This window comes from Poecilia mexicana, unplaced genomic scaffold (assembly GCF_051168715.1).
Source record: "Poecilia mexicana isolate PSO_F unplaced genomic scaffold, ASM5116871v1 scaffold_15, whole genome shotgun sequence".
NCBI lineage: Eukaryota > Metazoa > Chordata > Actinopteri > Cyprinodontiformes > Poeciliidae > Poecilia > Poecilia mexicana.
In genome coordinates this window covers 10,821,096-10,892,679 of record NW_028263384.1, presented here as the reverse complement: position 1 = coordinate 10,892,679, position 71,584 = coordinate 10,821,096, and the positions used below count along the sequence as shown (strand labels likewise).

Genomic DNA, 71,584 nt, shown 5'->3' with positions numbered 1-71,584 from the left:
AGGCTGGGGGCGGTGGGGGGGGCCGAGCGGGGACTCGACAGCACCACGCCCCTCCCGGAGGAAGAGCAGGGCGGACTGCTGCTCCTGGCTCCTCTGGCGCTCACCTCGGTCTCCGCTCCTCCCATCATCCCCAGTCCTCCCTGCATGCCGGCGCCCTTGGTCTGGACCACGCCCTCTATCCTGGCCCCGCCCCCTGTAGTGGCCTGCCGCTTCTCGAAGCACTCGTGACAATGAGGCTGCGTGTCCACGGAGACGTAGAAGGTGCACCGCGGCGTGGCGCAGCGGATCTCGATGAGGGAGAGCTGGGAGACGGAGAAGGGAGGCGGTCGCTGCGGCTGGGCGGCCCAGGCCTGCTCCTTGTCCTCCTCCCAGCGCTGATACTCGTGGTTGACGAGCTGAAGGTAGTCCTCCATCAGGTTCATGTCCTCGGGAAGGTTGCCCTCGTCCAGCCTAGCAGACACACAGCATGGCCTACGTTTAACATCAAACCTTCAATCAGCTCGAGGGACCGGACTTTATGAATCCTACGTACTTCGCAGCTTTCATGATCCACGCGGTTTCGTGGCCCAGGCCGATGACAGGGATCTCTATGAGGTGCAGGTAGTCGTTGAGCAGCCTCTCTTTCTGCGGCTGCTCCTTCTCCATCAGGAAGTGAACCTTCAGCTCCTCAAAGCCCACCCGCTTTGGGTTGATCAGCGGAACGGCTCGGATCTCTGCAAAAACACAAGACCGTTTTATTTTTCTCTGTTTTTTTGTTACCACCAAACCTTGGAGGGTTTCCTCTGGGGCTTTTTCAAACCACGGTGGTGGGTTGTCTGAAATATAACATATGATGCCCAAACTGTATTAATTAACCACTACCGTCATTCAAATGAAAAGTACGTCAACATTAGGGGCGTTTTTACAGGCCTGAAGTAAACAAAACATTCAATTTAACCTTCCTTAGGCATCTTTCTTTCGGCTTTTCTCTCCCTCTACTTCGGACTCTGAAGGTGTGGTGGCTTTTATTTTGCCGTGGCGATGTGCCACAATCAATTACATGTTAGAGGAAACCCTGCTCTGGCTGCGTTACACCCATCGGTTTGATTTTACTATTCATCCTACCTGGGCCGCTGTCTTTGACGGTGATGAGGGGTGCGAAGTGCTGGGAGTCATAGCCAAGCACTATCGGGTATTTGTAGCACTCCGTGGGCGGCCAGTGTAGAGGCAGATAAATCCCGCCCACGTTCAGAGGGGAGATGGAGGAGCCAGATTTCATACTCCTCACCACCTGGTCTGTTGATGGAAATAAGACAAAAACTATTTAGCCGAACTAACTTTAAAAGTAAGCTGAAGACAAACATTTTCATTCATCTTACATCAAGGAGCCATCAATTAGATTTGCGTTAGCGCAAAAAAAAAAAAAAGAATCTTAAGTCTTGGTTTTAGGTTTCAGCCAGAGAGCTGAGTACCTGCGATGACGACTATGGGTCGGCGGAGGATGTTGGAGAGGATGAAGATGTGAATGTCCTCCAGGGAGTCGAACTGGAGCCCGTTGCTGCTCGAGACCGGAGATGCCATCTTTACAATCTTGTCCCACTCGTCCTCCCAGTTCTAGGACAGTGCAAACACAACCAATCTGGATGTAAAAGCCCATCCACTTTAAAAAAAAAAAAAAAAAAAAAAAAAGGGGAACCCATCGAGCCGTGGTCTGGTTTTCGTACCATGGTGGTGTATCTGAGCCCGGTCTGGGTGAACTCTTGCGACTGCAGCAGCTCCGCCTGGAAGCGAGCTTTAAACACAGCCGTGTCCGTCTCCTTCAGAACGCCGTGGAGAGCTTTCCGGAGCACCAGGTCCGTGTCCTGGACGCCGAGCATGTACTGGGAAGCTGCGTGCAGCAAGCAGTTCCCATCTCCTGCAGACAGAAACACACGCACAAGAGATTATTAGCCTTTCATTTTGTAAATGGAAATGAAAGTTCTCAAGAGTATGCACACACTCATTCAAATACTGGAGACCGACTGAGGCCTGCGTGCACGCTAATGTGCAACTAAAGTCTGGGGATTTCCAGGCCGCTGGGCCAATCATCACTATCTGGTTTGTAGATTATAACTTGACCCTTGCAGGTCTAAAAGTGCACACACTCGCACTTCAAATAGGATCCCGTCTATAAAAATACTTGACCTGAAGTTACCTTCTTTTGAAATCTGTGAGTAAATAATTTGCCTGCTGTCCCTCTTCAGTCTGCTCGCCATCTAATGACCAAGAAGTTGCTCAAAAGGACTGTTTGTATGTGCAACTAAAAACCCTGGAATTTTATTTCGTCTCCTTCGGCACTGCTGGGTCTTTTCCTCATTGTGAAACAGGAGAGGCTGTATTTGTCAATGTGCGCAGCTCTGAAATACCCTGTTGTCACACTAAACACAGGAATTTCCCTGAGCTAACTTCTGCTTTTTTATGCTTGGGTGTGTGTGTGTGTGTGTGTGTGTGTGTGTGTGTGTGTGTGTGTGTGTGTGTGTGTGTGTGTGTGTGTGTGTGTGTCTGATCCCTCCTCTGATCCCAGCTCATCAATGCAACTCAGCAGGTCCTGTACTTTCCACGGAGGCGTGACTTGGACAAGAAGGAATGTTTGGGTTTTTTAACTACTGTTATCAGCCGAAGAGGGCTTGTGATTAATGGGCCCTCAGATAAGGTGCGCCCTCACGTGTAATGCAAACACAAGGCATACATGCAGGTCCTGTCATCTGTACGTTTTGTCTGCTTTTCCTGTTAGCTCTCAAACGCTTCACTCTACTTACGGAAAGTAACTTAAACCACTAAAAAAAAAACGTTGATTTTTCTTTTTGTAAATAAGCCAATCTTTGTATAAGATTCTTAAAATGAGCGTTTGTTTTGAGCAAGAATAAGATCCATCAGTATTTTAGGGGCAAAAAAATACAACCCTCCTATTTCAGACTAGCAAGCTGTTGTTGCATTTCGGTGCTCTTGCATCACTTAACAAAAAAGAAAAAAAAAAAAAACATACAATGCAGAGTTCTATGGTGTAAAGAAGAAGAAGAAAAAAAAGAGGACATTCTCAACAAAGATGCATCCAGACGCAGGTTGGCTCAAATGTTCTCAACCTCGAAAAACCTTTTGACCGTGAATCGCGTGAGGATGCCTGGCGACCGAAGATGAAAGGCGTCGAGCTATATATAGACGCTTCCTCTGTGGCGAGCTGGGGCACTTCCGGAAAACACGCCAAGCTCGACCTTACCCTGTTTCCATCCAGGTGGCAGCAATACGAGCGCAGGCCGGCTTGCTGGTATCAAAGTAAACCGAGGTTTTAAAAGGGAGTGACGGTTTCAACAGCACTGCTGCCACTGCTGCTCAGCTGGCTGCAAACGGCTTCTACTTATAAAGCAAACCGGCCTGAAAACACAACTCAATAAGCATTATCCGTCTCTCGTGTCGATTGTAACACCTTAACTCATTATTATAGCTAAATATCAATATGTTATATGATTTTTGCGTCAGTTAGCTTATTTGGTGTTTTTAAAATAAAAGATCAAGTTTTATATTAAATTTTTAAGTTCTCCAGTTGTTCGAGGAATAGAGTAACGCTGCACATTTTAACTCTCATATTCAAGAAAAGACAAAGTCAGCTGTTTGGAAATATTTCCCGTCAAACACACAAAAATTCACAAAAATGTGAAAACTAAACAACCTCTTCAACGAATTGCTCTTATAATGGTACTGCTACGTTAAAAGTATTGGCTAACTAACCAGCTTTATTTACTACTTCAAGTGTTGCAGAGTGGCAAAAACTTTAACTAATCCATGCAATAAACACTTGAAATCTACAACTGAATTTCATCAGGTTGTTGTTTGAATTTTATCACCTTATGTCAAAATAAATAAATGCAACAGCTCAAACTAAATAATTAATGTGTTGTATCTTTTTTGCAGCACAATAACACAATATCAGCTTTTCTTTGTATTAAATAAAAGCAATTCAGATCAATGCTAATAAGATAACGTTACATATGGGACACCATTAGTATCAGGACTCGAGCTTAAACAACACGAGAATCTCATATTGTGACCCGGCACAACTTAACCATGCAGGAGCTCCAGGTTTGTGTGGTGAAAATGCACATGAAAATCCCCAAATCTGTCCAAATCCTTTAAGATTCACACCAGAAGGAGTGTTAAGAGCGTCGTCTCCGCTGCTGAAGTGCGAGGAGTCAGTTTATTGTAGCTGAACCAATCCTGCGTGAAGGGGACACATGACAGACATGGGATGCTGCTCGGGGAAAAACCCTCGGAATGCGATCTAGACGTTCAAGAGGAAAGTCACACTGAAATTTAATGAGGTATCGCAGCGCTGGGATGGAAACAGGAAAACGGATGTGACTCGGCCACTTGAATTATGCCGGAGTTTGTGATGCTTAATTTGATTTATTTGTACAAACAAAAATCCCTGGGGGTTTGAGGTTTTAGTACGGTTTTGACACGAGTCATAGCCTGAGAATACGACAGGATTTTCAGGAGCTAAAAATGTTTGTACCGGAAGATGTTGGACGTTCTCTGAGGGACTTCTTCCTCCGTCACGTTTTCTCAGCTGAGGTCCAGTGACTCAGCAAACGTCAGTGGGATCCTTTGTGAATATGTGTGTGTGTGCGTGTGTGTGTGTGTGTGTCCGTCCTCTGCTCAAAGTCATGTCTAGGTCTTTCAGAGTTAGACTGTCCAGCTTTAACATTCTGCCTCATCAAGCCAGGAAATTCCAGTCAGGTTACTTACTGGCAGCCTGAGGTAGCCGGGTTCGTCATCAATAAAAAGGGTCTTTCTGAATGAGGAACTATCCTCTGATGAAAGTGGCAGTGACTCATTTGGGTTATTACTTTAAAAATGAACAATGACCCTCTAGGGATAAAACATTCAGTAACTCGGATTAGATCAGAAGAGGAATTTCTCACATGAGGAAAAACAAAACAAAAAAAAGAAGACATTTTGTTTTCTGCTGCAAACTTAAACCTTTAACTTGTAGCGCGGACTGATTTCCACTTCCTGTTTTTGTCGCGAACGCTAAGGGTTGAAGATTTTCTTTGAACGCCGTTCTTTCCCCCCCCCCCTCTCTTTTTAAAACAGTTCACCAGACACGCAGGAGATTCGGTTCCGTTTGATTGGCTTCTGATTGAAAAAAAAAAAAAAAAAAAAAAAAAGTCAAACCTGAGTCAGGCAGGTGCGCGGCGGCGCTTCATCAGATTTACAGGCCTTCACACACGCCTAAACAGAAACGCAGGGGACGAACCTGCCGGGGCTGCAGCTACTGGAAATACTTTGGTCTGAAAGATCACCAGCAGTAAACAACATTGCTGTGGGTGACGCCGGTGAAGTTTCCAGTGCAGAAACTACGATCAGAGGCACCAGGGGCCATTTGTGTGAATGTTTGCCTGCGCCGGGATGTTCCCGAGCCGCAGCGCGCACGTAACAGAAAACATGACTTAGCAGTGGGGCGCAGAAGGCCTCGGCAGAGGCTGCTGGATGAGTCTGTCTGAAAGCGGAACCCGTGCACCTTGATTGTTGTCATTTACAGTAACCCTGCTTGTGAGTAATGACATCTGAGAATTTAAATATCAAAAACCCACTGACTCATAAGCCAACAGCTTCTGCTACAGAAAATGAAACAAAGGCCCGCTTCACGTCCTCAGCGGGGAGTCGCAGCAAATCGCAGTTGTTCCTAAAATTGAGACTTCCACATTTTTGTCAAAGAAAATAATCTGAGCCTCATAAAGCCTCACGGGAAGTGACGGACAAACGCCAAACATTGTCCCAACTGAGTCGTCTTCATGGTTTCTTACCGTTGGTGCGCAGCGGCACCATCTTCTTCAGTTCTCGACACCAGTTGAGCTTCTTCTCCTGCTCCAAAGAGGCCTGCATGGCCCGGTCCAGGATGGCGGCTTGCACCACCTCCCTGAAGGCCTGGGGGAAGTGGTTCATGGCGATCATCTCCAGGGTGTAGCGGTGCATCCCTCGCAGGTGGTGCATGAGGCCGGCGCTGGCCGCCGGCTTCACCACGTCGTTGGGCACGCGCTGACGGATCTTCACCGCTTTCAGCAGGTTGGACACAAACAGGAATTTGGGGAGGAAGTTCTGGCCCTGCGACATGGCGGACGGGTGGCCGGGAGAGTGGAAGGAGGGGAGGAAGAGGAACGAGGAGGAGAGGAGGAGGAGGAGGAGGAGAAAGAGGAGGAGAAGGAGACACCCAACTGGCGATGATGGGACAACGTGAAATCTGGGCACAAGAAAAGAAAGAAAAAAACATGGGAGAAAAATTGGTTATTTCACAACGGCAGCAAAGATCAGAGTCTGGTGGGAATTTTTTTTTTGTGGAGATTCCCCTTCCTCGTTAACTGAGACACAAAACTCATTTTAATTTACAGTTTTACTCGGGAAACCACCCATAACACAGAAACACTTTACCATTGAGTAAATGAGGTGCTTTTTCATGCTTTCAGATGAGATCCTGTTCAGTTAAACTCAATAATACTACTACTAATAATAAATAAAAAGAATACACAAAGAGCGCTTTATAGTCTTTTCTTCTAATTCTCCTTTTCGCCTTGATGGTTTCTGAGAGTTCCGCCCCCTCCCGCACCGCCAACAGGGTGTCCCACTGTCCCACCGAGCTCAAAGCTTCCCAACAATCAACTGGTGCTTTCCAGATTTCCCCAGGGTGATCCAGAGTTTTCCAGGCTGCACAGAAGGTCACAAGGCCTCAGCGACCGTCGGCCTGCGTCAAGGTTTGGTTAAAGATTACCGGGAGTTCAGTAAACACACAGCAGGCTCCTCAATGTAGAGGAAAGATAAACCAGTCTTAGTGACACCACTGGTCAATGTATACCAAGATCTATAGTTGTTTTTATTTAAAAAGGGTAAAGCAATCATAAATAATTTGATATGTTAATTGTTAAAGCTAATTGGTTTTGGTTGGAAATATCAAATAAGGACACGCCAACTCCTCGAGTTTCCACTTGTAGCTTTTCCTGCTGTTGACTTTCGCTCTTATCGAGCAAGTGGTGGCTCTCCCACTGCAGCAACAGGTGGGGGAGGGGAAACACAACATTGTTTAAAATGTTTACTTAAAATAGAAACAAAAAGCTAAAGCAGGGCCTGTCATGTAACACAAAAAAAAGGGGCAACTTTTACTCTTTTCCTTCATGCCTTTTCTTAGTATCGGCTAAAGGTGCACGGTTGAGTAACGTTTCTCGTTTTTCTCGTTTTCGATGAAAACGAGAAAAACTTTACATTTCCAATGGATGGGAAGAATAAAGAAAGGCGTGATGGTCCTTCAGTTTCAACACCACGACTTTGGTCCCAGCGACAGGTTGGAGAGGAGAGCCACTGCGAGACAAAGCTTTGCTCTCTCCATCACCCACCGTGGTTTCTCAGTAAAAAGATTTTAAACTGTAGAAATGCTACGATGGAAATTTTTTGTAGATATCCATCTACAAAGATTTTGTTGATGGAAAGTTATTGTTAGTAATGAGAACTTTGGTGTGCATCTTTTTCAGTTCCCTTGAAAGTCCCCTGATAACGATAACTGGCTCCAGCTTGCTGCAAATGTTACGAGGATTATTTATTCGAAGTTCATTTTTAATATTTAAATTTAGTGTACTTGTAGTTTTAAAAGTGATAAAAAGTTAAACCAAGGGCAGCAAAGCAAACTTTCTCTAAATGCTTCGCATGTGTAAAAATGCAAAGCTGTTTCTCACCTAGTCACTGATTAAACAATTGATAACATTCTATGTTTTGTCTTCGACGCGTCGAATAATATCTGCTTTAAAGGAACAATTCAGCTAAAATAGGATAAATTCTTAGCTACCAGTTCATAGGTAGTAAAAAGTTAATGCCAACCATTTAGTTTTCACGCCACGACTGCTCATTTAAAGAAGCAAACATGTTTCCTAGTCATCTCTTTCTCTTGTAAGCCTGCTGACCGGCAGTGTGCAGCAACAGGTGGGGGAGGGGCATCAAACAGCCATCAAAATCTCAAATCAGACATTTTTCAAAGAATCTCAACTAAATGACTTTAAACTGCATGGATGGTAAGACGGAATAATTTGTGGTTTAGAAACCTAAAATAAACACAACACAGATTTGCACAACTTTTTCAAACTTTGGTAAACACCACAGCTACGTTATAATAATTGATTTTTATTGCTCGTTAGAAAGAAAAAAAAAGAGTTACATTTTACTTTTGAAGAGGAGTTGAGCAACACAGGCTTTAAAGAGCTGCTTCAACAAATTAAGCAGAACCTTCAGCTTCCACTTCACACACAGGAAGTAAAAAGTACTGGTCAGCAAGTGAGCCTTGACTTTCGCTGACTTTTTTAGCTTCGTCCTAACCTACATCCTCACATCAACAGGCTGACAATGAGTCAGTGGATGCTACTGAAGTTCACAACCACCTGAAGGCTGGGGGAGCCTTCAGTCTACAAACAGGAGCAGCAGCAGGTGCAACAACGGACTAGGCCCTGCTGAAGTCAGTCACTTTCAGGGAGCAGAAACCAAGACAGCTGGCTGTCAGGAGGCACGCTAGTGTTGCCCAAACAGGCAGACTTTAGGCTAGACACAGCGGCGGACGCTGCGGTTTTAGCATGGCTGGCTACACGTACACATACAAAAAGAAAAGAAAAAAAAACACACACAACACAACAACAGGAGACTTTGCTGACGTTAAAGGCTTACGTAATTGCAATGACAACTACCTTTGAAACAATGTAGTGATCAGCGGCGCTTCGGAGCGCAGCTTTAGAGACGAGAGCGGCGGCGTCGGTATATTTGTCCGTTTAAATGTCCCCGTTATCCGCTCGGAGGGGGGACGTCTTTGTAAACAATGGCTGTCAAAGCCACTGTCGTGAGCAGGCTTTCCTCCATGTCCCCAGAAACACACGACCAACACGTTACTCAAGGCCCCAAAACATGATGTGTCCGATAAGTCCCAGCCCCTCGGCGGGGAAGGTAGTCCAGGCGAAGAGGCAAACAGGGAGAAGTGTTGTCTTACCTGTGTAATATGTCGGGGGGGTGATAACAAAGCCTCCCGGATGCTCAGGCTAGTCCTCTCTCAGCCACTTCACTCAGCCTCACCGCTGCGGCTCTCGGCGCCATTCAACCCTCTCTTTTCCCTCCACTATAACATCTAATACAGAGCCCTCGCAGCTCGAAGAAGCCTTTCGAAAGACTGTTCTCGTTCGCTAGCGCTAGTTTTTTAAAAAAGGAAAAACTCCAAGTCAAGGGGATTTCCACACGGGGACTTTCCGTCCACCCATTTTGCTCGCTTTTCTCAACCTTGGCGTGCAGTTCCACCCCATCGTCGCTAGGGGGCCTCCATCTGTCTGACTCAATACTGAAAAGCATATCCCACCTACTGAGCACAAAGGAGCCTTCACTGAATGAAAGAGACAGGTCGCGTCACACTCTATTTCATGAGACAGCCTTAGAAATAAATCATTAACCCCCAAAAAGACCAGCCTCAGCAAATGACTCAGGAATACGAAAGAAAAACCCTGTAGTTCATTAAAAAGCAGGGTTTGACTCGCAGTCTGCTTGTGTATGTTTGTGAATGAGTATTTAATAGTTTGACTAAGGATTTTGTGATGATGACGATGATGATGATATAATACTGTTTTGACTGTTTGGAAATTATGCTCAGAGGAATTAAGCCGGACTTTTTACAGTCATGCAAGACCCAGAGGTGCGGTTATCATTAAACTCTTTCCTCTTTTTTTCCCATCAGGTTGTGGGTTTCTCAATCATTTAGTGTTTTATGCATATCCAAGTGCAGTTTCCTCTTACTTTTGTAGTTCACATTGAGCTGCATGAACTACATGTCCTAATATAGTCAATATAAAGCTGCATTAATGTAACACTCAGAGTTTTTATACAGCATAAAAAATATTCAGCATTTTCCAGATATGAATAGGCGTAGAAAAGGACATTATAATAGGACAAAATATCTATATTTCCAGATTTGTATGTCCCATTCCATTGTTTAAATGTTGTTTTCAGTTATTTTCATCGTTCTTTAATCAATCCGTACACACTGTTTTCTTTGTTATCCAACCTGTTTACTTAAACTCCTGTTGAACTTTTACGTTTATATGCTCTCACTTAAAAAAAAATGGGCCAGGACTGGGAGCTTTACTAATTTAAATGTCGAAAATGTTTTCATCTTTTAGATCCTATTAATATGTAAAAACCAAAAAACAAAACTTCCCTACATGTTCACAAAGTGTGTACACTTCGTCTTCTGATCTGTCGGTTAAAATTTCTCACGCATACGCGACTTTTTAAGAGACACATCCAGCATCCAACCCATCCGAAAGTGCTGCATAAGTTAAATGTGTTGAATCCCACTCACATAAAGGCAGTTTTTTGGTTAAGGTGGTTAGTCTCTATTATTAATGACTTAGATGTCAGTTTGTGGCGGAGCTCACCAACCGTCTCACTGCGGTCTGAAACTGAAGAAGCTACTGTGCTATTGTTCCAGTTCTCACATCTGGCTCTCAGACGCCACAGGTGATGTGAGTGTTGTATAACACAACAAGAGAAACAGCTCTTTATTTATTTTTTTTATAAAGTGGGATATTTAAAATTAATTCAGTAAAAGATTAAAAATAAACTTTTGGAATCAGTATTTAACTTGTTGACGTTGGTTTAATAAAGTAGCATCTAGTCTTGGCATTAAAAGTAAAAACAACAACAACAAAAAAAACAAAAAAAACACAACAACATAAAAACAAAAAATAATAGACCAGGTCATACTGTTTTGATTTGTAAGAAAATACTTAAAAAACAATTTAAATCTGAGTGTTAATAAGTGAGTATTGGCATTTTTTTTATTTCACAGCTTGATAATGCTGATGTAAATAAAGTTAGCAACAGATTTCAGAAGAAAAACTGAGCAACGTTCTGTTTAATAAATATCTAGCATGTCCTAAAATGTCAAACTTACCCGTAGCAGCTCAAGCTCAAACCTTGTGTTTCCTCATAATGGGTTATTCTGACCCCTATCCACCTGTTGACTTTGTATCCAACCAATGTACCGACTCATTCCTCATTTTCAACTTTCCTTTCTCCTCCCTGTGGAAAGCCTCCTGACTCCCTGAACCAAACAAACACTGGAAACCACAGCCCTCATGTGGGGAACAGAAACCAATCACCTGACGATCATTTGTGAGGAATGAACTCACCAACTCACCTTTCAAAGCTCAACTCTCTTTGAGTCACCTTTTAAGCTGTGGAAATAAATAAATAAATAAATAAATAATGATTGGTCAGACAAATCCTCTATAGACTTCATTTTAAAAAATTCCACACTGGGTCACATGCTGCTGAGTCACAGTCTGCGATCAATACAAACTTGTTATGGCAGCAATAAAAGCAGCGCATCACAAGTACGTGGAAACCCCCCAGAGGAGACGACTGACCCACTGATCTGCTCCAAATCAGCAGCTGTCGATGCCTGTCGGCTCACTGATGTAGAAAATTTGGAGAAGAGTACAGCAAAAATATAGCTGGAGCCAGATATTTACATACGCTGTGTTAACAGATGTGGAAAATGTTGATTTCCGTCTCACATAAGATCAAACTAAAGCTTTCCTGTTTCAAATCAGTCAGGATTATTTCTGTTATTTTTGTTTACCAAATGTGTGAACAATGAGTTTTGATAACTTTTTAAGCCTTATTCAAATTCAGAAATTGAAAAACATCCTTTTCTGACTTTACAGCATTTGGCAGAATTGCTTTCTAAGCTGTATAAGTTGGGTTAAATGTTTTGGGTGTCCTTTTTCAAGTTTCTCATAAAAGTTTGCTGTAATTTTGACCCATTCCTCCGGACAGAACTGGTGTAACTAAATCAGGTTTGTCGGGCCGCCTGACTCACACACACCTTTTCAGCTCTACCCATATCTTTTCTTTGGGAATGAGATCAGGCCTTTGTGACGGCCAAATCAAACCATCAAATTTGTAACAAATTTTGAGGTTATAACTTCCTCCCTGCCTTGAGATGTTGCTTTAAAACTTCTACATATTGTTCTTTGCTTATTATGCCTCTTATTTTGAGATACAGCAAAAGATCCCCACGACATGTGGTTGACCTTTAGTGTTCGTCAGACTTTCACACAACCCCTGTTTGTACTCCAGACAGAATTATGGGCATGATGCCTGGTCAAACACTTTCATTCTAGTTTTATCAGACCACAAGTCACTTCTACAAATACTCAGGTATCTTTCCAATATGTTGTCAGCATTTCTCAGTTGCTTTTGGAGCGCTGGCCTCTGCCTGTCTGTGTGGCCTTTCAGCCCAGATCTGTACAAATTTCACTGTGGGTAACATTATACCAGCATCAGCCAGAACCTTCATAGAGACCTTTGTCGTCTATTTACACATTGACAGCAAAACATTTCATAACTAGGTCACAGAACCCGTCGATGGCTCATTGCCTTGTCTTGGCTGCTTAAGTTTCTCATTATGTCACACAAAGAAGACGTAAAATACATTCAAAGCCATTTTGCCTAAGTGTTGAGAATTAACCGAGAAGCTTACAAAGTCATGACATCGTCATCTGGGATTTCTTGAATTCCTTATAGGTACACAAAATTCACCGTTTCCTCATATAAGCACTCTCACAGTCTACAGAGATGTTCCAAATTAGCTCTGGATATAAATGTTGAGGGTGAACACTAAACACTTATCCATATGGAAAATACCAACAAAACACCAGTCAGTACAATAATATCTTCAACAGTTCCTACTGCAAGATATAATGTTCGATTATTTCTTTTAAACAGTCTTCTGGTAACCTCACTAGACACTAACCAGTTATCAAAAATGTAATAAAAAGTTTGAAAAGGTTTTGATTTCAAAAATAAATTAAAAAAAAAGTCACACTGTTTTGATTATTTAAATCTCTTTAAAGAGATGCCAGATAATGTTTTATTTAGCTATACAGCAAGACAGTGCTGCCTCTCCATCAGCTCTTGCTGCAAACTGCCAGTCAGAGGGATAAACTTTACACGGACTTAAAAGACTTGTATTTTTTCCAAATTTTTCAAGTAGCTTATGTATATACATTTACACGAATGCATCCATGCATGTCTCAAAATCACTGTAGAAATATCAACGCTCTATGAAAACTGGACCTATGAATATGTATTGCAGAAGGAATATGTTTTGAAACAAAAACAACATTGAAAAATATACGTAAAAAAAAAAACATTACGTAAATGTGAGATAAAAACAAATGTCCTAAAATCAAAATGATGTTCACTTAAGGTAGAAAAACGCAACCTCAGCTATTTACACGGTTGCCAATGTTTCTTGGCAAGTTGCAGAGTTTAGCTAGCAACAAGGTGTTTGTATTATTCTACTCTAATTAGTCAGTCCTGTCCGGTTGGTTAGAGCTAATTTAAACAGGTTAGGATCATGTTACAAACCTGGCTTAAACTAAGACTTCTCAATACATTTTCAGTAGAGCTTATGTTAAGTTGGCCCACTGTTACTATTCCTTCTAAACTGGCTTTTGTTTGTTACTAATAGTTGGCGATAATTGGACAATGACTTCAAAACTAGTTTTGGAGCAGTTAAAGTAGACTAACATTCTGCTGGCAGGTTGGTTTCATGCCAGGAAACCAACCAAATCAATAAAACCACTAGTTCTGATGACAAAACTAGCCAAATAACCTTCCACAATTCAAACATGTGCATCTGAGTCTTGTCTTCAAAAAATCACTGCAGTTGTGTAGTGCACACTCATTCCACACCCAAAAAAAAGAGCGGATCAAATGCATCACTGAAAGTCCAAAATGAATACAACATTTGTGCCAATAATGAGTGTATGTAAACTTTTACCTGGAATTGTACGCATTGCTAATTTACGTAAAGCGTTGGAGCAATTGCTCTTCTGCTCTTAGCGCCGTTTGGCATCTTTTAGACTCAGAATACATTGGCTAAAGTTGCTCATCAGCTTCTCATTAACGGATCATTCATCTGATTCGGGTGTGTTGACATCTGAAGTTTGCAGGACAGTGAAACAATCACATCTAAAGGCTTTCACGTAACACATAGCCATTTGGGGCTTTCTTTAAGCTGTGTGATTGAGCAAGCCAGTATTTTATACCTGATAACAGAGGAAACACTGGTTGTTCCCCATGACAAAAAACTTTAACCGGAAATGTACCACTCATGTTGTTCCCGAGAGGCATCAGACTTGAGTGTTGCAAATTTTCTTATAAGTCTGTGGTGAAGAGTGCAATCTTCAAAAGTCAAATGTTGGAGTAAAAGCACCAGAACCAGTGACCCAATTGTCTGAACCTACTTGGGAAATGTTGATTTTGACCGAGGGACTCCTCTAGTTCTTGAAAGTCACCCAATGGTACAATAGAAAATGTCGTGAAATGAGCTGCTCAGCGAAATGGGCAAAACTAAACATCCTCTGTGCAAATTATTGTCGAACCACCAGTGGAGAGCCTTTAGACAGAAACTTATTTAACTTTACTGCACTACACCTGGCAGAGGAGGATTTTAATGCCCACAGCAACATGTTTCATACCATGACCTTCTATGGCAAGACAGTATTCTCCTGTGGGATGAGGATTCAAGACATTTCTGTAGATTATTCAAAAGTGACTTCTGTAAGAATTTAAATACTCTAAATAGGAAAAAAGTGTGACTCTGACCCAATTTCCTGTCTGACTAGAGATTTTGCACGTCTTTCTTTGCAACACCCTTAGAATACTGCATGCTCTTGTTCTTTTATGAGCTTTACAGTAAGTGTCCCATATTGAACAGTGTACAATGTTACATCCTCCTACAGCGTTTCATGTTCCTCTTTCTTTAAAGACAAACACAATTAGCATACCATTTAGCTGGTTTTTTTTATTGAACAATGCCACATGTCAGAGTAAAACTTCCTCATTGATTTAAAAAGGAACTGTGGAAACTGGAATTAAGACCATAAAGATGCTGGCAGTCCATTTGTCTGTCAGCTGGTAATCCAAACAGTTTACCTTAATCTATACAAACCTCCTAATACATATATACACTTTGTGCAGAATTACCAGTCAAGTGGATATTTTCACCATTTTTAGGCAGATTTATGAAGTCCAAGCTGGATAAACTTGACTACATAATGGATTTAAGAGGAGCAAGTGATGCGTATTTGTGTAATAAGTGAAGGTGAGACGTAAGTAGGTCAACACCCTAAATCTAGATGTTCATAATTATTAAGCAGCTTTATTCCTTTATGCAAAAGGAATAAAGCTTTTTTCTCTTAAAAAAGAGAAATTTAACTGACTCTGGAAAGTCAAAAAGTACCACAAGTCTCACAGAGAGATGCAGAACTCTTGAAATTGAAAAGATATTGGGGTGTGTTTGCAGACCCAACAAAAGTTTTGTAGCAAATAGTCAACAGGGTCACTGGAAAAAAGATGCAAATTAACGGCCAAGGATTTGAGAAGAATCCAGCGTGAAGCTACCATGGACTCATTATCTTCCAGTTCTGTCGTTTTCCACAACCTACGACCTACGTAGAGGACCTAGAAAATGTTCATCGCTCAGAGACATAAGTTAAAGTGTCTAAACTGATTAAACAAATAACTAATGAGTGATTTTTCAAAGTTTTTATGGATGAAATGAGAGAGACTCTTAATGGACCAGGTGGTTGATCCTGTGGTTGGATCAGTAATGGGGCAGAGCTCCACTTTGAATCAGCAAGGTGGAGGTGGGGTAGTGTATGGGCTGGTGGAGCAAAAACTGAAGATCAACAAAGAATTATCTCCAAAACATACTATTAGGTTTTAGAAGATGCTTCTTTCAAGAATTGGCACAGGAAGAAGTTTTTGTGATTTCTTTACAGGACAATGCTCCATCACATGCATCCTGGTTCTCCTCTGTGGGGCTCATCAGTAGAGTCATTAAAGGGGAAAAACTTATGCTACAGCCCCCTTTCTCAGCTGAACTGAACCTCACTTTAACTTTCCGAAAGGTTTGCAGTTTATTGACATTTTGGACGAACCTTTATTTGGCGATTGATTTAAAAAAAATAATCCTAAAAAGCAAGACTTGCCTAATAATTGTGCGCGCAGTGTATATAAGCCTTCTGGAGTCATACGTCTCTTGTGTTCTGACAGTGTGGCCAGTCCCTCAGAGTGACTTCTGAACCCAGATCGTTCCATCAGAGCCCCAAAAGCCTCGGGGCTCCGTCCCGATATGAGGTGGCAGAAGAAGTGGGGAGAACCCTGGGGAGAACTGTGATGAAGAACATCTAGTGTTCTTCTGGCTCCTCATCTCACTTGGAAAGCACCTCAGAGGCAGATCGAAACCAACCTCCACAAAGACGATACTTTGTGAGACAGCTTTGTGTGTGTGTGTGTGTGTGTGTGTGTGTGTGTGTGTGTGTGTGTGTGTGTGTGTGTGTGTGTGTGTGTGTGTGTGTGCGTGTGCGTTTGTTTGTAATACCTTGTGGGGACGATTTTCCTGACATATGCTACGTTGTGGGGACCAATCGCTCCTCGTGGGGACCTGAGCCTGGTCCCCACGAGGGGAAACCCTGTTTTTGGGTCAGGGGTCAGAGTTAGGGCTAAGGTATGAATTGAGTTTTGGTTAGGGATAGGGTTAGGTATGTGATGGTTAGGGTTAGGAAAAGGGTAAAGGTAAGGTTTAGGCTGTAGAAATGAGTAGAAATGAATGGAAGTCAATGGAAAGTCCCCACAAAGATAGCAAAACAAACGTGTGTGTGTGTGTGTGTGTGTGTGTGTGTGTGTGTGTGTGTGTGTGTGTGTGTGTGTGTGTGTGTGTGTGTGTGTGTGTGTGTGTGTGTGTGTGTGTGTGTGTGTGTGTGTGAGAGAGAGGAGGGGGTTAAAGCTGACATCACTTTACTATTGATTGCCTTCCAAATACATTTTTGAGGGCCACAACTCAAAGGGAAATGGGTTCAAGCTGAACTGCAGAGAAGAGGAAACCAGGGATGAAACTGCTGAAACGCTCATCAACACTGACCTCTAGTGGCCATTTTCAGCAACAGAAACACAGCATTTAGAGATAACGTTAGCTTTAAAACCCAGAATGTGCCATCGTTATACTTGAGCTGAGTGTTTTATTTTAAAGAAACCACTATTTACCCCACAATGCACTAGATGACCAAAAGACAATGACCACAATTCACCATTTCACACAGAAAATGTTATTTAATGCAACAAAATAACAAGAAAATGCTTTTGTGTATTTGCTTTAAGCTTTTTATTTGTAAGCGTTGCATATTTTTCTTAGGTATCACATCCTTCACCTGACTAGATATAATTTTCTCATCTGATGTGCCAACTGGAGCACTGTGACAGCAAACAACAATCTTTATTGTAAGAGCAGGTGAGTAAAGGTTGTATGTAGCTCAGTAGCTGAAAAAGTACAAATTCTTCAAATAAATTAATCTTTTGTTGCAATATCATGATTGTATTCTGAAAAACAAAAAAGGTAACATTAAATCAGTTTGGAAAAATCAGCTTCAAGAACTAGTTTTTATTTTATTTTTTTTATTTTACTAGTGACATATTTATTACCATTCATGCAATTGCCATTTTGTACAACCAACTTTTCACCAAGAGGACAGCAGCTGGTAGGCTGGAGCAGACAGGGACAAAAATCTTTGACTATTTGGATCTTCCAGAGTTCAGGCTCCTGTTTTCATTTCACATCTCCACATTTTCAATGGTTAAGACATGAGGACTGAGATGACCGTGAAAGAAGGTTGGATTCGGGTCTAGTAAAGCATCTTTATGCTCATATGTTTCAGATCTTTATTCGCTTTAAAGACACGATGATGATCCATTTCAGTTTCCTGCTAGAGGTCGGGATATTTTTATTTAAAACGTTCTGGTATTTCAGAGTGAGTAATGCAGTAGGCTCTAATAAAGTTCCCATTGGGAATTGGAAGAAAACAGGCCCGCAGCATCACAGAACCTCCTCACATAGAGGTGCCTCTTCACATTCAAACTTGGGTTTGTGCCAAACCCACCTGCAGTGTTTGTTGCAGAAAAACTACATTTTTTTTGTCTATTTGATCGAATCAAAGCACAAAGTTCCAGTGAAAGACCCAGCAGAGTTCAATGAACTCTGCATGTTTACATTTGCAGTGACCTTTTTGTTGTTTTGTGGGGGGGAAAACTCATTTTGTGGGCGTTTTTGACTCATATCTGCATCAAAAAAAAAAGTTGAATTCTCTTATTATGTCTGCTTGAAAAACGATCTCACCATCGAAACAAGCAAATCACAGAAACACACAATTGAATTAAGGATTCCTCCAGGGTTTCCACAGAAAACACCTGGGAAATCACCTCTACAGTGCCGCGCCTCCCAAACAACCACTGGGCATGTAAATAGTATATAACAGTTGTTACTGATACCTGGCGAGCCACACACACCTCTCTTTTCTCTAGTTCCTTAACATGAAGCTTTGGAGGTAATTTTTGGCATCATTCTCCACATCGGCGTCACTGTGGGCTCTGCTAAAGACACAACCTTACCTAGCACAGTGATTAAAACAATGAGGCTCTTGTGTGAAAACATATTTACAGGGAAACATCAAGTCATGTGTTAGTAGTTAAAAGCTCCCAGTCTGACCATCTTAAACAGTAAAGTCTGCTTAAAAAAACAAAACAAAAGAAAGAATGAAAGAAGTGTATCAGGTACATTTATTTGATTCTAATTGTTTGATGATTATAATAAGGGACTTTGTGTAAAATAATTATATCTTAAAATGTGATTTAATTTCTTTATTTTTTTTGTGCTTTTTTTTTACTAAACAAATGAACTCAGAGCCTTGATTTTCCTAAAGTGATCAATGGGATTATGCTACTGCAATAAAAAATGAATTTGTGTCAAGACATCTTAAACGTCAGTGTTGCCATTGCAGATCTTAACTTGTTCTGTTGATTTATTTCAACTTAATAACAAAACAAAATTAAACATTTGCTCTTTACATGACAGTGGAGCCGTTCTTTTGCAGTATTTCAACTCTATTTCTTCAAACAGCGCACTCTGCAGTCACAAGGAGAGATGGTTGAATATCTAAAATATCAACACCGATACCAAATAAATATCATCAGATCGATTCTAGTGAAGTAAGATTGATACTTTAATTTCAAATTCGCTCGTGAAATTTTATTTTATTTTTGCATTGTATTTCTCAAAAAGTTTTTGTTTCGATTTGCTCTCAAATTATTTTTTACACTTCTGTTGAAAAAAAAAAGCACACATTTGTTTTGTTTTTATGTTTATTTTTGAATTATTGTTTTTGTTTATTATGTTAATATATTATTAAAGTATTTTGAAGACACATTTAAACTTTATCCAAATTTTGTCCCAGATTTCAACAAAATAATTGAAAAGCCACAAAAACACTTGAAGGTTAGAAGTTTGATGAAATATAAAGCCTTAATAATAAAAAAATATCTCTATCGATATTGGTGATACTGGTGATGCGTACCAGAATGATACCAAAATATGCATAACCATTAAATTTTCCAGCCTTGTTTAAGACTTTTTATTCAGTAGCTACTTGTTTGATTGTGTGAAACTCTTACTCATCTAGATTTAATTTCATGTCAGAAGTGACCCTGCTGGCTGTTTTTTTAATTTTTTTTAGCTCTTCCAGTTCTTTAACTGGCACTGATATGTTTGTTAAATCAAAATCAAAAGAGTATCAATGATCAATATCGTAGTTGTGGTAGCAAACTCTCTCAACTTCTTCATTTTGTGTAACTGAGATTAATTCGTCTTGGTTCCAAAACCAAGAAGTGGAGCTTTACCTCCTGAAAACTACTCCAATTTATTTCTATTACTTTTATAAAGTGTCTAACTCCTCATTATGTGAGCTCTTGGTGGTTATTTAAAGAGACGTTAATTATTTACCTGGAAAATGAAGGTCAAAGGTGGTGCACCATCAAAACTCTTCCTGTAAGAAACGTCTATGAAATTGAACATGAAAGCCTTTCTGATGAGAATAACTGTGTAAACAAAAAGTGAATACAAAGTGAATTTTGTTTTTGTTAATTGTTGCATTGCCACAGGAAGTGCTTTAGACAGGCGTTTCACACAGGAAGTTCATTGGTTGTGCATTGTCTTTTACCACAGTTTCTATATATCCATTTAATAAAAACTTATGAAGTTTTGAGACTCGAGCTGTTTTAAAAGATCAGCTCTAAACTTAATCCTCTTGCATCAACTAGTATTTATATTAAATAAAGATGCCAAGCAGATAACACAACTATTAGCTGCTAAAGTTTCTTTACACAACCTCACTCCTTCATAATCACGAAGTATCATTTCAAGTGGTCATATTATCGTAGACCATGTCGTGTTGAGGAAACATGGTGTGTTGTTTTAAAGCTCTTATGCATTTGCTGAGTTTTCAGGCGTGTGCACATTTTCTGTGTGAGTGTCTCTCCCCCTCCTCCTCTTCCTCCTCCTAGCCCCATGTCTCACCTTGATGTCACTTTCCTTCCCCTGTCTCCCCCCCGTTTTTCTCTGGGAAAGCGGAGCTGTCGGGACACGCCGAGCAAAATCTAATCGTCAGTCAGTGCTGTGTGAAGGTGGGGCTCCTCTTGGGTGTGTGTGCTTTCCATTATCTATGACTCTGGTCGGGACATTCCTATGCTGTGCATCATCTGTTACTTCATAGGAGTGGTGACAACCCCAAGCAGAATAATAAAACACAGAGCAGGAGCCTGATCTGTATTTAAGAGTTCTGACAAATTTTGTACCAACTCTCCTTTTCAATATTAGTTTCTATTTTGTACTGACTCTTCTTTTCGATATTAGTTTCTATTTTGTACCGACTCTTCTTTTCGATATTAGTTTCTATTTTGTACCGACTCTTCTTTTCAATATTAGTTTCTATTTTGTACCGACTCTTCTTTTCAATATTAGTTTCTATTTTGTACCGACTCTTCTTTTCAATATTAGTTTCTATTTTGTACCGACTCTTCTTTTCAATATTAGTTTCTATTTTGTACCGACTCTCCTTTTCGATATTAGTTTCTATTTTGTACCGACTCTTCTTTTCGATATTAGTTTCTATTTTGTACTAACTCTTCCTTTCATTCCTTATGTGACGTTTTCCACCCCAGACCAGCTTTATTACGTCCTCTAATGAAATAAAATGCGGTCGTAGAAGCAGTCAAAACATATTTGTCTCGCATTTTAAAACAACACAGTCAGTTTAAGGTAAATAAAGAGAAAAAAAAAAGTACTTAACTTCTTCTACATAAAAACTCTTTATTGCTTAAAAATACACAACCTACCAAAAATACCTCAGAGTACAGAAAGAAAAATATAAGATTTCTTTTTAATACAGTAAAGCACTGATGATTTACAGTGAAAAACCCACACTGAACACAAACACTTATGCCCATTAATGGTTAAAACTTCTACCAAAATGATAAAATACATGAAGCTAAGCAGCTCCGGGCTGGAGAGGCAAAGCATCAGTTGAAGTACCGACTCACCCAACAGCAGAGTTCGTCAGAAATTCAGGGTATAAATCTAACAAAGAGGCCTGATCATGTCTGAGCAGATTGGTGCTGGCACGAAGCAGACGGCGTGAGTAAAAACCAGCTCTGCCACTAGAATGAAACGCTCAAGGATTAACCACAGAGAAAACACAAAGGCACAGTTTCTTTTCACACAGCGAGTCATAGTGTTGGAAACTTTGGTCAGCATTTTATCACCAAACCAGCAACGCCTCTATGGCATTCTTAAAATTCAGGGGGAAAAAAAAACATTATAAAGATCATGTGTAACTGACATGAATATAACATTAAAAACAAAATAATCTAAATGCATATTGTTCCCTTTGAACCAGTATTGACATCCTTATTGAACAATGGCAGTGTGGATCTTGTAATATGTTTCAGGGTGTTAAGATGATTTTTTTTTTTTAATTTTGGTTTTGTTTCTTGTAGTCCTTCAATATAATTAATTGCTGTAATAACAAAAAAACAATGAGGGATCTGGAGTATTTCTGTGACAGTTTAGCTAAACATCTGCACCAATGTGAATTCAGAACATCTCTAATTCTACTATAGCATCAAGACAAGTCAATTGGTTTCAAACGCAGCACAGCATTTCTTGCCTTTACCACATAAACGCAGCAAAACAAAGAAACAGACTGTAGGTTTATTAAAAAAACACTTTTTTAACAAACATGTACGTTTCTGATGGTACAGATTACATTCAGCCTCTTCAGGCCTTCCTATCCTTCGTCTGCCAGGCTAAACTTGCAGAGTTAATGACACTATGGAGACCCAATATTTGTCAAATTACACAGTACAATGTAGGGTGATAAACATTCATTTATCCTGTGCAAAAAAAATAATTCTGGATTGCTTGTGGTTTATACAAAACTAACTCTTTTAAAGATAAATGCACTTGGGTGTTATTGCTTTGAGAATTACAGTGTGCGAAATTCTGAGGAAAAAATATGGAAAGTGTCTAGCTTTGTTAAAAAAAAAAAATGGGAGGGGGTTGAGATGCTGAAAAAAATCTAAAATCAGGATCTGTGTGCATTAAAGTTAGGGTGGTCCCCAGTTACAGTCCACTTTGTTCAGGGATAGTAGGGGAGGAATGCTTCCAGTGTCGAACAAAATTTTAGTTTTCAGTGACAGAGAGAAGTGGGGGTGGGGGGGACTACTGTAACTCGGGGGGGGTCGGGAGATTCTGTCGCTACTAACGAGTGATACAGTAATCGATCTTCTCATCTCCGTTTATCTTTGGTATGCAAGAAGAAATGCAGCAGAAGATGAAACTGCAGCCCAAGCAGATGATGGTGGCGCCCCACCCGAACCCGTAGGCCCAGGTGTATTCGTATTCGCCCTCGAAGATCCTGTCGTTGAAATTGACGGGGTAGATGATCAGACCGATGAACTGGAGGAGCGCTGAAGGAACAGGCGAACATGTTTGATCAGTGTTAAAGACCAAGAAGCAACTTAATAACTCTCATCAAAACAGTAATTAAATACTGTGAAAGTTTAGCTAACTTCCATAGCTTCCTGTGAAAGTTAGCTAAACTTTCACAGGAAGTGAAACTTTCACAGTATTTACTTTTACTTACAGTATTTAACTAATTAACTAACTAAAGTTAGCCAACTGTAATTAGCTAGCTAACTTTCACAGTTATCTAGCTAACTTTCACAGTGGCTGGGTTTCTGTGAAAGTTAGTTTAGCTACTGTCTCAGATGAAAAAGGCAGTTTTCCTCCTAACAGAGGAATTAGCAAACACCTGGTGAAACTGCTAGTCTACATGTGAACTGTTTCTCAGTTCAGTTTCATCGTGGAGAAGCATCGTTGTGATGAAGTGCTGAGTGTTGGAATTTATCGAGGTTCTTAAAGAGACAGAGACCCAATTTTAGGGGATCAGTTATGATGCAAAGTTATTTTTGAAAATATAGAAGGTTTTGATAGTCATTATGCTATCAAATGACGCTATGTGTCTGGATAGCACTTAATGCACCCTGTAACATTTTATTATTCATTTCAAATTATTCATACACGTTGAAAAACATTGACTTCATTCTTAGTCACACAGCCATCTGGGCAGGCAGACATCACTGCTGCTGACTTCAGCAGCAGAGTGTGGAAAATACCTTCACGTGACTGTGTGAGAGCCACTTAAACAAATTAAAATGTGGAGTTTGTTGATAGTCCTTGGCTGAATGGCCATCAATCCATACAATCTCTCTTTAGTTAGCAGTTTGGCTGTTTCTTAATAAAATATGACAGACATTTTCTTAACCGGTAAGTTAAGTTTAGGTTAATCAGAAACACCAACTTTATCGTACTTCCGAGTTTAAGCCGAAACTCTGCCTCTGACAAAAAGTGGCAGACTTTTAAACACTTTCCATGTCCTGCTAGTTTGGCCCTGTGACGCATGTTGAGAATCACATTCCTGTTTTACTTTTTGTTCCCACGCTCTACCTGGGATCACTCATGTCAAAGAAAACAGATTAAGTCAGTTGTTGCTATGAGAGCATCACACCAAACTGGATGTTGTGTTTAACCCTCTCATTGTCTCTGCTGCTCCCTAATCATCATCATATCCCACTTAATTAGACTTATTTCTGTCTAATTCTAGCATTCAGTTGCAGTCATTCCTCCTAACCTCCTTCTTTTACATTCATAATATTTCACCCCCTGTGGTCAGTTCACTGTTTATAGTTGAGCAAATTTCCAGAACAATGCTCACGTTTGACCTTTCTCCTGACAAACATCCTTGTATTCAATCAGCAACAGTCTCACAAGTCAGAATAAAACTCTGTCAAGTTCTTCCGCCCCAAAAGACAAACCGGTTTCTGGCAAATGTAACTGATTCGGATTTAAGTTTAGATAGAAAATAGAAGAAAAAGTTAACAAAAGTTTCAAAAACTAGTTGAACATGGGAGCGGATCAACAAATACCATTAAAATATATCTATTTTCATTAGTGAACATGAAAGACTTCAGGATCTGCAGCAGGGTGTCTTTTGGCAGACCATTCAGTACATATTTATGTCTAAATGTTTTGATACGCAGCAGTCTCTTTCACTCCAGTATATTCAGCTTTCATGTGCTACAAAGCAGGAATTGTTTTTCCAGTTTTTGATTACAAGGATGTTTTTTTCTTATTTATGAAGGATTGTGGAAAGTTTGGGGACGGTTCAGCTGACTGAGTGGGAAACCACGCAATACAGCGCAGTTGGAGTCTAGGCAAGTTTGTAACATTGGTGTACGTAAGGTCTGCAGACTGAAAGCTCACACTACCACAAGGTAGGACGGATTAATGAGTAGCACAGATAGAACACCGGCTGCAATGCCTTTAACACAACCAAATCACGTTAGTTGATGCACTGTGTTACTGTGCAAAGTGATTGCTGCAGTTTTTATTCTACTTTACTTGAGTAGGTGGGATTCTATGTCCATGTCAGTGGGTGGATATCTTTATGTTGGAGAGATTGTGTGAGATACTCTCTCCCACAATCTGTCCTTATTATTTAGGAGTAAACTAGACCCAGAACAAAACCCAAACGAACAGAAGAACCACGTAGAGTAAACAATAAAAGACCCCCGCTGATCTCTAAACCAGAATCTTCCTGTTTGTAAACACCTGAGTACCAAAATTTTGTTACTTAATGATCATGCAAATATGTTTCTGTGCATGTGTGAGTAAAGCTTACCAACAATAAAAAGCAGAACTCCACTGGCAACGAGAGGGCCCGAAGAAGGATCAGTACACATGCTAATGGCGCAGATGATGAAAGCAAGGACAAGGATGATGAGGCCAATAATCATCAGAGCTGCCACGGCACGAGCCCAACCTGTAGTCCACAGGAAACAAACAAACAAAAAATTATTAATTTTCCCAAGAAGACAGAATTTCAGCTAGATTCATCACATAAAAGTCAGCAGCTTTAACTCTCAGAGTTCAGGAAGAAAATATTAGCAATAAAACACCTCCAGTTTTATCCCCAACTACAGTAAAATATGTAATAAATATCCCCTAAACATAGTAAAGAAATATCCCACAGCAAGCGTCTTGTGAAACGGTTTCATAAATAATTTTTTTAAATAAATGAATCTGCGTGCGGAACGCATGTCAGACAGTTTGTTCCTTTGTCATTGCTGCGACACGTTCTCATGCAAAACTGCATGAACTCATTGAGGCTGATGGAGAAGGCTTGTGTGCTTTCAACACGCAGACGCCACACCCGCCTGTTTTGCTGATGTCTACTTGAAATTGCACCTCCCTCTGTGTGTTTGGGAACGGGACAGTTTGAAATCCAACCAAATAGCCGTAAAAACTTGGGCTGCTGATAAGTGAGCAGATTTATGACTCATATGTTTTTCCCCAAACAGATGTCACCTGCAGAAGGAGTAAAAGGAAAGGATCCATTAATGATAGAGCTGAGTTTAACGTTGAGCTTTAAAAAAATAAAGTAAAAGTGGGGCCCAATCCAAAAATCTACTGCTAATAATCGAGTTGTTCTGTATTTTTAACAAAGCTGTTTTCCTGTTACCGGATCAACCCACACCCTTAAATTATTCACAGCTATGTTGCTCACTCTGTGTTCAGGTAATGTCTGACTTGCTGCAGCAACAGGCATTTCTTCCTCATACATGAACACGCCCAGCTAGTTCTACTAGTTTAGTCCTCCCGCGCCCTGCGGGATGTGGTTAAATTGCATGCAAGCTCATCGACGACACTGTTCAAAACTGTCAAGTTAGACGCATCGTCTTTACTCTTTACTTTCTTCCCGTTCGTGCATTTCGGCAAAAGCCTAGGAGGAAAAACTTCAAACAATGGCGACACAAATGTAAACTTTCTGCCTGGTAGTTAGTAAAGTGACTGCAATTTCAGCAGCTTTCTAATTTTCAAAACAAACAAAAAAAACAGCTAGGAGAAGCAAAAAACACGTCTTTTTTTCTATAACCCAAAAGCTTGGTTTATGGATAGATTGCACATCTCTAGTTTAAAACTACCTTTCACATTCTTCATTGCAATACTAGTGTGTTAGATGCAATATTTGATAGGATATTACATTTCAAGCAGGTGTTCACACTCTGCACCTAGTAGGCCGACTATCTCCTCATCTCCTGTATTGGATGTAAATCTGTAGTAGCCAAAGCATTGGAGCTTACAGAGGAAGCAACAGTAAAGGAAAAATTATCCAGAAAATGTGGGTTAATTGAATTATTATTTCAATTCTCTGTAATAGTATAGCAGTTAAATGTTTTCCTGACATTATGCAACCCTATTTTAAACTAACATTGAGTAAAAACTGGAGACCCGGTGTGACGGTTGGTTTGAGAAAAAGACTAGAAAGAGCATCATCATCCTCTACTGGCAGCCATTTTGAAATGTGCAACAATCCGATAGGACGTCACTAAATCTAAAATGGTAAAATAAAGCTGCAACTGTCTTCTTTTGTAGTTGTGCTTAGGTAATGTTGTGTTTTCTTTTTCATTTGTAATTGTGCTTAGGTAATGCTGTGTTTTCGAATGTGTTGCGTTTTTCAATTTGTAGTTGTGTTTAGTGATTTGTTGATGGTTTTCTTGCCCTTCAGGGCCACCGTACATTTCCCCTCCAAAATTAGCTATTCTATTTGTTAATACAGGTCGGACATTGTAGAAAGTGAACAAAGACTCATTTTAATGGCGAAAATATTTGATTCTGCAGTCACGAATGTGAACAATAAACAGACAAATGAACAATTATTCTTTGTTTTGCAATCAATATTTTAGCCACTAGAAAAGAAAAGCTCTAAAGACAGATGTGATTTCTTTAGCAGACATTTTCTATTAAAGAATTAGTACAAATTTAGCCAAATAAGATTCAAAATTATAGTCTGGCACAAAAACACAATATCATTTTATCATAATATCACAATATTTGTAATTCTTTATAAAATTTTAGATTCAAATCTGTGACATCGCAGTAGTATTAATAATAATAATTAAATCAGCAATATAAAAACATAACTAGAAAATATTAAAATAAAATGAGTTGTGAAATTTTCTGGGTGAAGTCTGTTCCCGTTTTCATTTCTAACTTTATGTCATTCAGCTGTTTACCGTACGTTTTCTCCTTCCAATAAAAGAGTAAGACTTATGTTGCCCTTACGCACCTTTACACAACAGATGCCACTATTTACACACCAATAAAGCTGCAGCTTTGCAAAGACGTGTTTGTTCATGAACATTCACACGCGATTATTTCTTTTTTTTTCCTTTTGAGCAAACAAAATTACGCATTTTCAAAACTTTCGGACATGTTTCCTCCAGTTTACAGACAATTGCTTAAGTATATCAAAAATCCAATCTGCCAGCACAGCACAGGCGGTTCTAAGTTTAAATCTTTCCGAAATGGAAAACGTTCGGTACAACTCACAGTACCCGTCTTTTATCAATCCAATTTTTTTTTTTCCATTTGAATTTCATAATGAAGAGGACCACAAACGTCTGGCAACTTCCAGGTAAGTTTAAGATGGAACTAATAAACAATACCCGGCAGCCATGAGTCATAATGAAGATGTGTTTACATAATTTGTTTTCTTTTTCCAAACACACCCTCTTATTAAAACATGTTGGTTCATGTTGTTCTCAAGCCACATTATCTGGACGAGCAGCTCCTCCTCCTATTCAGCGCTTTGACACTGAGGGTCTTTGAAAACATTCTTATTCACACACTTCAGCTGGGCTCGTTTCCTCGGCCTCTCAGGTCGACCCTACAAGTATTTCAACCATTAAGACCTCCAAGGAAAAAAAACAACTCTCTCTTATCCAGCAATTTTTCTTCTTCTTCTGGCAGATGTTCTTATCTTTTGCTTTACTGACTCAGGCAACAGAGGGGATCATCCCAAAACAGCAGGAGAGGGCAGTTCAAACTAAACACAAGTTCATGAAATGTGGTAAAAATCAAATACCGAGGCTGGAGCGGCTGATGTTGGTTCTGTGAAACTGGCTTACAGACAGAAATGGTATGAGAAACCAATTAAAAACTTCTTGTTTTATTCCAATGTTTAGTGTAAACTGATAAAGATGACAGGCCTCTCAGATGTTCCTGCCACAACTAATGAATGTTGTCATCATGTCCTGTGTTTATTTCTCAGAGAGATAATTGGGTTGTCGATCATAAAAAAAAAAAAAGTCCGGGGGAAAAAAAAGCACTAAGTTATCAAAGCCTAAAATATAAAATTCAACATATCACAATGACTTAAGAAAGTATTAATATCCCCAAAACAGTTTTTGCAACACACAGTTGTGCATAATTATGAGAGGAAGTTTCTGCAAGGAAAAAATCTTAAAAGTGTGGCGTGCGTAGTCCGTACTTTTGCTCCGGTTAACAGCTAACAACATGTTAACATGGAAAACTTCACTAAACTGAGGTTTTGTTTTTTCTTATTAACTGGACAACCAGTTCTGTAATACTCGCATGATGTTAGCATGATCCCTGATTGCACAAATGTTTTCTCACTTAATAGTGTTTTAAAGTTCAATGCGATTTAAAATTTTAGGAATACCGATTGTTCGAACAGAACCGCACTAATTAATAATCATGCTGTTGCTATGCGTGTCTGTATTCATGCACAACCGAATGTTAAATTGTGAGCGTGGACTCTTTGTGATATATGATTAAATGAATATGCGTGGATGTTCTCAGCAGATCCCGACGTGTTGCAGCTTGCCATTTTCAGAAGTGAGTGACATGTATCGAGTCGTGATGGAGGAGCAACATCGCTGCGTTTGATGGTAAGAAAAGGGTCCGGAAAACTCAAACACGAACCTGCGCAGCAGACAGACGTCTGTTCTGTTCACAGCCACTGTCCTGAGTGTGTGACACTGAGGCATGTGTATCTGACTGGCCCTCTCCACTGAAGGAGAAACTATAAATATGATCATATCTGATTTTAGCAAGTCAGCCTCTTTGAAATCTGCTTCTCATTTGCATGTTGAGCAGGCTAGTACAAACCTGCCCTCCTGCTTTCTTGGCTTGGAGGCAATTACAGGCCGAGAATTGGTTAACGGAAAAATTAGTCTGGAGATAACGATATTGAAACAGAAGCTCTGAATCGTTTTTCTGTTTGCGTGTGTGTTTCTTTGGAGAGGCACAAGTTTTTCTTGTCAGCCCGGCCTCTTTCATTGGGGTAGGGAAACACAAGCTTCACAGCAAATGTCTAAAAAGCTAATGACTTGCCATGTTGTTTTCACTCCTCACAGAACCACTGTATTTTAACTCAAGAATAACTACCATAGACATGAACTGGTTCATAAGTCAGAGTAGACATGCTGCGGGAAGCTTGCTGTAAGAAGGATGGCTGGTGGCGCGACTGTAATTTCAAAAACCACAACCGTCCAAAGTTTGAGAAAGTGGAAATATTTTTCAAACACGAGTACATCTTTTTTTTCTTTGGTGACATGGAAAATGGGTGTTAATAAAGGATTTGAAGTAGATTCTTCTTTCGGCCAGTTGACGAGCATTGCGCAGCAACAGGTAGGGGAGGGGGACTACTGTGTTACTGTGAGCTCCAGACAACCTGAGAAAGTTCTGGTGACTCCATCACTTTCTATGACATCTCATTAAAAAGCTAATTAATAAGATTTAAGGAACATTTTAAAGGTTTTGAACTGTAAAGGTCTTAAAAACTTGATATACCTTCATGATGATAGCGTCTGGTTTGGATTGGTAGCACATTTTGGAGTTGACGTGTTTTCACATTAAAACCCTTTTGGAAGAAATGTATTTATTTATTTTTGACATTTTGATCAAATGTTTTATGTTATTCTTTCTAACATACTCATTTGAACACAGCCCCTTTTGAATGTTTTTAGTTGTTTTATGACAACCCCTTCTCACTTCAAATTTATAAAATATAAACATATTCTCCCTGGAATACTATTTATTTCCCAAAAATGCAGTCACACCAATCTTTTGATCCACGATTGATAAGTCAATTCCCATCTTTTGACAGATCCTTAAACAAAAGCAAAAACCTGAGATGCACCAAGAATCAACCAGTTCCCCATGACTGGCTCTGTTGAGCTATAAGGATCCGAAACTGAAACATCAGCAGAAAGTTTCTCTGCTCATTAAATCCATCAAAAACGATAAACTTACATCAGTGTTTGGCCTGTAAAAGCATCAACAAATAGCAGGTTCAATGTTTTTAGTTTAGCAAGAATCAGTGAAAAGTGTATTATAAGCCTGGCGGGCCACCAGGTTTTTCTTGTGCCCCCACCACGCTAAGCATTGTTTTTTTATTTTCTTTTAAGTCTTTTTAAAATGTTTGCATTTTTTAAGACTTTATAGTTGATGTTCAGGTATTAATATTTCAATCTCAATAATCATCAAGTCATATTTTAAAATTTCCTGTCAACTTTAAACATTTTTTAACTCAAAAACACGACGGGCCGCTGGTTGAATGACTGCCCTAGCGCTCAACTTAGCAAGTTTTCTGGGGGAAGCCTTGTTAACGATACTGGTTTTGACACATTAAAAAGGAGGATCTTTGTTTGTTTTCGTGTTTAATTTGTCTCTGTGTCGTAGGAATCTACAAATAAAGTATTTTGCAAAAATGGAAAACTTCAACTAAAGTAATAACTTTAGAATAATACAATAAATCTTAACTAGTCTCTTTGTGAACCCCCCCTTTCTTTGCTATAAATCTCTGAGGGGAGTAAAAATAAAAAAAAGTTAATTACAGAGGAGAGACCAAAGTTCACTCTGGCTGACTGCCTGCCTGCAGGACCTTCCCAGCCTGAGGTTTTTGGTTATCTCAGGCTTTCTCAGGTTACAGTTTAACGCAGCTCAAACAGCAGTTTGTGTGCGTCCCTAAAAACAAGACTTACTGTGGTCCATAAGGTTCGAGCAGTCCGATTCTCCACCCAGCCATCGGCAGTCTTTCCACATGCTGGAGTAGTGAGTATCCTCCCGGTCCTGGATCCACCCGGACTGGGCCGCGATGGCAATAATGTCAAAAATTATGGCGAAAAGCAGCAGCAGGGGCATGACCCACTTGCACCGTGGGTAGGCGAGCCCACAGCGGAACATTTTTGATCAAAGGGTGTACGAAGAAGGACGGGGAAAAGAAATTAAATGAAATAAACCGGGAGTCCGTTCGAGCTGCGTCTGCTGGTGTCCTGTGAGTCTTTTCACGCCGCGAAGAATCAGACGGTGAAAGTGCTGACGGTAAATAAGAAAACCTGCCCCACCCGAATGAGAAATGTAGTCGACAGCCAGGACAACCCTTTGGAGAAGGGTTGGGCTGCAGAAAGGTAGCCCTGCCCCCAGTGTCAGGTTACACACGGCGACTGAACCCTTTTAAAATCTGAATGGATGAAAAGTAAAGCTGAACTCCGTCCAACACGCGGCAGGTATTTTAAAGGCGCAAGTTGGTGAGTTATGAGGGACAACAGAGAGACGAAAAAACATCAAACAGACGGACGCTGTGGCGCAAGGAGCTGCCACAAGATGGCGGACTAGCTCCACAATAAACTCAGTTCCTTTGACACCAATAATGCACATTCTAACACACAAAAGTTGGGATAAAAAGAAAAAGCTACCTAACTTTTAGGGACACCTTACATATAAGTAAGGTGTCCCTGGAAGTTTAATGAAAAGAGCGACAGGTGACAGTTGAAGGTGTCAGGACTGAGTCAAATGGGAGTCTCCCAAGGGTGTGACATTTTAGCAAGAGAAAGGGGAGTGGTGTCACGTGGTGGTGTACACCAGGGAATCGTCAATCAGTTGCAAAAGCAACAAGAAATTTGGTGTTTCGAAATATACACAGCAAGATGTTATGGGAAGATATGCTCCAGATAAATATCTCAGACATGACACAAAAGACATATGTGGGTTCATACCAGATGGTTGTTTTATATTTTGGATATTTATGCTTAATTATTGCTGCCCGTAAAAATACCCCCACACAATTTGAATTTAATGGAAATGCTGTCACCCAGGCATCTAATTCAACATTTTGCTCCTCCTGTGAAACTTGCTCAAATCTTGATTCTTCCACATGTTTTTCTGCTCAAGAAGAAAAGTACACTTGCTGACTGATGTATCCCATCCCTAACAAGTGTGATGACAAAGAGATAATTAGTTTTATTCACCCCACCTGTCACTGGTTATAATAACATGCCAGACCATTACACGCAGAGCCCTATTGTAAGCACAGCTTTTTCATTGCTGAGTCCTCATTGTGTCAGCTTCGTCTGAGTCTGATGGTAATAAAACGTGGACTGCTCCCTACTGGTCACGGGTGTGTCTCTCACAACTCCTCTGCTTGAGGAATTGTAGCTTCTAACTCGTGAGAAATTGTAAAACGAAGTGGAAGGTAGAAAGGTGAGTCACAGTGCAACTGCGTTTTAGATTTACTGGTCCATTTACTGTCTAATCCTCACCAGTGGTCATGTGATAGGGATTACAACCACAAGTGAAGGAAATCCAGGTTTTGTCTCAAAGTGGATAGAGGAAGGATAATGCAACAAGAAAATCATTTAAAATCTACTGGGAAAATCTGGGGCACAAGGTCTACATACAGATAAAACTAGTCTCAGCTTCTTCCTATAAAACCAGAAATACATTTGAGAAGCCAGTTTTATAGGCTTCTTCACTTTTAAAGCTTGTCTTAAAACTCATCTATTTTACTTGGCTTTCAACTCTAGCGGGATCTAGTTTTAAATTGTATGTTTTTGTTTTTAAACTGTAAGTTTTTATTTTATGTTTTTTTTTATTATTATTATTGTTATGTTGTATTTTGATGTACAGCACTTTGTATCAGCTGTGGTTGTTTTAAAGTGCTTTATAAATAAAGTTGGTATGGTATAGTAGGATTAGGACATTATGCATAATTTCACAGGAGAAAAACCTGCACACATCGATCACGCTGATGACTTTCGCCAGGTGGTCCTTGGTATTTGATAGAAAAGCTATGTTGGTTTGCACAACTACAAAACCACAGACACACCAAATGCTTGTATGTTTTTTCCTTAATCTGCTGGAGATTTAAATTGGAGCGGTGAATAAGGATTTGCCTCTCTAAGATTTCTTACAAGTTGCAATGACGCTGCTCTGACTGCTTGCAACTATTCAAAAAGAGGAGCTAACCTGTAGCCTTATTGCACATTGTGAGGGAAATAATAACTTAATGTCTATCGATGTTAAAGTGAGGTAAATTAAGCAGCACGATTGCTCGACCAGTAAGCAGCTTGGTAAAGGAAATACTTGTAAATACTTTCTTCTAATGTGGAAATTCTTATGGCCGTTTCTTTGTCTGTTTCATGAAACAATCAGCCATTATGGGTTACATTCAAGACTAAGGAGTTGATGAATTGACCTAATACATTCCTAACAAACAAGTAGTTTGCATGTAGATGTTATGCTTCTTTTATACTTCCTTCCCAGTTGCATATTTATTTAGATCTGAGTATAAAAAAAATCAAAATAAAAACTGTGCAGTATTTCTATCTTATGTTATAAATTTGCCCTTACCGTGCGCTCTTATTTATTATTTTACCTTCGTGTGAATCGTCTTGCCTTCGTACGTCTGTCACTTCTCTGCTGGTAAACTTGAATTTCTCCTTTGAGGGACAATGTAGGATGTTTTTATTTATCGTCGTTTTATTTTTTTTAAATTTATTCTATTTTCTCTATTTTCTTTTTTGTCTGCACACTTTGCCTCTGTGTTTTCCTAACCGTTCAAACAATCCAGAATTGCCTGTAAGCGTCTCTGTGTTTTGTATCTATGATAACAAAACAACTGTTTTTAGACTTGAAAGAGAATGTGCATGTGGAAACAAGAACTACTGTTTTTTATTAGCTGCTTACCTGCAACAAGACTCAGCAGAATAAGGGAACAGTTTTTGCTTCACTGTTGTTTTAGTAATTAAATCAGTGCAATAACAGAAAAATGCGAGCTCAAATTATCTCATATTTATTTAGAAACAAGATATTTATTTAAGTGCGCATGGTCAGATTAACAGATATATGACCAGAACAGACGACTAAATATAAAGCAGAGAGATAAGCAACATAGTGTAGTAAACACAGATGAAAACTCAGGAAGCTACAAAAAATTAAACGCCCAACAAACAAAACTTTGATAAAGAGAGAAAATTTGACTGGCCTAACATAAAACAAAGCAACAACAACAAAAAAAAGTAAAATACAGAGCAAGGTCAGGCAAGCGTAAAGAGGGTAACAATAAAGAACTGATAAGAAACAAAGCAAGATATGGAAGGGCAACAGTACAAGTAGCGCTAGAATGAAAAAGGAAGTGCTGACGTGAAGATCATAAAACCAGATAAAGGCAACTGAGGACATCTAGTGACAATCAAAGGAAGTGCAATTTACACAGTTCGTTACCAAGGACAAGAAGCAAGATCACTTTACAAAAAAAAAAAACTTTAAATGTGCAGAATAATAACAAATCTCATCGCAGAGTTTCAGCAGAATGGGTTTTATTAGGAGCTCAAGACCGTGTGGAGCACTACCTAAAACAGAAACCGTAAGACAAGTCCGCTACTGATATACAGATTAAAAGCAAAGCAACAGTGATAATAAATATGCACAGACATCGAAAATGTGTGCAGGTTTAAAAAATATGCCAGTACATTTGTTTAAGGGTTATTTCTATCTAAGTCAAAGCTGCTCACTTGCTTACAGTACTTATTGTTATCCTCAAAAATGCAGGAGTAACATGAGATTACAACAAACATGCTTCAAGGTTACGTTCAGTTTGTCTACATTCACAGTCATGCAAAGTTGAAATGTTAGAGTAAAATGTGGCAGCAAATGCCGTAAAACATTCAGAAATGTTTAACATAATACTTCAAGAAAATTTAATGACCTGTGTTAAATAATAAAATAAACCCATAGGAAATACTTAATTAAAAATTACAACAAAGAAAATAACACCAATAAGAAAAAACACAACACCAGACATGACTCTTAAACAAACATGATTGACTTTAGTGCAGTTTTGGTTCAGATGTTGCTTCACTTAATGGTAAAAATTAAAGCTAAGCAGTACAGACATTATTATCTAAGTCATTCTATTCTACACACAGAGTGATGTGCTTATGTTCATTTTAATTATTACAAAACACTTTTTTAAAAACCTGAATATTATGTAAATTGAGCAAAAAAATAAAATAAAACGTTTTTTAACAGAAATGCTCTGATTAGCCTAAATACTCATGAGAGAGACTGACTCAGCCTGGGCTTTTTTTTTTTTTTTTTTTAGCACTTCACAAGAAGGTGAAGATAGAAAAACTGATAAAGAAGCTGCCAGTTCAGAGAGATGCTCACATTAATGGAAAGTTGAGTGGAAAGAAAAAGTTTCCACAATCTCTACCCAGCTGGTCAGGATCATATTCAGATTCCTTTCACTGCTCAGTGTAGATAAATCTAGCAGTTCCCCCTGATCTGAGCTCTTCTCAGACAAAGAACTTCAGCTGACCGCTTCCATGAAGGCAATATTATTCAAAGTTTACACGATTCATGTTTAATCCAGAAAACTGAAGCAGATTTACTGATTATTTGACATGTTTCTCACATGCTTGAACAGATATCAATCCGATGTTTGTGACAAAGTTAATTTGCTTGTCTCATTCACTGTTAAATTAAAAGTAAAATATTAACAGCATGAATTAAGAAACTAGTTAAATATTTCTATTCTGAAATATTCAACATTATTTAATATTTATCTACATTCAAAAATAATTATTTTTAGGCACTTTTTCTAAAAAATTTAGTTTGATGTACACAGTAGCTGTAAACCATAATAATCAAAATGAACCAAAATAAAAGCTTAGTATAGATAGATAGATGGATCACTCTGTGTGTACTGAATTAATATAAAATATGTATTTGCCAAAATTTGTTATTAAATTGCTGGAATAATATTTTTCAGATGCCGTCGTAATTGTCTATGTAGAACAATGATCAAAGATTAAAGAAATAATAATGTTAATAAAAATATGCCAACAAAAAATGAAAAGCCTCTCTCTCTGTGGTGACTCAACAAAAAGTACACATTATCAAGAAAGTTTCAGCAAGGCATGCACTGTTGTGTTCAAGACTGAAACAATGGTTTGGCTTCAGTCACTATGGGAACAAAATCACTGCTGTGTAATTAACGTACTTCACCACGCTAACCTGTACTCACAGACTGAGTACACTGAGAAAAATGAATCTGTGGTGAAGTAAATTTAACATATCAATCTGTGAAATCAACAATAAAAATTCAACTTAGTATCTTTACACAAATAGATGTAGTATTGAGGTCAAAAATATTTGTTCAAGATACAAGACACTGTAATATTTTCCAGAAAATAAATTGTTTAAGTGCCAAGAGCCTATCTTTTTAAGTTCATCCACACAACAAAAATAATCTTGTTATCTTTACTGTGTTTCATCTGGCATTTCAAAACACCAAATATTACCCACAAGCCATCAGAGTTCCCAAGCACCAGGGGACCAGCGGTATGATTAAGTACACTGATAAAGATAACCTGCTCTGTCCGCTTAAAAAGAAATTAGGTTAAATTAAGTTCATCTTTAACATTCAGGACATTTCCAGATGTTTCTCCGTTTCTGCTCAAGCAAACCTGAAAAGTTTTGAACATTTGCACAACAGATTTCTGGAATAATAAAAATAAATAAAATATGGAATGATAACACCATGATTTTTTTAATGTACGTATGTTAATAAAAATAATGCTGTTGGTATTTTGTTAACCTACGAACCACAGTTTTTTTTTTCTTTTACAAAGTTTAGCTTTGCGTAATCTACCTGACAAAATTAAGTTCACTTTATTTGGATTTCATGTTCCACGTAAAGTAATAAGTACTTTAAACAAATAATCTTGCTTGATCAGCATAAAGAAATTATGCAAGTAGTTGCCTTAATTTTTTTTAAGTAGATAGAGCAGAATATATATATTTTTTTATCAGTGTAATATTATACAAGTATACAAAAGACATGCAATTCCAGATTTACAAGGATGTTTTGCCCCTGGGCTGGAAACCATTCTGGTGATCTACCCACTAAAAAAAAAATATTTTGCTGATGCATGTGCAGTTAATTCTATAGACATGTTGAATGTTATTCTTTACATCCGGAAATCTCTTGCATGCCCACAATGAGGGCAAAAAGACGATTCTTTCACATCCTATGTGTTAACTAAATGAAATCTGGAGATGTAGGCATTATTAATTTAGTGCAGTCCGCCTCAGCAAAGGGACAAATAATGTAGAAAACCCATTGAAGAACAACTAAAAAACACTCGTTTTTTTCTCCCTCTGTGCCAGCTTAGCTACACACAGACTTGTTGCCATGGCAACTGATAACAACGCCATGAATGTACCGGGATTCAAGACCAAAAACATGCAAACATTTCCCACAAACAAGAACAGAACATGCAGTCCGTTACAGTTTTATATTTTCAGGTTTCAATTTTTATTTTGCGATCATTAATGTGACTATTAAATAGTGATCGCTGTTCCAGATCTATCAGAGTTGTTTTTTTGTTGTTGTTTTTTTTAACTGGATCGAAGCACACCGAATGCCACCGCACATCTTAGTGTAACGGTTTTCAAAGTCAAGCTATCATTAATGACCTATGACCTTCTCCCTCGCTAATTTTTTATCTAGTTGTCATGGTGTTGACAATTTGTGGCAAAGCACTGCGTCCCTTTTTCTTTTATTTATCAACCTGAGTGAAGTTGGCCCCCCACCCCACCTTCTTCAAATCAGTCAAAATTGGTTTGTGCTACATTTGTGCAGCAAAAATCTTCATTTGTGCCGCCGTCATTCTTAAGATATTAAAAGAAAAATGTTAGCTAGGGGTCATCAGAGGTCAAACACTCCCCAGGCCCGGCTCACATTTGCAAAAATAAATAAATTTGGTGTTAATCAACTCGACTACAGTTGCAGTGGTTTGTGCAGCAAAAATTTTCGTTTGTGCTGCTTTGACTTTGAAGATATCAATGAAAGTTAAACCTTCATTGATATCTTCAAAGTCAAAGCAGCACAAATGAACATTTTTGTTGTACAAAACAAGCACCAACTTAGCCAACCTGAGTTTGTGCAAATAAATAAATAAATTTAAATGTGAGTGGGGGAACGGGAGTGTTTGATCTCTGATGATCCCTAGAAAACATTTTTCTTAATATCTTTAGAATGATGGCAGCACAAGTGAAAATTTTTGCTGCACACACCAGCAGAAACGTAACCGAGTAGATCGACACCAATTTTGTTTGATTTTATGAAAGTGTGGGGGGGGGGGCTGGTTGACCTTTTGACCTTTAAACTTTCATTAATATCTTCAAAGCAAAAGTGGCACAAAGGTCATTTTTGCTGCACAAACATTTGACGCCAATTTTGTCTGATTTGAAGAAGGTGGGAGGGGGGGGGTCAACTTCACTCAGGTGCAGTACCTTGCCCTCTGGTAGGGAGCTGCCTGGGGTGCGGGATCTTGAACCCGTGACGTCACATATTAACATGTCAACACTATGAACTGATCACATAAACCAATAGGTTTAAAAGGTCCGTGGCCAGTAGCTCCATATTATAAATTGCTATAATTTCATGATGTTTTAAGTACAATATCTGCAAAACATGCATTCATTAAAACATATATAAAAAAAGAAAGTGAGGCCTTCCCCCGCCCCCCAAAATGGGGCCCTGGGCTACTGCCACAGTAAGTCCAGTTTAAAGTTTGGCCCAGGTGACATGACACTACCTCACATGTCATGTTTGGGAATGGAGAGCATTTAATGATATCCCAAACTAAATTAGTTAAGAACAGAAAGGCATCCATTGTTCTGGTTGTGTGCAATTCTTCAGTGTAAAAAAAATGCATTGTTGAATTGCAAATATTCCTTGTATTTTTGTCATCTAGTCAAATAATAAACAACAAACACCAGTCAAGAGCAGAATAAGCTTTTGGACACTGGCAGTTTTTAATGGGTAGACTCGGATGCTTGACCCAAGAATTTGTTTTTCTGATAAATGTGGCACCACTTAAAGGGAAATAAATAAACTCTCCAAAGGTCTATGATTCATTGCCCAGAAGAAATGTTATGACCAATTATCAGTCATCCAAACAACAATGTCTTTTGATTACAAAATGAATGAGGTCAGAGTTTCTGTTCTGAACTCGTTGTTCTTTTGGATCAGGATGAAATTAAGCCTTAAATAAAGTATAAACTGGAAACATTGAAGCATACATTTACTTCTTTTCCTGCTTCACATGAAATGTTTTACCCGTCTTGTATCTTTGCCTCATCTTGGGTCTAACATCTGATATTTTCCTTGTCTCTACCCCGTCTCAGCAATGACTCATCAGACTCTTCAGTCTGCGCTGTCCCCCACGGGGCTGTGCACGGACGACTTAAAGTCATGGTATAAAATGTACAGCCTGTACACATTCAGGATGACAACCAGGAAGTTTTTAAAGGCAAAGAAAACAAGCATCTGGTGAAAAGTACCAAAATGTATCATGACAATAAGCCGGACCACCAGGAAGGGGCCGTCGTGGATAAACAGCGTCTCCACGATGCTCCACAGGTCGGTGCTGCGATTGGACCAGAGGGAGTCTCCCTGGATGCTCTCATCGGCTGCCTCGCCGCTCATGGGCCCCACCACTGTTCAAGAAAGAACGCATTAAAAATAATGCATTGTGCTAACCCGGAAATAGCAACCAATTCAACAAACACGAGGGTGCTGTTGCGTACTTGGGCCAACCAGGGAAACCCAAACGGGTGATGAGGTTGAACCAAAGAACCCACTCAAAAGATCTTCAATCCACATCTCTATGGGAGTTTCTGTGACTTAATAGTCTAAGTTCTGACCGTCACATGACCAAATGAAAAATAGGTTCCCTAATACCTGAAATGATATTAAAATCTAAGGAGCTAGATTTTCAATCTAAAGAAACATCTTCAGTTGATGTACTTTTAACATCTGATCGAAGTTCATCTTAGGTGCCTTTCTCTGAAGGCACATTCCAGACCCAGAACTGTCCACCAAGTGGTCCTTATTTATTTTTTCTTACATTTGTGTGTGTGTGTGTGTGTGTGTGTGTATGCGTGTGTGCGTGCGTGTGTGTGTGTGTGTGTGTTGTTCCTGAGTCTCTGTTTCTGTGAAAGCGAGCGGCTTGTGAACAAGCAGGTGCCCCTTTTCATCCTGTAGGACTCTGAGCGGAAATACTGTATGTTGGAAAACAACTGAAATGAAAGAACAAAGGGATTTTTTTTCCCACAGGAGTATTAGAGTATTTTTTTAATATAATTGCTGTTCCTGTCAGATTATTTATCCTGAGACAGCAACAGAACTTTACTCTAATTTTAAATTACCCTTTAAAATAAGGGTAATTCTTGTTTTTCTAATTCATTTTATCTGCTGTTTTTGTTGCTACTTTTTGACTGGTGTATTTCAGGATCTAAAGAACTTTGTTTTTCAGAGAAAATGACACTAATGCATGGTGCATTAGGATGCTCTTAACTTTAGATAGTCAATAGGTTTACAATAGTATCATAATGTAAACTTAACACTCAGAGCACCAGGGTTTTTCTAGAAAAATATTCAGATTTTATGTCATGATTTTAAAGGCTGTACACTGAAGATGGTAAGAAATAAAGGCATACTTTACTTTTTTCTCAGCACCTCTGGTCTCTCCTCAGCTCTCGGCTCCCACACACCGAGCCGTCAGCTACTCACAACATTTAGCTCATCCATCCCATTTCAAACTCTTCTCATTAATGTAAGAGTTAGTTTGAGGGCTAAATATAATAATATGATGTATCTGCTACTTTCAATAAAAAAGCTATGAAAGCATTGCAGGAGTCATAGTAAAGCAGCTGAACCGAATTAATGAAATGAACGAAAGTCTTATTTTTATTCCTAATGCGTTTCATGCTATTGACAAGTGGAAGTAAATAAAATGTGTTACATGTCTTTTGCTTTAAGTATTTACATGCTGGAGGGTTTTTCTAGTTTATGCAGCTAGCTCCTCACTGTTGGACTAAACCACTATTCTAATGAAAATTCATCCTCATTTGTTTTTTTAAATGGATTGCTGATTTTTTTTCGTTGTTTGTTTCTTTTGCCTTTTCACATTTATATTGTTTAAATATGAAGGTTCCTCTTATGACTTATTTGAGGGAACAAATCCAGAGTTTTCCAAGATTAGGGGTTAGGATCTCCTGGGGATTTCCACCTTTGCAATCATTCGTCTACAAATTAGCTCACATCCTCTTTCTTTCCTCAGCTCACTTCCAGTGAATTTGAGCTAAAGCCTCTCAATCTTTCCCACATTAAGAAGTTGAAGGTAATTGTGAGGAAACTTTGAGAAGCAGTGTAATACTGGCGTTGAGAGGAAAATGTTCCTTTTTCTAAGGTTTTTTCTTGTAGATTGTACATTGTGATTAAGTAAAAACGATAAATATCTGTTAGCTGTGGCTGTGCGTGGCTCTGAGAGTTTGCGTAGTCTCCCGCACTGAGTCAGGCAGTGCAAATGGAGCGATTGTTTTCGTTGGGAGCAATTTTATTCATTTGAAAAACAAAAGGATAATTCTGGCTTTAAAATTCCTGGGGTTTCTTTGGCAGCAAAAGCCGTAATTGTCAAACGACAACCTACATCGCTGTGGTCAACCTCAGCTTTCAAAAAAATTTGAAAAATGTGAGGAATAACTGTAACTGTTGAAAGCAAGAAGAAAAGTTTTTGACAGAGTCCTAGGACAAACTGTCTACTGATGATGACTGAACACAAAAACGCTCTGAAGCAGAGATTTTGTGGAGAGTATTTCTGACAACGTCTTCGAGAAATGGGTTTTGTAAGTCAACACTTTTGTGCATTTATAGGGAATTCAAGCCATAAAAAGGCAAACTAAGATAAGCAGACCTAAACACACACATTAGCGGAAGACATCTGTTAAGGTCTGTGTGTTCTTGCTACGAGAGCAAAGCCTCTAATACCTCTAATATTTTAGCATTAAAAGGGTAATGACAACTATTTCCTCACTATAATGTTGTGTAATAGATCAGCTTGACTGTTAATGTGGGTTTCTCCAGAAACAAACTGTTCCTGAATAAACTTGTCCCTGTTTGGATTTCTTTTTTGTTCACTCACATGCCTCTGGCTGTAACAAGCTTGGACAAAAAAAAATGAAACTTGTAGTCGTGCTTTTCTCTACAGCTGCTGCCTCGGCTTATCGGCAAAGTGGAGATCTGAAAAACTCAGACGGTTTCCTGCATCGGATTCCTGCTCAGAAGATAATCGGTGTACACTAAAACGCCTTCAATGCTCTTTTTTGTCATGAAGTGTGTGGTTGGTGGTGGTGAGGAGAGACGCTGAGACCCAGGTATGGTGAAGATGATGTATTTAATGGTGATAACGCACACAGTCCAAGGCAGGCAGCACGGCAGGAACAAGCACGCAGCTAATAGCCGGTAGCAACTGACCAACAGGACTAAACGAAACAAAACACTAACCAGGACTTTACAGTTCTACTGGTGAATCCGACGGAAACATACACAAACCAGGACTTAAACAGTTCTACTGGCGAGTGATTACGTGACGACACTGACTACGACAAACGACGACAAGGACCCGACGAGGAACACAGACAACAGGAGGGTTTAAATACACACGGGGTAATCAGGGGAATGGGACACACCTGGGGAGCAATCAACGGGGAGGACAGGACAGAGACTAACAGGAACACAGGACTGAACACAGAGAAACTCAAAAATAAGCACACAGAAACACGGAACCTAACATTTTTTTCTGATCTGATCTGTCTGCAGCGGTTCAGGTCTCAACATGTCTGCCTGAAAGAGCCATCGTGGTTACATGAGCTTATAATTTGACAGAGGCAGAGATAAGATCATATCTCCTTCTCTGTTTTGCTCCGAGGCCAAGCTTGGATGTCATGTTTCCTCTAGAAACGTTTGTTTGGAAGTTGATGTAGCCGCTCAATAAGCACGGATGTTAAGATTAAAAAAAGCCAAGCAGACACTGACCACACAGATGACAGGGGAACTGCAGCATGCTCCAAGTCCAGACACCTAAAATGACGTAAACCAGCTCACGACTGTTCTCTCTGCAAAACACAACGGACATTTAGATCACTTTAAATATAATTTAAACAGGAACCCACACTTTTGCTGTAATATGCATGGATTGAAATGTTTCCTTTTGTTTTTTGTTTTTTTGTTTTTTTTTGAAAAAACAACACCCACTTTACATCGTCCAGCGTCTCACTGTTAAACTCGAGAATGTCGGCCGCCGTGCCGACAAAAATGAGCAGAAGCTGAGACAGCTGATCTCTTGTGATCCCGCCTCCTAAAGGAAGAAGCCACTTCCCTATGATGAGAAGGATGAGCAGAATCTGATGAAGCGCAAGGATCCAGCTGTCCTGGCAGAAACTTAACACCACGTCACGAAGTCTCTGGGAACGAGAGGCACATTGAGAAACTCTCTGTGAAGGCTTGATTGCTTCCCAAACAACTCTTGAGACACACATCACATGAGAACAGTTCAAACAAGAGGACCTCCACTGAGCAGTGTGAGCAGTTATCAGAGGATTTGCATTAAAAAAAAGACAATTTGATTTTAACAATATTTAACTTCTCAAAGCTGAATTTGTTTTCGCATGTCAATGGAAGCTGCCGCCGTCTTAGTAGGACTCAGAGCGTTGCGAGCCAAGCTTCCTGTTTACTGTGCTTCTAAGATGAAGAGGTAGATCAATACCTTCTGATTTACAGATTGTAAAATTATCTTTTAATGTTAACATGGCATTAAAACATGACATGACTCTGGGTTAACTTAGTGATCAGGTTTAGTTGCTTTGTGGTACTAAAACATCATCTCTGTGAAGGTAATATGTCCCTAAAATTGCATTTGTATGAAAAGTTGTGAACTCTGTTGTCCCTTTTCTATGACCTGGTCTACATGTTGTTCTGAGCTTGGTTCAGTTTATTGTCCCTAAACTCCTGTTTTAGCTGTAGTTCTAATGAGTAGTAATTTCTTAATGTTGCATTTCTAGAAAGTCACACTAAAAATGTGACTAAATGTGATTTTAGTACTATTTCTGTGATAAAACAATCCACCAAAAATAGCCTTTTTTAACTTATAGGGTCCACAAGTTTTAGAGTCCTATGATCTCTTTCAAATCTTTGCTTTGTCATGTGGTTATTTTTTTTATGAATTTTTGAATTAAGTGTTTTAATTGTTTCAGTTCGTTGTTCAGCCTTCTCATTGAATTCTTGTTCAGTACATTTTGTTCACACGTTTATCATTTCTGAACTTTGTTGTCAGGACTTGTTCCTACTGATATTTTAGATTTAGGATGTGAAGCAGCAGGAGCTTATTTTACAAATAAGAAAAAAAAAATACCTTTAACGTTATCGGAGTAGTATAAAGTGTTAAAGATTGGAAATCGACACTAGAGGAAAACCCAGTACAACCTCCAGTGTGCATCTTTTTTCTTCTGTCTTCTTGGAAAGTAATTCTGGGTATGGGTGTGATTTTATATATCATTCTGAGGAATTGAAAACTAATCTGCCATAGCATTTTGAACACTTGCCAATTATTGTTCCTCCCTGTTTTACTGCCTGGAAAGTTCTGACACATCACAACATCTGGTATCAAGATGTTAACAATGACTCTGGGTCCTGTAGGTTGTGGGGAAAGAGAAAACTACATTTACTTATTTAGAAGCCAGTATTATAGCCACCTTCAGGATGCGTTGCACTGATCCTACTTGGATTTCTATCCTTGTATCTTCCTCTTCTCGAGGATGTTCCATACCATCCTCTGATTCGCTTTAACCTCGCAGATCTTTCAAATTACAGTGGTCATTTTATAGCCACCTTGGAGATGTCGTATACCAACTATGAGTCATTTTGTAGCCATCTCATATGAGTCTCTGATGCCAGCAAGTGTTACCTACCAACAGAAGCTCACTCAGAGTTATTTTATTTTGAACAGTCACATTTGTTGGTTGGGGATGTTTTCTACTGTCAATGTCAATTCGTAGCCACCTTGTAGATGTTTTGTAACCAGCTGTAAGCAGCTGATAATACAAAGCACTTATCTACCGCCATCTCCTCTATCAAGAACAGTTATAAACTTTAACTTTTTGCTGAGGTATTCACTGATCCAACCTGCCTCTGACTACCAGTGAAAAATGAGTTTGCAAAAAAAAAAACTTCCTCACAGGCTAGACATTATGTCAGCTGATCCTTGTGCCCTTCGGGGAAATAAGTATCTCTAAAGTTTTACTTCCCGAAAACGTTCTTCTGTCCACCTCAGCACTAACGATTCTGGAACGAAGTTCGTCCTTTTCCCATCATGTTAGTTTGGGTATAAAAACAGATCTTTATCGGGTTTTTGAGAAAACAAAACTTTAAAAAAATTCTGACCTCACTCCTTAAGAAAATCTGTTATTAATGCAGAATATTTTTGAACAGTAATAAATTGTGCATTTCGTAATTGTTTATATATAAGGTGGTTGCACAAAAAACCCCCAGTAAATATGCTACTATTTTATTTTTATTGTTATTTTCTTGCATATAATGACATGCACCCCACACAGGCGGACAGTTTTTTATGATTCATATTTTTCACTTATTAAAAATCTAAATGAGCAATAAAAACTTAGTTCCAAGAGTCATATTATCCATCTTAAAAACCACACTTCATTGATGACTTTTTAACATTTATTTAGGGAATCTAGTACCTCAGAAAAAAATGTATGAACTATTAGTTAGCTTACCTTCAAACTATCGCTTATTGTGCTGTTTTCTGATGATTCATTCTTTGGTAGCCAAACTTGTTCCAAAGACTCATAATTGCACTGCAAAAGAGGAAAGAGGAATCAGACATTGTCAGAAGGGAAAGATGTCTTGCAGCCATCTCCTCCACATCTGCCTAGATTTGTGTTTTGGAAAGGGATAATGTGTTTTTGTTTTTGTTTTTGTTTTGTTTTTTTGGACAGCTGTGCAGAAACATTGTGATTTCTGGCTTTAGCTACCTTGCCGTCCTGCTCTCTGTTCTGCTGGTGGTGGAGCTCCAGGATCCAGATGGAGGGAATGATACTGATGAGAAACAGAAAAATTGTGGGAGAAAACCTGCAAGAAAGGGGAAATCAGTTTATCGGTACTGCTCCAAACTACTGAAGAGTTTCAATATGAATGCAAATGAAGTGTGTGTGTATTTTATTAGAGATAAATGTAGATCCAAGATGAGCTGACTGGGAAGCAGCACATCAAGAGGACAATGAAGAACATTTCCAAAAACTTGCTGTTTATAGTTCTGTTTTCTTCCTCATTTTTATAAGAAACACTCGCAAAAACTATTACCTCTTTTATTACTCACTCAAAATAACCATCATCAACAACAGTTTCTTTTATGACTTGCTCAATAATTTAAGAAAGACAATAAAATGATTTTTTACTCATTTCCGACCACTTAAACTGACAGGAAATGAGGGTATTTATGATCAGATAGTGCCTTCTAAAGAACTATCATGCACTCAGTCTTCTGGAAACATGATAGCCAAGTTTCAGAGTAACAAGATACGTTTACTCAAATTACATTTACTTGAGTAACTTCTTGAGAGAAATAATTAATTTTAGAAGTATTTTTACCATGCAATACTTTCTAACTTTCATCTGAGTAATTTTATTATGAGCTACTCTTACTTGAGTAAAATTTCAGGACTTGTGAATAACTTCACTGAATGAAGAACGAGTCTAGTTTTAACCAAAAATTCACCAGGCACAGGCCTGATGTTATTGTTAAAGTTTTCTAGTGAAACACATTGTTTTAGATCAAATATTTATTTTTGACTCATTTTGAAATTGTTATTTTTATGAATCACTTTCATTTTGGTTCGTAAAATACCCACATTTTTACATAGTTTTATGCTTTACTCGGTCTGATGTAATTTTTAAATATTAAATGACGTTTTGATTAGTCAGTGCTTCAACAGCCCTTTTTACCAAATACTTAACTCTTATTTGATAAATTTCTTGGACAGCTACTTTTTACTTTTACTTGAGTAACAGAATATGTTGAAGTATTGCTACTCATACTTGAGCACTATTTTTTGGTTACTCTACACATCTCAGCATTACAGGAAATTAAATCAGATAACAAATACGTCTCATGATTGCTGGTTTCAGGAGTCTGATTTCCTGTCCCACCCGGACCCTACCGTCCCAGGACAATTACAGCAGTGGGACAAGCAGGATGCAAGGGGGTGGAGGACTGCGCATTATTATTATTAGACCGCATAGTACATTACAATACTATTAATGTGCAATATGATCAGTTCTGCATGCATTTAAATAGCTCAGAGTGTTGAACTTTACATCATAAATTTATGAAGAAACATGCACAAAAAAAGAAGAAGAAATTACCATTTGTAATCGAGTCCTTTTCGCTTCCTCAGTGTTATTATCATTTCAACAACAAGTGGCAGAAAGAGCAAAGTCAGCAGCCAGTAGTATGGATGTTTTTTGACCCATATCACCCTCCAGACGGCGACCAGTGAAAGCAGGATGAACAAAGCTCTGGTGATGATGGCACTCAGAAAGCTGAACGGACTCATGGCGCTGTCGCTGCTCCTGGAAAGTGCAGATCTCAGCCCGCTGCTGACAGCTGTCCCCCACACCGAGAGAAGTAAAAGAAAAAAAGAGCGGAGGTTTGTTCAAACAAAGTCCCCAAACTTGTTGCTCCGCCTGCCTTCGCCCCCTTGCACCCTCCTCCTGCTCCCTACCCGGCCCCCTCGCCTCCCTCTGGGAAGCGGTCGGCGCAGCTAGATGGTGAGTAATGACGCTACATGCCTCAAAAAGCCCATTCACAACATTTCTCACTGTGACTTACGGGTCACATTGTGACTCCGCTGCAAACTCTTTGTGCAGAGAGCATCACATCCTCCGTCTCTTTTAACAGGAAAACATGTCAGAAAAAAAAAGCTGACTGAAAACTGTTTTTTGTTTTGTTTTGTTTTGGGTTATTTGTTGTTTTTTTAACTTACGTCACTCCAGGAAGTGCTGAACAAGTTTAGTGGCTCTTTTTTTTCATGGCTAAAATGGCTGTTTACCAAGGGTGGCACAGCAAGACGGGCACCAAAAGTAAAACAAATTAATAGTTGTGACCCTTTCACCCAGCAGTTTTATATTAATTGAAGAAAAGTATTGCTCTAGGTAGGTGAGGGATGATGTTGGAGCTGATTTACACCTTCAGGTTTTAAATGTTTTTCTGTTGTTTTAAGTTGAACAGCATTGGATAATCTTGTATTGCAGTTGTTTGTGCTGCACTTTTAACATTAATAATTCATTGACTATTAATGTAATTTTCCTAGAAAGATGTATTAATTTAAAAACAAATAGAAAAAAAGAGGAGGGGAGAACATTTTTCATTGTCGTTAGAAGAATATTAGTCTCCCAGGATGGAAGCAGAGTTTGACATAATCCTCTTTCCCCTGAAATCAACACACCTCCTTTGTTTTGTTCACATTCAAGAACAAATGGTTGTGTCATGTGTCACGATTGTTCCCACACCTCGACACAAAGCAGACCACCACATTTCTGGATTCTTGGTACAATCGACCACTGAAGAGTCATCTGAGTGTTTCCGTAGAAGTCAGATTTGTGCTGGAAGTTTGACGTATACAAAGCGGAAAAGAAATGATGCGAGTGCGGTCCCCTGAGGTGCTCCTGTGCTGCTGACCAGCTGATTGGACACACAGTCCTTCGGTCTCACAAACTGTGCTCTGTAGTCATGTTGAGGCCTCCGTCTGTGTCTTCTGGAGTTTCTGACAAAGCAGATTTGTGTTAAATGCACTGGAGGAATCAAAGAACATGATCCTCACAGTGCTACCTGCTTTGTCCAGATGTGTTTGTTGCAGCAGGGGTATAATTGGCATCTTCACCTCCAGTTCCAGTAATTTTTTGCTTCATCAGAATTTTTCCAGAAAAGGCGGGCGGTGGACGAAAGAGTCCCAGCTCGTTGTAGAAACTGAAGTGAGCCACAGTGAACCAGGAACCAGAGCTGGTTGCTCCCTACACTGCATTTCATTCGCCTAAAGTCGGAACTTGTGTCTGAGAACGACACCAAGCTGAACTCATGTCATAAACTCAAAAAATGTTTAGTATTTTGCTAATCGCATGCTAACCGCAATTAGCAATGCAAGCTAGCAGCAACATATTTCTCAGAGTTTTGTTTTTTCAAATACTGTAACAACTTGTATGGAGGACCAAAACCGACATAATAAAAATAAAAGAATAAATATATAAATAAAATAATAAATGTATAAATAAAAGAATAAATATATATTTTGATAAGAAATAAAAGCATTAATATATTTTTGGAGGACCAAAACTGACATAAGAAATAAAATAATAAATATGTAAATAAAGAAATAAATTAAAGCATAAATATATATTTTGATAAGAAATGAAAGCATAAATATATATTTAGTTTTTCCTTTTCCTTACACGAGTTTCCGTCAAGTAATGTATATATTTTCTTTTTCATTTCCCCTAAAAATGCGCTTTGTCAAGGAAAATAGATATTTTGCTTTGTCTTTTTTTGCTTCTCCCTTTTCTGCTTGCTGTATTTCCGCTCGCTGTATTTTTGCTTGGTCTTTTTCGTTTGCTGTATTTCTGCTGCATCAATATGTTAATGAGGAGAGCTGTCCAGCTCCTCTACGATAATTTCGGCCAGCCGTTCTCCAGCTCCCTCCTCAGCGCTCGGTGGTTCACTTAGGGCTGTCAACAAATTTCCGAACTGAACTCCTGTCAACAAATGTTCATAAATGCCTTGCCTTATGACCAACTGATCCAAAAAAGTGGTAATTCATGGTTTTACATGTAACAGACTCTTTTAAAATGTCAAGTCACTTAGGATCAAGGATGAAATTAGTTTTACATTCTTGGGGGTACTACGACAAAAGTATACGTATGTATATATGTATAAATATTTTTGATAAGAAGAGGACGCGCTGGTTTTGGCCTCTGGGCGGCGTTCAGTTTGTCACTTTTGAGTCTATCTCGAGATCGACTCAAAACCTTCTACGATCCACCGGTCGATCGCGATTGGGTTACACACTGATTTCTAGTCAATGTGGCACACAATATGGAAGCTATTGAAGAAAACATTAGATTATTTAACATTAAAATTATTTAAAATATTGAATATGACTTGACATTTGACAGCCCTAAGTGAACCTCTGAGCTAGGAGGGAGTTAGAGAACAGCTGGCCGAAATTAGCGTTCATAAATCGGATCAACCTAGACCTAAACGCTGCTTTCTCGGCAGACATTAGAATATCCAACTCACAAAAGGGAGAAGCAAAAAAAGACAAAGCAAAATATCTATTTATCTTGACAAAATGGATGTTTAGGGGAAATGAAAAAGATAATATATACCAGTGATTCTTGAGAATAGGGACAAAACAGGTCCTATGGATAAAGCATGAAATTTGAATAAAATATACACAAGATATATTTTTTTCAAATATCTAACTAAACTAACCTGGGTCATGTGAGCACAACAATGTATATTTTTCTTTTTATTGCTGAATATTTTTTTATTTTAAACATTGTAGTCGGTGGATGATGCCTGTAAAAGCCCTTGTCCAGGAGCAGAACTCAACACATTCTTATAGTTTAAAACAATTAAATTAATACTAAAATTATATATTATGACAATTAAGTATAAGTAGACATATAAATAATTATAAAAGTATCGATAAATTGAATTAAAAATAATTTTTAGATATTTTCCAACTCCGTTGAAATTTGTCCTTAGTTTTTGTCAACACCGTCAGAAATGAAAAGAATGTAAAAAAATCAGGCATTATTGGGGGGCACCAGAACTTCTGAGGACCCCATGACGTTGTCTTTTCTCTTCCTTTGCTAGGAGGGCTAGTTAGCTCCGGTTAGCTTAAGTTATTCTTTAGTTTTTTCTTCTGTTTTATTCCTAAGTTGTTTGTCACAACCATGATGTGTCAACTCCATAACTGACAATTTACAAAACTTTGATGAAATTTTGTGAAATAAAAGCTTAATTTTGGTATAATGTAAAGATTTCATGGACCTGACGAGCTACAATATGACCTCCTTCAGAATAACATCATATAAATTGAGGTAGTTTGGCATTTCGTCAACTCCGTCAGATGTCAACTCCGTCAGAGTTTTTCTGACTCTTTCAGTGAAATTGTTGTCAAATCTCACTTAATTGTGCAACTAATTCATTTTAATGTATTTTACATGAATTGCATTACTTCACATGTACCAAGTTTTTCATTTTACTCACTAGTTTGTCACCACCTTCAGTTCTGTGTCAACTCCGTCATGCACTGTCAACTCCATCAGATGGACTTTTTCTTGTTTTTTGTTTTAAATAATATTTATTTTATTTCTTGAGAAGCATTTGTCTGTAAATTGAGTAAAAATATCACTAATGGGGTATTTTAAAAATCATTTTAGATTTATTTTTGTCAGATGGTGATGACAAAGTTTTGGGTCAGGTCGATTAAAAATGTAATTTTTAAAAAAAAATTCGCAACTGGGAGCCTGTACCTTAGCATCTTCATATTTTCTAAACATTATTTGTCATATTTGCATACATAAGGTTGAGAAATAATTAAAAAAAAATATGGGAAAATTAAAACCCATTTTGTCCCTATTCTCAAGAATCACTGATTATACATTACTTGACGGAAACTCATGTGTAAAGAAAAGGAAAAATTAAATATATATTTATGCTTTTATTTCTTATCAAAATATATATTTATGCTTTTATTTATTCCTTTATTTATATATTTATTATTTTATTTCTTACTATGTCAGCAGGCACATGCAAGGGGGTTGTGGGGACTGGGGGTGCCCCCACCCCCAACCCCCCATTTTGCTCCTTGACCTCATAGACATCATGCTTGACCCCAGGTAGCCTTTTGGTAAAATATTTTTTATTTATTTTTTTGTATTATTATTTTCTAAGCCCTCTTCTGACACATAATAACATGTACTAACGTTATTTGTTTTTTGTTGGTTTTTTTTTTTTTTTTTGTACAACATAATAAGCCCTCCGGTCACCTTGTTACCTTTGACCTTTTGCCCGTGACGCGTGACGCAATTGCCTCTGGCGCAGTGAGATAAGGCGGCTAACTGGAGCTCAATGTAGCAGATTACAGAACAGTTTTTGGTGAATTAAATAAAAAAAACGTTTTTGGTGAATAAAGTGGAGTAGACTTGCTACTTGTCAGGTGACTGAAAACGCTGAAGTATCGTTTCTGCTTCAGCACGGAGTAACGGGAGAGGTAATGAAATACAACAGACACTGACAGGCCTCTGCGTCTGCCTTTCTCTGAAGAACTACTGAGCGGGAGGAAACAGGTGAGGAAAAACTGTTCTTATCTGTCGATTCAGTATTTTTTTCATACAGACATTAGGCTGTTGTTGTGCTATTAGCTAGCTGCTAGCTAACGATTTTGCTAGCAAAGCAAGATAACAAAAAAGCTTCTTCCCTGTATCATTAATGATATCAGTCATTCTTCAGTATCGCTTATGCAATAGGGGCACATCGCCCGTCCAAAACCGACCATCTCCATAATGGATATATGTCTTCTAATTTCCTTTGCTGTACATTTTACTTACTCTGGCGTTAGGTAAATGTGTCTTGAAGTAGAATAGCACTTAAATAAAAGTCTAACAAGGATATTAATTTAGAATTAAAAATAACTCGCCCTGAATTACCATGATAGATATAATGTATGTAATAAAAGTGTGCCATTCATGAAGGGGAAAAAAATCAATCCAGACTTTAAGTAAATTTAGGGTCTGGTTCGCAAAGTATGAAGTTAATTTCCCCCCCCGCCCAAATTATTCAATGAAAAAAAAACACAAAAAAAACCAAACTAATCTCAGTTAAGTAAAATAAAATTGCAATCAAAACTTTTGGAATTGTAAAGATTTATTTTTTTGAAAACAAAACGTTTTGTTTAAAAAACTTTAAAAAAAAATTAAATAACTAATTTTTGTCTCGTGAACTTAAGTTATTTGCCAAACAAACTTTTATTTGCACACATCAGAAATCTGTTGTTGCGATTTTAGGCCCTGCCCACGACGTCATGTGAGAATCATAAAGCAAAACTTTGAGTCACAAACAAAAACTTGGAATAGCAAGAAAAGATTTCTGACATCTGCAAATAAGTTTGTTTTACAAATAATTTTTTCACTTCATGAGAGAAAAATGTGTGATTTCAATTTTCAAAAAAGTTTTTTTAAGCAAAACTCAGTAGGCTTTTCTCATGGTGATATGCATTAAAAATTACATTTTTGCTTTAGTTTTTTTCTTTTTTCTGCAGTTCCACCTTAAAGTTTGATGCAGCTTTTCTTTCCTGAATGGACCATCTTCTTCTGCACTGCAAGTGTAGCAAACAGGCAGCTCTTTTTTTATAGATTACAGTCCAGTAAAGGTTGCATTGTACCCTTGTTTATATTTTTAGTAGTGTAATTCTGTAAAGACAAAATATGTCTGGTGGTCTAGCTCTGATTTACATATCTTGCTAAATTACGGGTTTGAATATTGCAATACTTTCCAAAATAGGCCTGCAGAAAGAAATTACTAATAAAATATTTTACATGTGCATAGTTGCTCTATATAGAGATTTTCCTTAGCTTTGATTGTATGTCTCACTATTTTGTAATTAATCATTGTTTATTAAACACCGAAAGCTGTGTGGCTTTGTTAATATTCTGTCCTAGAAGGCGGTTAGATTTGCCCCCCTTTTTTTTTTGAGGACCTGCCCCTTTAGTGGTCTCTGCAAGGCCCTCTATGTCAGTTTTGGTCCTCCAAAAATATATTTATGCTTTTATTTATTATCAAAATATATATTTATTCTTTTATTTATACATTTATTCTTTTATTTATATATTTATTTTTTCTTTTTTATTATGTCGGTTTTGGTCCACAATAACTTGTTCACTTTGCATAGCAAAGTGTTGGTGTCTTATTACTGGAGATACAGAATGTTAAATAACAGTTTTATTATTTTTTTTTTTACCTCATTAATCTCAAAATTTTATATGAGAAGAAACCAAATGAGGTCAAGATTTGTGACAAGCCCCAATTTTCCCTCTTCTAAATACAACTTTAGGAGCTTTCAACAAAAAGTCAAACTTCCTGCTCTACTGCTGTTTCCAATGTCTCCCAGTTTTCTTGAAAACATGATGTTGACGTAGGTGAGGAGTTTATGTAAAAATGTTGAGAACGCATGTAGTGATTTGTTACAGGCAGTTAACGGAGCCTCCAGCAGTAACGTTTGGCAGTATTACTACCAGATTGATAGAGTTTGAGAGCGATTGCATCGTTGGGTTGTGAGGCCAAACGATCTCAGGTTGCCCTGATGTTGGAACCGTAGGGTGTGTGAGGGTGTGTGAGGGCTCCCACATAATGTGATTATGTGTCATATTAGTCTCTCGTGCTAAACTATCACCAGGTTTCATGAATACCTTTCTGCTGAAGCCTCATTAACGACTGCAAATGCTGTCAGCCTCTGAGGGATCATCTGCGTCTCAGTGTTTTACTGTTCCAGCTGTGCCAGCGCCTTAAACAGAAAGATTTACTTACTATTGGACTACATCTGAACCAAAAGTCATTCCTTCTCTTCTCTATGAGCTTGAAGCTAAATCTTTGTTTGTCAGCAACTTTAGGTCAGTTAATCTCTATCTCGTGTACTTCAGATTCCTGTGATACATTGCATTTTTATGTTCAGAACAAAAACAAAAGTCGGGCCATACTCCTGCAGCCTCGGAGCCGATCTCAGTTGACTTTGGCTGCGAACCAACACGCACTTTGACTCGTTGATGGACTTTCGTTGGACAAACGCAATATGGAAAACAACCGGTCAGTCAAAGTCACTTCCATGCTTGTTCTAAGCCAAGCAAGGAAGTCTGAATATCTGATGAGAGTACAGAAACAAAGACTGACTGTAGACAAATTATGTGTTGTTTTTATTTGGAAAAGGAGGGAAAGGTACAGGCAAAATGACCTCCACATGCCTCTCTGTTTATGTCACTGAGGCAAGCAGTAATTTTATCTGAAGGTTTGAGATTCAATTTCAACAATAAAGATAACTCTGACCCTAACGATAACCTCTGAATACTTTCTGAAGCCACTTTGGGGTCAATTTTTCTTTTTGGTATTTTAACTATGAAATCAGGCAAAATAATTGCATTGTTTCGCATGACTGCAGCCTAAACTGAATGATGCTGACTTTATCTTTAAGTTATGGGTTTTTTTTGTTTGTTTTTTGCTGTGTCAGCTTTTTCTGTCTCCCTCCAGAATGAGTTCATGTTTAGATCAGAGTTTGTGCTTCCTCTGCAGTTCAGGAAGGTTTGTTTCAACTCCAGTTGTAGGTTTTTGCAGGATGTCGGTAAGGAATAAGAATGAGGCAAATAAATGAAATGAAGCAAAGGACGTTACTTAGTGCGTTACACATGAAATCAATTCAAATCCTGATTTTAACAACATTTTGAATATTTTCTTATTTCTCACATTGGTGTTTGACAAGATAGAGTGATACAGTCTTTGCAAAAGTATTCATACCTGCAATTTTTTTTTTTTTTTTACGACTCATGCTAACTAACTCAACAAACTTTAATGTGTTTCACTTGGATTTTATTTTATAGAAACAAATTAAACATAGGGAGAGAAGCTCGGTCTCCCATATGGACTCAGAGTAGCTGCTACTTCACATCGAGAGGATCCACTTCAGTACCCCTCCCTGGTGAGGAGTACTGGGCCCGTCCCACCAGGAGGAGGTCCAGAGGAAGACCCAGGACACGCTGGAGGTACGATGTCTCTCGGCTGGCCTGGGAACGCCTTGCGGGGCTTGATATGCACATCACACTTCAATTTTCTTTATTTGTTGGGAGCTATTTACAATTATCTTTTTGTTTTACAATGTACATGTGTAAGAAAACAAAATCCCAAGAAACTACATAATTTTTTTTGTAATCTGAGGGGAAAAAAAGTCCATCTTTACTGATATGAAATGCACCACATAGCCTGATAAGCATATTTTTATTTATTCATGCAGAAGGCAGCAAGACAAGCTTGACTGGGTTTCTAAAATTAAAACACACACACACCCCTCCACTTTCGCAAAAACACAAAACGCACACACCTATCACTTTGCTCTAGTTGGCCGCATACTGATTTTTTTTTTTGTCTTCTGGAAATCAATCTGGCCATCCAGCGCGGTGGAGAGAAAAAAACAGCAGGAAAATGCCTGACCTTGGAAAGGAGACAGATTTTTTCCTGTCTTTGTTCCAAACTGCTTGTCGTCACACTGCAGCCTGCATTGCATAGACGTGAAACCGAAGAGAGCGTTTCAGATGGAAGAAGACTTTAGGAGAGAAAAAAATACTGCCTGCCTAACAGTCTTTTGCAAGAAACTACAACTTTCTGGAAACCAAAAAAAAAAAAAAAATGCTACGACTATTAAAAAAAAGGGGTGGGGGGGTGGGGAACATCAAACAAATTTTACTGAAGAGAGTTCCCTGTTGAGCTCAGCAGCTCATTCTGTCACAGACTGAGAGGAGCGCCTGTGAACAGAGACAAACTCTCCTCTGTTTGGTTGAGGCAGAAAAGATTGTCCTGCGTCACACCCCGGGCCTGAGCGAGGTTGCTGTTCAACATTCAGCTCTTGGCTGCGAGGAGGAGAAAATAACAGAAATGGCCAAAGGGCTTTTAGCCCCGATCACACAGCAGAGGTTCCCTCCATGTGGTTCTCTCACTCAGCAAGGCTTCTGCTTAACGACCTTTGTCTCAGATGGAAATTACAAGGATGGCATCGCCGATAACGAGGCAAGAAATCAAATGCTAAGAGCTTGTTCTGTGGCGTATTAATGGTATTAATTCATTGTCCAAGTGCAATAAAATTGAAAATAGACGCAGGAGTAATAAAATGCTTTCCATTTTATTACTTTCATCCACCAACAAAAACATCTGCAGAGCAGTCTTCTCACACTGCACAAGTTTGAAGAAGTTAAAATCAAAACATGGAATATATTTTGTGCCTGTGAAGACACAGTGAGATCATAGCAACACTATATTTTCAATTAAAAGTTTGTATTTTCGTTAAGATGCCAAAACATACAAGTAGCTAATTTTTTTTTCTTTTTTTTTTTGTTGCAATGGCACTGTTTTGTCTTTCCCACTTTAGGCCAGCAGGTGGTGCTCCACACCACGTCTAGCAGGTTGTGAATGTTGGGCACATGCAAAACTAATCTCTTAGAAACAGTCTACTTAACGACACCAGCCACTTTGCTTGTTTTATGCATCATTTCCCCCCCCCTTCGCATTTATGCTGTACATTTTATCACGATTTAAATGGGAGCTCCTAACGGGGCCATAACGAATGAAATAGTTTATCAGCTTACTTAGATTGCAGCTGAACAAGAAACACAAGTAAATTGTTTCCTTGAAGTCAGCTTTCTTCACATGTGTCCTAGACAGGTGGCTAAATAGCTGAACGGATCCGGTCTCGGTTCTGTCTCTATGGCTAAAAAAGAAAAATCCTGTTTGAACCAAGAATCCTGGAAAGTCACACATGTCAGGCATTCTGCATGGGAGAAATTGGACTTAAATGGGTAACACATGACTCCCTCTGTCTCGGCCCTGACAGCTGCAACAGTCCAGGCCGTTATTGGACAAATATGACTCGCCTCTGAAAACAGAGCAGCTCTTCAAAAAGCTTTCCCAGCGTGGAATCTCTGACGTAAGCCGAAAAATAAAGAGATATTGAGGGGGATTTAGAGCGAAACATATTGAGTTACTCTTAAACCAGATTCATTCTCCTCTCTCTCTTTCTGGGCCTTTTATTTTTCTTTTTTTTTTTTTTTTTAAACTTTAACCTGACAACTGTTATAAATTCTGCATTAGCAATCAAAACAAAAGGCTATTATAGAGCAGAGCGCTGGCCCCTGGCTGTTGCTTGGCTCATATTCCCTGTACAGTAAACAGCCCACAGATGTTTTACATTGATATTAACAACTTTAATTTGTCCTGAGCAGAATAAAAACAGCAGAGCGCAGAGTGGGGATTAAGTTCTCAGCCATGTATCACACACACATGCACACGCACGCACACACACACACACACACACACACACACACACACACACACACACCCCACAGAGAGCAATCTCATTTAACCTGAGTGGAGTTTACAGTGAGTGGGTTTTGCATTGGTCATTAGTTGTCTCAAAATACCACTCTGTCACCATAGCGACATCAAGTAACTGCTAAATGGGCTCATAACTTAAGATGCATTTTTAATGTTAAGTGGGTCTTTTTTTTTTTTTTAAATTTGTGTACTCGGCGCTCTGTGCAAGCCTGCCTCGAAAATAATCAGCAGTCGTTGTGAAACATATTTCTAAATCTTAGCTTAAAGTTTTAAAGGTCCCCTAATTTATGTCTTTGTTCTGAAGTGGCAGGCAGCTTAAAAATGCGCTTGATCAGTACAATGAACTGCTAAGACTGGACCTTTAATTTGGGATAATGATGTGATTTTAATCCTTTCATACATAGCAGTCACTGCAGCGGACAGCTACCTAGAAGCTGTTTCTCGTGGATTTTTTTTTGTTATAAATACACACAGACCACTGAAGTGGACACCAGTGCATCATACAATCAACTACTGGCCATCCACTGGAAGTGCAAGAAAATTTTTGTTAAATCCAATATGGCCGACAGACATGGAGCATGTCGATCAACTCAGGAATATCCATTCCCTCCTTCTACTCTACAAAAAAACATCAACAAAAAAAATCACGTAACCTAAGTATTAACTAGTACTACTGGTGTATTTTCCAAAAAACAACTTTGTATTTGGAGAAAATTACAACTGACTTAGGAAAAAATCCTAGAATTTCCTCACCATTTTATGCATTAAGAAAATCACTTTGGAAAAAATCTTGACATATAGGGCCATAATTGATGCATGAAAGTGTTAACCAAACTGTGGGCCATAAACAAAGGTGAGCAGAGTACCCAAAAATTGACTCAAGTACATATTTTCACAAAAGTATAAGTAAAAAGTAACTTGCACAAGTAAGTGTAAAAAAGTATTTTTGTAAAAATGCTAATCAAGTAACTGATCAAAACATCAATCCTTTAATATTTAAAAATAAAAAAATTGAATCACCACTTGGACCAAAATATACAGTTATGTGGAATTGTTGGTATTTTAAAAATCAAAGTGAAAATAATTTGTACAAAATACCAGAATTAGAAAATGACAAAATCAGGTAAATTAAATACTTGTCCACATCAATTTCTTTCCTTATAAATCTTAGTCGGCTTTAACAAAAACTGCATGTGTGTGAAGTTTAGGTGAGGTATCCAGAAATTTGACTCAAGTAAGAGTAGCAATACATCATGATAAAGTTATTCAAGTATAAAGTGCAATGTAGTAAAAAAGTACATTTTCCCAAAAAGTTACTCAACTAAATGTAACTGAGTAAATGTTACTGGGTTGATAAAGCAGACCCAGTGTGAGTCTTGTTCCAGTCTCTTTTCCAACCCAACAAGCATCTGACCCAGAGTTTGCATAAAACTGCTCAACTTCCATCCCAGCACCCTAAACTTAGCGTTTCGCTTCAACGAATTACCCAGCAGGGTTTTATGTGTAGGGAGGCCGACCCTTTGACGTCTTTGCTTACAAAAACAAAACAAAACAAAAAAATAAAACAGGACTTGGTTTTTGTTTTTATTTTCAGCCTTAGTGCTGTTCAACTCACTCCTTGATCCGAATAGATCCATAAGTCACAGGCAGCCGTAACTCAATCTAACAAAATGCCTTTTCAATCACTCTCATTCTTTATAGTTATGCCCAACAGGCATTTACATAAATACATTATTCATGGCGCTAATCCCGGCCTCAGATGGGGATATATAAAAATGAGTCTGCGTGTCCTGATGTGTGTGCAGCTGGCAGGGGGGAACTGGAGCCGCCTATTTTGTTTGTATTTTGCACATTTGTGATTCAGAGGAGCGCTCGCTTCAGTCAATGAAGTGAATTTACATTTGCCGAGGCAGTAATGACATAAAACCCATACTAATGTTAACATGCGCATGCACTCAGATTCACGTCGTCCTGCCGCATGATTACATTTATGCGCCTCTTAATAAAACGACTCACTTGACATTATCAGACAATTCAGCCGTAACGGTTGCCGGTGAATGTGAAATTGTGTTTTTCAGGCAATTAGTTCATTGTCATGGTAGTCGTACAGACTGAGCCAACCAAAGTTTGCCTTGTGAATCACAATTACCCGTGTAAGCGTGTAAATATATGGCGTTAGGTGTGATCAGCGGAGCAGTAATGAGGCGATGCACTAACTGGTTGGCTGGGAACAATAGGAGAGGAAAAGAGACTGAGGAGAATATGTGAACCGTGCGTGAATCATATCAGCTATGTTGCTTTAAATAAACAAATGATCATAGATGAGAGAAATGAGAGCCTGAGAGCCAGGGTATCTTATCTTCAAGAGCTTATTTATTCAGTTGTGAATATAAATATCAGTTTTCTGCTGGCAAATTCTCCTTTGATAGTTTGGATGTTTGTCGGCATCATAGATATAGTCAAATTTACACAGAATAGGGAAATGTATAGTTTTACTTTTATACTGTTTGACATTAAATCCAACAAATTTTTTCCTTAGAGATTTTCTTTAAGGTTATTCAATTTAGTTTTCATGCGTTTTTTGTATACATTTTAAACTGCATGGCCTGAAACAAACATACCAGGTTTTATTCCACAGGCTTCTGTCTGTAGTTTGCTGTAGTTTTGGCTTTTCTGACAGAACTGGTGTAATTTGGTCAGGTTAGACCGTCTCCTCCGACGCATCTTTTCAACTCTTCCTGCAAATTTTCTTTAAGACAAAAATCAAGGCTGATGGACCCCATTGTAAAGCTGTTTTGTACGTATCTTGGTGGTGTGCTTAGGCTCACTGCACATTTGGACGACCCATTTGTGTCCAAACTTTAGGTTCTGGAAGCTGTCTGAAGTTCAGTCTTCATGTACTCTGTGAAGTGCATCAGTCCCTCTTGTAGCAAAAACACTAACACAACATGATGCTGCCTCCCCCGTGCCTCATAGTTGGTCCAGTGTTCTCCTACTTTCCCTCAAACGTATTACTGTTTATTATGGCCAAGCGCTTTGATATTAGAATATGCTTCCAAAAGTGTACAGTTTCTTACTTGTAAATCCAGTTTTCTATGTTGCACTTGATGGCCTCTTCCTCTCTGCACGGCCTTTCAGCTCGTGCCAGATAAAGTTTTTGTTTCACTGCGCTTAAAATGACACTGTCTTACCAACTTCAGCCAGAGTTTTCACATTTTTACTCGTTTTGCTTTTATCCTGTGGTTGATTTGCACACTTCGTAAATCAACAAAACACATTCATCTGTGGGACGCCGGGCCCGCCTCCTTCCTGAGCGCAGTGATGATTCCGCATTCCCATCATGTCCATACTTGCATATAATTGTGTGAACAGATTAACCCGCTTCTGGAAATCGTTCCCATGGATGAAGCAGAGTCTGTCGAGGTGCACAGTTCCTTATATTTTGTTTGATTTGATTGATTGTTCAGGGCGTCAGAACGTGGAAACGGGGTAAAGTGTACAGCCCTCGACATGGCCGTCACGTGTTTCAGTCCTGTTGACTGTTGCCACATGTCTTCCCTTCTCACAACCCGCTTTCCCGTCAATCTACTGTGAAACAAAGACCACTGGAGCCAACAGTGGGAAGAAGGGAAACGACAGGTTTTTTAGGTGCTGCCTTAAAATGTATTCAGACATGTCTTTTCATTTAACTCAGATGTGGTTAAGTAACCTGTCAGGGTTGATGGTGTATTGACACCATCATCTGGAATTGTCCAAATTGTGTTAAAGGCATATAATCAAATGTAATTTGAAAGAATTTCTGAATTATTATTATTAAACTAAACTCACAAGTTAATTGTCAAGCAGCAGCCTTATTATTCCTGTTAATTCACACTTGCATCATGTCAAACAGTTGATGTGGATGAGCCAATTGAAATATGCCCCAGATTAAAAACGATCCAGGCAATAAACTAATTGAGCTCCTCGAATGTGTTCTTGGCTTGTGTCAGAGTGGAGAGAAATGTAACACCGTGTCATAATGAGTCTGTGAGGATAAAATTAGCTCTGCGACATCTCTCAGATCTCCTGTTACCTTTCCCAAAGTCATGCCGCAGACGTGGGGGACCCATTGTTGTGTGATTACAGCGGCACAAAGACACAAGTTTAAAGTTACTATTGACATGTGCTCCCCTGGACAAATTTACCTGATGGGTTTTTAATGTCCCAGGGCTTTCCACTGCAGATAGACGCACATCCTCTGGGTAATGCAATTGTGCATGTGGAGTAAGTCGGAGATAGGCTGAACTGGCCTAATTTCTGAGAAGCTTTCTTGTTTTAGTCATCTGTAGATTTTCATAATCCCCCTGGCAGCGCAATTAGAAACGAGAGTCCTAATATCACGCTGAGAGGCTTTACTTTTGGAAACGGGATGTTTGTCCATGCGGATATAAAGTAAAAAGCACACCCATGCATCTCGCTGAATAACTCTGGCTGGCTTTCAGGAAGCCTCCTACACTTTGTTAAATGACTAATTTGCTGAAAGAAACAGTGTAGGTGTGTATTTTACTCTCTATTTATCCGCCATACTTTTATAGAGCAGATATCGTCTGTGTTATCTTGTTGTGAAGCACAAGGCCACACAGAAATCACAGCAAACACTGAAAAATCGCAACATGTAGGACATGTATTAAATGAAATACAAAAAATACTATTAATACAGTAATAAAGACATTGTGTATTTTTTGTTTTACAGCCTTTGTTAACAAAAAAAACAACATTTATTTGCCATAAAAATATTACATTTAGATCCCTTAAAAAAAAACATTAAAGTTTGGTGTAAATGTTGTTTGGTCTTTAGTACAAATTAATTTGTGATTCAAACTAAAGACAATCAAATTTCCCCTTAAAGTGTCTCTCACCATATGAATTGCAAAAGTATTATTTTTATTACACAATAGAACAAAACTAAACTAAACTAAGTCACTAGAAAAAGAAAACTAAACTGATTAATACTCGCATGCAGTTCCAGCATTTGCCTATTTTCTTTTCCTCATACAATATATTACAAATTAAGAACAGAGCAGGTTTAAATCTGCTTTATTCTCCATCTGACGCCTGTAATAATCTGCATTTTCATAAAGATTTGATCAGTGGCACCGTAAAACTTTCCTTGTAAAGTTTTGCTCAGTTCCTGTATGATTTAGTCATCATGTGGAGACAATACGCTGATGACCTCACTGAATATTGTGAAACTACAGAGAGAGAGAAAATGAACTTTTCACCGCGGTACACACGTTTGTGTAACTTTTATTCACTCCCCTAATGTTGCAATAACTTTACATACTTGCAAACTTCTACAAGTCTCCTCTCCGTTTTAATTTAGTGTTTTATCAGCTGAAGCAATTCAAAGTCTTGGGGGAATTTTGCTGCCATATGGTTCCAAGATGATTTTTCCGTCCAGTCCAATCTGCTGAATCTGGCAAAGTGTTTTCATAACGCAGCGTGACACTAAGTAATGTTTTTGCGGGGATATTTCCAAGACATTTGAGCAATGATTATGAAGCCACGGTGTGTATACAGGGTGTGAATGTCGCAATACTCATGCCACAGACTGTTTGACATGTCCCAAAACAAATCCATGTTTAACTGGAGATATGTATGCCACAGTCTAGGAAGCACTATTTACTCAAAGTTGCATATTTTGACATGTTACGAGGAAGATATTCAAACATGTCACCAAAGAGCGTATAGCGGAAAAGACAACTTTTTTTTTTTTTTTTCAAATTCACAATATGAGGAACTCAAAGCAAGCTGTTGCAGCTTTCGTAACCAAAATGGGCTCTTTCAGTGTTTTACTCTTATATGCATTATTCAGTATGGAATCACTCACCACTTCCACATGGTGCTGTTACAAGAGGATCTTATGCATTTTACGTGTGAACAGGTCACCATTTACAGATAAAAAAATCCTAATTTGCATAAAAACAGTGATCGCGTTAGTCAGATATACTTAGAGGAATAAAAATTAGCCGCTGGATTTAGAGGCCCTAAATACTAAACGTTGTAATTGTAAATGTGAAATGGTTGCGTTATTATTAAAACAATCACGATACCGTTGTTTCCAAATCATTTAAACCTAACACTATTTTCAGTGGCACACTGTGTCCACATGTGGTTCAAGTGTTATGACTCAGGTGGTTAAAAGTGCAACAGCGGCTCTCCGTTTCCCATCTGTGGCTCCTTGCTGGAGCTGCTGCACCAGGCTGGATGTTTAGCAGCTGTGTGCCAAGAGACGGTTTGCTTTTTTACCACTTCACCAGGCATCTCTTATTTTACTGCTGCACATTCAACAAGAAGGTAAAAGGCTGGTATGTGATGAAACATCTTCATCCGTCTGGTCTCTCTCCATTTCCCACACTGAGATTCCTGGGGGCCAGTTTGTGGATTCACTCATGCAGCTATGTCTGCTGCAGCTTATCGATCGAAGCTTCTCATTTGCGCGTTTATTCAGACTGGTGTAAAAACAAACGCGTGCTGTCGTGTCATGTTCGCTTTTTTTAAAGTAGTTTACCCGTCTTAAGTGGGACATATTAAGACCATTTCAGTTTGTTTAGTTTTACGAGGGCATTTTGGGAGTTTAACGTTTCCACCTACTCTAAATTTCAGAAAATCCCAGAACTTTGTTCTGAACATCTTGGGTTTTAGTATACATGTTTTTTTGTTTTTTTAACTTTGCAAACCAATGACAATTCTTATTTCCTCCTTCATTTACACTGTGCTTTATTTATTTCAGATTTCCAGATCTTGAATCTGAGAGTTATGTAACATGAATTGACCATGTTGTAGTTCGGTGTGTATATGTTGTTTTTGAATTGTATTCAGTTGTAAGCATTTTCTAACCTCGATAAGGAATCTGATTTATCCTGACAACGTCAATTTCCAGTTAAAGATGTCTGAAAAAAAAAAGAAAGAAAAGATTGTTATGTTTGCTATTTTTCCACTGGTGGTTGCATGAGAGTCCCAATAAATGCCAATGAATTTGAAAATGCTGTTACTGTGTGCAGCTAAGTGATAAACATCACACCTCTTTATGTAAATTTTATGTAAATGGTGTCCTAAACAAGCCTGTTTAAAACGTCTAAATGTTTTTTTTTAACAGCTGTATTTGACTGCAGTGACATGCCACGCTAAAAGAAACATTACAAATACATTTCTATTGTTATCCCAATAAATACAGCAAGATATTGTGATAACAGTGAAAGTTCATATGACCATTGCTGCTAGAATAACTCCTCTGGCAGTAAAAGTGATCATTTTATGTATTTAAGCATCAACATTTTCACCAGTGCAGATCATATGCACAGTGTGATTTAAGCTGTGAGAAGAGCAAATAAAGAGTTTGTGACTCACACACTCATTAAGTTTAATTGGAGCATTTGAAACTGACTGTGAAAATAAAATTGCAAGAGGCTTATTACATGAGTTGCAAAGAAGATAGCTCAGAATGACTACATAAGGGTCGCTTGGCACTGCAATCTTTTATTTCATTCAAATAGAAAATCGTGGAAATTTCAAGATGGTGTGCAGACGTATTTAATAAATTAGAATGTGTTCAGATTATGCTCGTTTCCCACCTTTTGAAAAGTAATAACCGACTGGTTTTCATTAAGCCCACGTTTCTGTTAAAATGATTTTCTGATAAAATGTTCCAGTCTTAAATGTTGTTTTTACTAAGCAGAAAATAATTGGAATTAATACAAAAATAAAGGCTTTAAAGCTCCAGTCTGTGTGTGATTATCACATGTTTCACTTTGTGAACTGAGTTTCTGAAATAAAGGAACTTTTAAATCACATCCTGATTTATTGAGTGCCCCTGCATACTACGATGCCCTAAAAATACATCGACATTTAATTAGCATATTATTACCTTCCTCCCTTTCCCGTCCACAGTTGTGTTTTGTTTTTCAATTACCACGTCTCCGCGTGAGACCTCGTTGTCATCAATATCTGCATCTTAATGTTACGCTCGCGCTGCTTCTACCTGTTGACACGCAGACACTTTGCAACTGGCAGATAAGCGCTGGATTGGAGCCATTGATTAACCAGCGACTTCATTACGGCGGCTGGCAGCCATTAACAATGCAACCCCATTGATTCAGCCGGCGAAGTGACTGTGGGAGAAATCAGGGAAAGATAACACTGGGAGCTGTGGTTTATATTGGATTCACTGCAGGAATCTCAACGCTGCTGCAGCCTCATGCCAGACAATGAGTCTCTGTGTGATCCACCTTTTGCCCTGTCCCAGTTCTCTCAGCTGCAGCTGAAAATATCACAGTGTCACACAGCATTACCTCAACTATTTTCTTTGTATTAATGTATAATGCCAGGGTTGAACAGGGGGGGAGGAAGAGGAGAGATAAGCTATAATAAGAGGAAATTACTATATTTAGCTGTGACTCATCTGTCTCCATACGCCTCTAAGATGAATATCAGGCAGACGTTTATCTAACAGGAGGAGGAAAATGTGTCGGTTTGCAGAACAAAAATACATGTTACGAACCGTGAAACAATACAAACTCCGCACGAGGACTTCCAGAGAGTTTCTGTGAAGTTTTGGTCAGATGGAGGCCACTGCAGTCACGTAACAACATTCATGGAGTTTTGTTGTTCCATGTTTCTGGCTGCACTTTAAAGCAATAAGGTCTAGTTAATAAGCTTGATCCTGAGTCAGATTATGTCATAAATTGCTAACATATGCGTCTTTAGGAGATCATCATGTTTTTAGGTTTTGAAACGGCCCCTCTCTTAATTTTTGATCGAGAAAAGTGACCCTTGTGTCATTTTTAAAGTTTAACATAGCTCTTAAATTGACATGGTTTGACAAGGGACTGTTTTAAAATTGTGATCACTTATATATTCAAGGACTTACACACACAAGAGATGTGCTATAACATCCACAGACTTTTACAGCTGATTAAAATGTGTTCTCTTTTTTTAAGAATCTTACAATAGATTAAAAATATAACACTCAACATATTTATAAAGGATGGCCACTGTCCACCGTTTGGTGGCGCCCCAGTTGCTCTGCCCCTTATTTCAGTGGGACAAAAAAAGGCGCATTGCGTAATAGTGTGCTTCAAATAGCTTGTGTCAGAAGTAGACCTGAGTCGCTGTTGTGTGCTCTGTAATCTGAGTGCTGGATAAACACAGGGAAAACAGCGACGCGCTGTGGACTTTGTCAGTATTGCTATAAACTTGAATAATGCCAGTCAGCCTTTGATAAAAATGCAGCGGACACATTGAGCCAGCGGAGAACAATAGATGTAAATAAAAAACATGAAGTTTGAGTGACTCTTCATAAATGATATAGCCGGACTGGCTTAAGTACGTGTACATTTCGGGGGCTCACACAGCTGTAAGTGTCGTGTGGTTAAAATAATAAATACGTTAGTATTTTATTAGCGGCTTTGATCATGCAAATGTATTTAAGCGTGTCAAATACAAACCGCGCTTTCCTCACAAGGTCAGTTTAACATGATTTATGTGCGCGCATCGTGATTTCTGTCCCGTGACACCTCTGCTTTCTCTTTCGGACATTTTTTTTGTTTGTCTTTTCATACTCGCCACAAAATAAATAAACACAAATATTTGTCTTTTTTGGGGGGATTTTACCATTAAACATCAACCTTCCAAGCCTTGGGAGCCTTAAATCGCGACCATGGCCAAAGCGAAGCGCCTCGCAGGTTTCCTTTTGAGGAATCATTTGATAGCCCTATTAACTTTCATGTAACATTGTTTCTTGAAGGCATCCACAGCAAGCGCCTCGGTGTCATTACTGTGAGAAATGTGCTTTCATATTGAACGTCTTTTACGAAAGTCCTGGAAGAGACATAACACCATAAAAGATGTAAACGCAGATTAAAAGAGCATTTTGAGCTCAAATTGGTATAAATAACGCACCAGAGCGTGTTTTATATGCTTACTTAGAAGAATATACAATAAATAATTAAAAAATGTTCATCTATTATTAATTACGCTGAAATATTTTGAGGGAACATCTGTTAGTTTTTAAAATAAAGCCCTAAAAACCATTTATTTTGCCATATAGTTTCTGGAATTAAACGAAAACACTAAACGCACATTTTTTAAACTAAAACAATTTTTTTACACCACTTACACGTTTAAAATATCACAGTTTAAACTCCATATAGCTACGCCCCTTGCAGGACCTCCGACAATCCATTCAAGCCAGCAAGTTTGGAGAGCGTGTTGAGTTTAATCAATTCATAACGTCGAGATGGAGCCGAACTCACTGAAGGTAACGTTTGTTTTCATGCGTCGATTTATTCCAGTTCCTCTCTGCCTGCTTTAATTAATCCACACCTTTCTGTAAGCACGCGCGCGAGCCGCAAAACTTTCACGCGCTGAAATTAATGCATCTGTTTGAAATGTAGAACATGTAAAATTGTTTAATTGTTGTAATTGTGCGCAGAAAACAAGAGGTGTATGATGTTTACAAGTCGAGCGTAAAGAAGCCAGGGTTTCTGATTTTTTGTTTTGTTTTAATTATTCATTAATGTCTTTACTTGACTTCAATCTTTATTTTTTTTCCACAGTGGGTGGGCTCGTCTTGCGGTTTACATGGACCATATATATTCTATAAAGCCTTTAAATGTACCCGGGATGGCAAAGCGAGAATCCTCGCTCTCGGAGACTTTTTCTTCGTCAGATGCAAACCCGAGGATCCTATATGCATAGCGGAGCTCCAGCTTCTCTGGGAGGAAAGAACAAGCAAGCAACTTTTATCCAGCTCCAAACTTTATTTCCTACCCGAGGATACTCCCCAGGGACGATCCGTCGCTCACGGAGAGGTAGGAATGCCCGAATCGCTTTGTTTATTTCGAGGAATTTTACATATTACGCCGCTTCTCTTTTGTTTACTGGCCGTGGATCTCTCAGAGGCATTCAGGAACCCATGCATTTATTATGACATTGATGAATCGATCGGCATAAAAGAACTGACCTACAGCGGAATTCGCTTTTTATAGTTGTAGACTTCAGCCTTGTTTGTCTATTGTGGTGTCAACATGCTGAATGTGCACTTGTCCAGCTGCGCTCAATAAGACTGCAGCGGCTGCGCTCCGTGGGGTTAATTGTGTCATAATAATAATAATAACAAAAAAAGAAAATGAGGGGAGTAGGGTAAGAAGGGGAAAAAAAGCAACAATCTTTCGCCTGCCTGAGCTCTGTCATTTTCATTTTTGGTTAAAAGCGTGTCAGATATGCTGACATACGGAACGGAAATTGCGAAACGCGATAGTAATGAATGCATGATGGGATCAGATACAGCTCCGTACGATAGTTATTTTGTAATGCGGCTTGATGTTGAAAGAGGCAGTGCAAGTCATAAAAAAGGGTGCCAGAGGCGAGCCAAGCCAGTACTGACACGTCCTAACTATATACTCTCCTCGCTTTGCATAATTTTCCCCAGTGAACATTTCTGTCCTCAAACAATGATATTGTCAGCTCACATTTCTTGTAACCGCGCCTGCCTCGCTGTTCTTGGCACAGACATGCTTGGTTATGATTGACTATGGCCATATGTGGCGCTTGTGATCCTGTTACGCTGAATGGAATTACACTATAAAATGGGATTTTAAATATTAGCCTTTAGATTCAAAATTAAAGCGAGCATGTTGATTTGTTAGCATTTAATCAATTTGAACAACTTAAGCTAGTTTATGTTGGTCACAAATCCTGCCTTGACATTTTTGATTTTAGTACAGCTGAAGTGTCCGTTCTGTCATCTTCAGTGGTTATGGGAGCTGTGTTGTGACAGATGATGTCTACTTGTTATGAACAGACTTTAGACTTGTGGGTAAAAAGTTTTCACTGTTGGAGAAGCATTGTGTTCAGGTTTAGCTGGTCTACCGACACCAAACATGCAATTTTCTTAAACCCCAAGGCAGTTGTTGCCAAAGAACGGTGCTTCTTAGCTGTGTTTGCCAGGATAAATGGTCTAAGACAGCTTTTTAGAATAAATTGAAGAATTTTGTTACTATTTTTGTAACGTTTTAATCCTTATCCAGTTAATGTATAAGTTTAGTGACTGCTAATGCTTACGTCAACAATGCTAGCTAAGCTAGTACAGTAAATGTAAGGCAGTCATGAAAATCACATTAGCATTCTGTGTTTGCCAATAAATGGTCTGTAGAACAGCTTTTTAGAATAAATTGAAGAATTTTGTTGCTATTTTTGTAATGTTTTATTCCCTATCCAGTTAGGGAATAAACTAACTGGATAGTTTATTCCCAGTTAGTTTATTCCCTGCTAATGCTTACATCAACAATGCTAGCTAGCTAAACTATCTACAGTAAGGCAGTAATGAATATCAAATTAGCTGTGTTTGCCAGAAAAACGTTTTACACCCTTAGAAATGTCACACCCTTAGAAAAATTTTTAAAAAGTTTATTTATAGTCCACTAATGTTTATGCCTAACTGATTTAGGGATGGGGTTAGTGCAGAAGTCAAGCTTGCCAGCAAGATGAGATTAATTGTTATTAATGAATGCAGAAGTGCGGTTGCTGAAACAGATTGACTTTCACACTTGTTTGATTAGATTCAAAAAGTTTCTTACTATTTCTTACTATTTTATGACTTGTATCCAGGCCAATATTGGCATTAATTAGCATTCATAGTACTAAAGTGTTGAGTAAAATGATCTTACTAAGGTCACTAATTTATTCACTGGTCTTTGAGCTGCTGAAATCCTGATTGATCTTCACCCAAAGAAAATGTATGCATGTTGCTCCATTAGTTTTATTGGCGAAATTCTAA

The 71,584-nt window shown here is 38.7% G+C and overlaps 4 protein-coding genes and 1 long non-coding RNA gene across 6 annotated transcripts in view; 1 reads left to right on the top strand and 4 right to left on the bottom strand.

Moving 5' to 3' along the window:
* Nucleotides 1-9,498, bottom strand: part of tnfaip3 (tumor necrosis factor, alpha-induced protein 3) — a 14,276-nt gene extending 4,778 nt beyond the window's left edge. Inside the window, exons 1-7 of one of the 2 annotated variants that reach the window (XM_015003173.2) lie at nucleotides 9,029-9,498; nucleotides 5,823-6,256; nucleotides 1,704-1,894; nucleotides 1,452-1,593; nucleotides 1,105-1,275; nucleotides 533-713; nucleotides 1-450 (exon numbers count right to left, since the gene is read on the bottom strand). The exon at nucleotides 1-450 is cut by the window's left edge and continues 542 nt beyond it. In XM_015003173.2, coding sequence (XP_014858659.1) covers nucleotides 1-450; nucleotides 533-713; nucleotides 1,105-1,275; nucleotides 1,452-1,593; nucleotides 1,704-1,894; nucleotides 5,823-6,129 — 1,442 coding nt within the window. In that variant the 5' untranslated portion in view covers nucleotides 6,130-6,256; nucleotides 9,029-9,498. The other variant, XM_088012905.1, reaches the window with a different exon arrangement.
* Nucleotides 9,499-21,275: 11,777 nt separating this feature from the next.
* On the bottom strand, nucleotides 21,276-31,838 carry perp (p53 apoptosis effector related to pmp22). Its single transcript, XM_015003175.2, has 3 exons — nucleotides 31,396-31,838; nucleotides 25,227-25,367; nucleotides 21,276-22,953 (listed from the first exon to the last, which is right to left on the bottom strand). The coding sequence occupies exons 1-3, from the start codon at nucleotides 31,595-31,597 to the stop codon at nucleotides 22,745-22,747; spliced, it is 552 nt and encodes a 183-aa protein (XP_014858661.1). The 5' UTR covers nucleotides 31,598-31,838; the 3' UTR covers nucleotides 21,276-22,744.
* Nucleotides 31,839-34,993: 3,155 nt separating this feature from the next.
* Nucleotides 34,994-48,476, bottom strand: LOC106927519 (transmembrane protein 26). Its single transcript, XM_015003153.2, has 6 exons — nucleotides 47,985-48,476; nucleotides 46,595-46,691; nucleotides 46,337-46,417; nucleotides 43,800-44,008; nucleotides 43,581-43,660; nucleotides 34,994-40,201 (listed from the first exon to the last, which is right to left on the bottom strand). Exons 1-6 carry the CDS (start codon nucleotides 48,173-48,175, stop codon nucleotides 39,909-39,911), a joined length of 951 nt encoding a protein of 316 aa, XP_014858639.1. The 5' UTR covers nucleotides 48,176-48,476; the 3' UTR covers nucleotides 34,994-39,908.
* On the bottom strand, nucleotides 40,613-43,569 carry LOC148155307 (uncharacterized). Its single transcript, XR_015765388.1, has 2 exons — nucleotides 43,337-43,569; nucleotides 40,613-42,863 (listed from the first exon to the last, which is right to left on the bottom strand). It is a non-coding gene; the product is annotated as an uncharacterized LOC148155307 (long non-coding RNA).
* A 20,516-nt stretch (nucleotides 48,477-68,992) lies between the features above and the next one.
* Nucleotides 68,993-71,584, top strand: part of arid5b (AT-rich interaction domain 5B) — a 103,242-nt gene continuing 100,650 nt past the window's right edge. Inside the window, exons 1-2 of the mRNA XM_015013274.2 lie at nucleotides 68,993-69,064; nucleotides 69,363-69,617. Coding sequence (XP_014868760.2) covers nucleotides 69,044-69,064; nucleotides 69,363-69,617 — 276 coding nt within the window. The 5' untranslated portion in view covers nucleotides 68,993-69,043. The remainder of the gene's footprint in view (nucleotides 69,065-69,362; nucleotides 69,618-71,584) is intronic.

Coding starts and splice junctions, on each gene's coding strand:
- LOC106927519 (XM_015003153.2), bottom strand. CDS start 48,175: ATGAGTCCGTTCAGCTTTCTGAGTGCCATCATCACCAGAGCTTTGTTC. Junction 44,009..46,336: donor CAATAAGCGATAGTTTGAAG/GTAAGCTAACTA, acceptor TCTCGTTCCCAG/AGACTTCGTGACGTGGTGTT. Junction 40,202..43,580: donor GTTCCCCTGTCATCTGTGTG/GTCAGTGTCTGC, acceptor TTTCTTGAACAG/TGGTGGGGCCCATGAGCGGC.
- perp (XM_015003175.2), bottom strand. CDS start 31,597: ATGTTCCGCTGTGGGCTCGCCTACCCACGGTGCAAGTGGGTCATGCCC. Junction 25,368..31,395: donor CTCGAACCTTATGGACCACA/GTAAGTCTTGTT, acceptor TGTGGACTACAG/GTTGGGCTCGTGCCGTGGCA. Junction 22,954..25,226: donor AGTTCTGCTTTTTATTGTTG/GTAAGCTTTACT, acceptor CTGTTCCTTCAG/CGCTCCTCCAGTTCATCGGT.